Below are 69,026 nucleotides of genomic sequence, written 5' to 3'. Positions count from 1 at the left end.
ATTACACAGTAACAAGAACTAGATTTGTTCATTTGACTCAAGTCTATTTTTCTTTCTCTGGCACTTGGCATTGTGGTAAAGTTTCTGCATTGATACCTTATTTCAATGAAAACAGGCTTGTTAGCTTTGTTAGCACTATCTATTAACAAGCTCCCTTAGCTAGTTTGCAGCTAGTATCGCCCATTGGTTTTAATTGAGAATGCTTTTCATCCAAGTAAACCATTTAGTTCCCTGGAAAAAAAATAACACACTAAAATTCAAAATATAAAGAAAACATCAAACAATTAATTAAAGATTGATAGTAATTGGTTTCTAGACACATCTGTAACTAGGTACAGATGTCAATACCTCAGCGGAGCAGCAGCAGAGACCTTTTCACTGCATCCAGTCAGTCAGTCAGTCTCTTGGTCTGAGTGTCTCTCGAGCCACTGACCTCTGCTACTAGATTTACTGTGGCAAGGTGAAAACAAGCTCCTCCAATTCCCACTGATCACCAGAGGGCAGAGCGTGCTTGTCTCTTTGTGGGTGGGGTCATAACCTATGAATTTTAAGGTTCATACATGAAAGGGCCAGAAAAGAAGATCATTCATCAAAGCATAAACCTCGTCGTTTTTTCAGAGGATTCTACGGCGAACAAAGGGCCCTGTAAATCATTACTAATCAGACATCAGAAAGCAAATTAAATCGGCCGAGGAATCAATGGTCTTGGATCGATCGGTCTAAAGGACAGCTGATTTGGCCCCGGAGAGCTGTGGAATTCCAGAGGCCATAGAGAAGGCCACGGATCTGTTTCCACTTTATAGCCACAGCTGTCAGAGCTCATTCCCATCAAGATGGACCACCGTGTCTGAAGGTAGCTCAGCTGGGCTTAACTAAAACAAAACCTTAGAGGGCAGGGCAATATTGGGTAGGAACCCGACTAATGGAATCTCACTGGATGGACGTAAGGTTAAGGTAAGGTTCCCCCCTCTCTCTCTCTCTCTCTCTCTCTGTCTCTCTCTAGAAGTGGATGGATCTCCTGTCTCCCCTACAGATGTGCGACAGATGGCTCCCAGTTCACTGATGGCTCGTTTCCATGTCTTTAAGGTCACAGACAACTGCTTTACCAACAGGATATGTAAACATATATCACCAATAATGACCCTGTCAGGGTATGGTAAAGCATAATTCAGATAGACTGTTATGACATTTTGGCTACACTGAGAATCAGGTCATAACTAAATTACTGATCCATCCATCCAGCTTTCTGTTTGGGATTTTCAATTTTGAGAACTATTAGATGCATAGCGTATATGAGATCAAAGTTCATGTACAGTAAAATCAATGTTTATAAATATGACTAAAGACATGTTAAAATAACCTTTCATATTGGGTCCCATTTTTTGTGTAATAACACTATAATGACAGCAATAAATGCATTAGTAAGGTGTACATAGTTACATATGTTGAACATGCAATGCCAGAATTAAAAAGTAAAATGTTACAATACAATACAATACAATAAATTAAACATATTTGCTCAAGAATTATACCCCTATATCCAAGACCTAAAATGTAACATAATGCAGTATTAATAGTTAGCTCACCGTAAATATTAACCACAGGACACACACTTTTTGCCCCCGCATGCCTTACAGTACCGCCCGTCTTTGCATGTTTCATGAAAAATGTAGTTGTGAATTCCACAAATGTTTCACCTTGTTAGATGCTTACAATTATAGCGCAGACCCCTGAGGCAAACTTAATCTCAAAGTGAAGGGAAATCTCCTATCATATCAAGTGAAATTACTGTGAGCTTTTCTCAGCCTATTCCGATAAGATACAGATCAGCCAAATAGATTGGCTTTTCCATTATCGGCCGGGAGATCTTGGAAGGCATTGGGTAGATAATTTGCTAATGTTTCCTGTGACCTCCCCAGATTTAAATTATGTCTTTGGCTACATGTCAACTCAATCCTCCTGTTTACCAGGGAGCAAGCACTCAAAGAGCCATTAATATTCACTGCAACATAACTGTCTTTTCACATATTTCTCCACAGCATTTACAGACTCAAAGGAGAGTGGTCTCCATCCTACTTGAAGGGTATGGATCGAGCCGGCTGAGTGCTTTATAGACCTTGTGAGTGTTCAGAAAAGAAAACGACAGAGAGACGGAGAAAAGAGAAATATAGGAAGAGAAGAAGAAGAGGACGGGGGAATAATAATGGAATTTAGAAAGCGGAAATTCCCTGTTTCAAATGTCGTGGAAAAGTAGGCTACTGAAGTCCAATTCACATTTCAATGAACAACAAACGATATTCTCTCATATTCCTGCATTTTTGAAGTGAGGTTCACTTTATCTAGGTCTAATTAACAAAATGTAATGAGCTGCTTTGATCTGGGAATTTACAGAAATGAACGTGGTGAAATCATTTCAATAATAGAGTTATATTGTTCTCCCTCATTAAAATTGACGTTTATTTCCATGTGTTTCTTTTTTCATAAATACACTGCAGTACTCTATGAAAAAGAGAGTTTAGTTGCTTCAGTGTTGCTCATAAACAATTTAACATGCAAAGAAAAGTTTGATCTGTTTTGTCATAACATTGATCAATATACTCTTCCACCTCAATGTCATATTTTATTTAAAATTATCTGAAAAGATTGCAAAGGTTAAATCAAACTACCATTCGCAGTGCAGTTAGTAAAAGCTACTCAGTATAGACATTTTTTATCAGATCAGTAGTCTGGTACTCTGCTATAAAAGCAATATGCCATGCTATTGTTGTGAGTTGCAAATAGTGTTGGAGCAGCTCAACAGCAGTGGGAGTGAATGTCCTACCCCTGGCAGCTTGTGAGCAGAGCATGTTCTCTGCTCCTGTACTGACGCATACACTACCTCTAAACAAATCAACGTTGATTATAACAAGGCCTTCCCCAGTGGAAACTTGTCAAAAACATAAGCAAGTCAGCCTGATCCTTCAAAGAGGACTTGAATTCCCACTGGTCCCAGCAGCAAAAAGAGAAAGCAAGTATTGTATGCTGAGCACATACAGTAGCAGCTTTATTACAAACCTTATCAAAACTGGCCCGACAATGATTGAGTGACAGCCAAAACTCAGGTGACTTGTATTACACAGCAAGGAAAAGGAGCATTAACCAGAGAGAAATGGGGGCAACCGCCATTTCATCCAGCAATCATATTTTTTAAAACCTTTGCTCAAATTTTCATTTAGCCCAGTGCCACCCCCTCCTTCTGGAGTTATTAAATCAGCTGGAAGCAGTGCAGCTCTGTCACACACAGTATTAGAATGCCATCCCCCCCTCCTATTACCAGGTGCAGCCCTGTGATTTAAAGCTTTGATTCTGTTCAAATGACAACAAAGGTGAGCCCAGAGCTGACGCTCCTAATTCATCATTCCCTGCTTGATAAGAGCGGGATTAATGCTTTTAATGCGACGGTCGCAGGCAATCATCCATTTTAACGCCGGCTCCCTGGAGGATGCAGCTAAAAAGGGAAAACACCTGAAACACAAGGCAGGGAGAGGGCACGTCAGAGAGGGGTTGAGGGATCTGCTGAGCTCTTTACTGAGCCTCCTCCATGCGAGCAGAACCCTGCCCTGTGGCCTTGGCCTGTATCCCAGGAGCAGATGGTTGTGAGACCTGGGGTAAAGTTTGACCTAAATGCTGAAATCCAAAATTCAAAATGCAGAATTACCCTCCTCAAAGACCATCGTTCCCATCTCCCCTCCCCTACCAGGACCACCACAGGGTGTAAGGCTTTGAGATAGATTGAGTCCCTCGACCATTTGGGATCTGCGTGCAAAATACCACCGTATTTAGGACATTTCTTTCCTGCCTTATTAGCTCATTATGTATTCACTCCATGCTTAATTGAACACCTACTGACTCCTCAATCCCTGCTCTATACCCCCTAACGCATGGGAGTTGGAATGAAAATGATCCATTATCCACATGTGTCTGGGCAGAGTGAGCTGTGTGCCCAGCTGTTTCTTCCTGTCGCTGTGATCTCTGCTTTATTACGCTCTGAACCGGCTCCAAAACCACACTCATGATGAGAAGGCAACTGTTGATCTTGACAAAAATAGACGGTGTGCAACCTGCCATTGTCTCTCATCCGCGTTCCCACTCTCCTTTTAACCATGTGCCAGTAACTGTACAACCAAATTGAATTATTCCAAGGCTTTGATTGAGCAAAATCTGTCTGAGTCCCCGTCTTTCAGTGGAATCTGTCATTCATATAGATGCCTTTAAGGAACATTTATGTGCAAACAAGTGTGTCTTCATCTTCTAATGATGGTGTTTTATACAGACAGAGGAAACAATGAGCCATTAATGATAAACAGGTCTCTTACTCCTCAGATGCTCTATTTAACCCTTTACTTTAAACCTCAAAAATTGTTTTCTAATGATAAACAAGGGGGGAATGCAGTAGGGAGAAAGACACAAGCTAATGTGAATTAATGATACAATACAAAAAGTATTGTCATGGAACAAATGGGAAACAATGTCCAAAATTAAACATGCTAATTAAGGACAACCCTGTTGTAATGAATATCTGCTTTCTCTCAAAAACGAATGCATAATTTTCCACGCTTTACATTATTAGGCTCTATGTGATGTAGATTCAGTGTCAAAAATAATGGAGGAGAATACTGTAAGGATATCTGTTCTTTTTGCTGCTTGTTTATTTATATTTTGAATTTAAAGATTTATGTATAGCTAGCTACTGATGTGAGTATTTCTTGCTTACATGTTAGAGGTAATTGTCTTCTTCATACGATATTCTGATGGTTATTAAGTGTGAGGGTTAATGAGTCATCTTTGATCCAGATGAAAATGGAATATGTGGTTCTCTGAGATTAGCCAAAACAGCAAACCACTACTGCTGAATAAATTTGAGTCATGTGGATAGCAATTTTTCAAATTTTGGGCAAAATCATCCTCATTTAGAATGAAACAAAGTGTTGTTGATTTCAGTCAATTGAAGGTAATCTAACCATGATTCACTGTAGAAAACCAGTGTGGCTGCCTATGGTTCCTATTCATTTAGCATTAGCTGTACCTAGTTTTTACTGGTGATTGTTAACTAACAGAATCAAACCATGCATTTCAGTTTCACCTCATTCTGAGACCATTCTCTGACTGATTTTTCTATTTTAGTGTATATTTATCTATGCCATGTTCTTTGTAGCTGCAATGACTCTATATAGCCTTGGGAATCATTGAAGCACATCTCTTATTAGTATTAGGAAAAATAACTCAAAGTAAGTTCATGCCATGTGAAGTTAATGTTTGCTTACCTAACTGTTTCATCCAATGTAAGCAATGAATACAACCAGATTCTTCCTTTCAAATACTTTGCTAAAATGTAGACCTTAGTATAATATTGTACAGCAAATGGATGACTCTCTCCTTGACTCAGTGTCCAGACCCTGGGTTAGTGTAGTGAAAGTGTAACATATTACTCCTCTACCAATATGCTTTAAGTTACAGAGGGTCACTTCAGCAGTCAGGTTCCTGATGGTTAATTTTCCTAAGGGGTTCGGTGGGAATTTGGAAGTCCCACAGTTGAAGTGACGCAATGTAACCTGAGGAAAGCAGACAGGAGAGCGCAGGTTTTTGGCCGATACCACAGCTCAGAGTCTGGACGTTATGTACAAGTCAGTCATCCACTGTTTTCCATGCTGTCTCGAACAGTACCTAACCTTAGCTGAAAACCCACTGAGATGGATCAAGACGCAAGAGGCGACATTTAGGGCTTGCCAGATTATCTTAAAGGAAGATAACAAGAGTCTGGCAATGTTGATGGGTCACAGACTTTACACAGTTGTTATGTGTAATTGGCCTGTGAGGAAACAATGAATTTAGATAACTTGGATTTAGTTAAAGTTAATTTGTCCCAGTACTTACTCAGCTTAGTTGAAATTGGAGGGGCCATAGTTGACAGTCTGCACTTTTGCCTCATATATCTTCGATCAAAAATGTTACATTTCATGAAAATATAGCAGAGAACAGGAACTTGTGATCATTTCTTACATTCCCAAGTGATTTACTGTGATTCAATACATTTCTAATTGTTAATTTGAAAAAATACCGAACATACCTAACTTATCAACCTAAATGTGAAAACAGTCGTTTATTAGTGTGTGTTAGGATACAAAGTACTATGTCTAGGAACAACCTACATGGTGACTGTGCTCCTAATCACGGCTTTAGGCTCAAGTAAGGTGCTGCAGGCCCAAGCTCTATGAGCTGTGATGTTTCATTATTATCCCCCTTTAGCTACATCGACAACACAGTAGGCTGCTTTAATTACTCTCCATCAGTGGAGGAGTCAAAGCCACTCCAGAGACACACTCTAATCCCCCCTCCCTTCTTTGTCTCTGCAGGGCACTCATTGTCTCCTAAATATCATTTCCCTGAGCTCTATGCACACTATTGGATTAAAATGTGGAAGTTTTGCTGAGGGGGGTGGGGGGGATCTGAGCGTAGCCTGAGGAGCAGGCTGCCTCCTGTAACAGTATTCTGTGTTCATCTGCTCTGTAGCGCATAGAAGGAAGGCTGACTCCCATCACTATTCCCCAGTTAGCCTTCACTGACACAAGGTGTGGCCCTTTGTGCACAAGCAATTAGTATTATTCAATTCTTCACATTTTAACCTTAATGTGAAGTTTTGATTTCACTCTTGCGCAACATATATATGTCACCCAATAGATAGACAGACAGACAGACAGACAGACAGACAGGCAGACAGACAGACAGACAGACAGACAGACAGACAGGCAGACAGACAGACAGACAGACAGACAGACAGGCAGACAGACAGACAGACAGACAGACAGACAGACAGACAGACAGATAGACAGATAGACAGATAGATAGATAGATAGATAGATAGATAGATACTGCACATACGATAGTTATTTGCAATTTAGTGGCTATTCTAGGCCACTAAACTGAATCCTTCAGACATAGCTGCTAAATATTATTTTCTAATTTAATGAAAACTATGCACCTATGGAAAGAAAAAAAGGATTAAAAAAATAAAAAAATAAAATCAAAGTTGACATTTAGAACCATTTACCACAATGTATCAGTGTGGGATCATATCAAAGCCAACATTTTTTGTGAAAAAAAAAAAGAAGCTAAATTGGTATCTGATTGGAATCAGTTGATTTTCTTCTTAAGAGATGAGTGATTGATGACTGGTGTCTCCGGGGGTAAAGTAGGGCACTAACACTGCTAGAGCCGTCAATGCTTAAACAAGTATGCACTCATGCCACTGTAAGACTGCAAGGCACTTTGAGGGGGAACAAAAAGTGTCTACCAAATGGCATCTGTTATGTTAACATTACATGAATAGTCACCTTCATGTTAAAAGATACTTGCATGTCTAAAGAAGTGATTGCCACATTACTTCACTGGAAGAAATGCAGTTAAAGGGAGTGTTTTTATACAGAAAGACAGGGATTTGAGTGTTCACTCCCCCAGTTCAGAGGGGACAGCTCGTATTGTCTTCTTTTACTGCCCGAGATAAAGCAGTATTAGAATTCCCACTTCCTGCTCCCACATGCATGCCAAGGCTTTTTGTTAGAATGAATGCAGAGCCTATTCATCTCCGACTGCACAACAGAACGCAGTAATAACACAGTCATGAGTTTTGACTGAACTCGGTGTGGCTCGGGGCTGAGCTGTGCAGGCTGGGAGCAGAGCCGGTGTCCGGCCCCCCTCACCTTCTCCCCATTCCTCAGTTGACCACCGAGGCCTACTGACCTCTGCGTGGCCCCACTCCAACTCTGACGCTGCTGTTTAATGCGGGCGGACAGGCTGTTTAATGCCAAACCAAAGTTAACCTCCCGGCCCCAGTTGGCCCCTGCCTTCTGTGGCCAAAGGAAGAGAGGGGTTGATAGTTTGCAGAGCTATTTTTCACAGCTAATGATGTGGAATAATATTGGTATTACTATTTGTGTGAAGCATCAGCAAATTCATTTTCACTCAGCAGTGTTTATTGCCACACACAAACAAAGAAATTACAGCTGCCCCAATTCCCCCTCATATACTCTGCTCTGCTGTGTATTGTGTTTCGCTGTGTTTTGTTGCATAAATATGATTGTATGGCACAGCAGATGTTGTGAGCATCAAACAATACAGAATGGGTTAGGATCTGTCATTACATGGGAACTAGGTCACTATTCAAGCCCACTCGCTTGCATTGACTGTTTCGAGTGACTATTGATTTTCTGACTAAAGCAATGACTTCATTAATATCACCATTAGTCTACCATCTGACACAAATGGGTAGCTTGGCTGCCGGGCCAGACAATAATTCATGTGGATATGAATCAGGGACTGGATGAATTAAACGTACATTTCACAGTAAACGTGCATTACAAACTGTAAGACTCAAACGGTTTGGAGAGCTCCTTCGCTTTCTTTGATGCACAACTGTATTCAAACAAAATCACCCCCCAAAAAAACACAATTTAAAATTATGTCAACATTACCCCTGCCTTAGCACGCACAAACATAAACAGACATTACCAACAAATTCTCCTTTCATCGTCCAATTTAAACTTAATCTGTGAAAGATGAGAGAAAAATCAACAGATCGCTTTTCAGCAGGTTTTCAAAACAAAAACAACAATGAAAGAAAGATTATTTTCCCTTTAATCCGGGGGCACCAGCTTAGCAAAAACAAAAGCACGACCATGGGAACGCATGGAGGAATGAGAAGGCTCGCTCTACCCACCAAACCCAGCTCTCCAGCAAACCACAAAAGAAGAACAATGAGTGTGTAAGAGAGAGAGAGACAGAGAGGAAGGGAAAAGGGATTTGAGATCTATATTAAAACTGCAAATAGCTTTTAAAGATTAGTGACGGGCAGAAGGAGGTGACAGCAATGGGATATGTGAAATGTGGATTGCCCCTCCCTTCTGTGACTATTTTGATAGCAATAGCGTTGACAAGCATCGACTTGATTGTAAGTATGCAATGTGCGCTGAAAAGCCTTGACAAGTTTCTTTGAGGCATGTACAGATCTTTTGGTGACTGAAAGGAACACAAATCAGGATTATGTATTACATAGCCATATTCAAACAGCTGGCATTAGGAGCTCTGAAGTGTCTGGCAAGATACTGTTGTTCAAGGATGCCTCTCTCTCTCTCTGTGTGCACTGTAATTACCCAGATCTGGGCTTTCAGAAAACCATTTCTTACCAAGGCATGCAACCACAGCCTGAATACTCATGTTCTACACTTTTGTTTTCAGTCTAACTTTTGTTTATCTTACCATGAAGTGGAGCAAAAAAAAACCAAAAAAAAACACATTCATTCTATTTCATGCTCCTGTCTTTGCAATTTTGATTTTTTTTTATTTTTTTTTTTATTCAAGATATCAACATTTTCATCATGGCATGTAAAGCTTTCCAAGCTGTGAGTGCATGAGAGTACGTCCTGTACCCTGCACTTATTTAAACCGATCACCATGGTCATCACAGGCTGTGCAGTTGCTCTGTTGTCAGAGATGTGTCTCACTCTGCAGCATTTGTCAGGATTAGACAGGAGTAATCCCTAACCAAACTCCAGAGGATGTAATTTGGAGATATGTGCTGGAACTGAAACTGTGTCGGCTTACTCCCCCAAACCCCATCTTCCACCCCATCTCAGCCATCCGGCTCCTCGTTGCCAGTCCTCAAACATGTCCAATTTTGTGAAATGATGGAAAATGTAAAACACTGCGAAAAAACTGGAGGAAGCGGAACTGTGCCAAGTGCCCTTCAACTCACTCTGTCATCCCGCTCCTGAACATGCCCTCCTTCAGGCAGGTAGGCTGCTCATGATGTCAGGCCCCATCGCTGATATCCGTTCTAATATTCCTCAACACTCTGCTGTCGCATCACCACCCACCATTAAGTCATCGCATGTGTCCGACACAGGGGCCGATCTGTGCGCTCTGGCCCACTCCCAGCCCTGCGCCTTTATCGCACCCCAACCTCACTGTGACAGACAGGACTGATCTCCCCTGCAGCACCCCTCCACCCTGCCAGTAAAAGGACAGCAGTGGAAAAAGCCCCCCAGGGCCCACTGAGGATGGACTCATGAATCAAACATGCGCCTGAAGCTTCCTTCTTATCACCGAGGTCAGCCCAGGCATTAATACGCCGTGGCTCGGGGGAGCTACCTACTGTGACCTCCCCCAGTTTCCCTGAACAGAAGGGCACAGTCCTCAGGAGCCGGTCCGGCGAGAGAGGGCCTCCCTCCAACACAGTCACTTCACATTACATCCACATACTGAGAGAGGGGGCGAGCGAGAGAGAGCAAGATAGAGATGAGAAAGAGCAAAAAAGAGGTACAGAAATGAAGCATGAAAGATCGAATAGACAAAGAAGGAGAGGAAAAGAAAAACAATATTCCTCAGTGCAAGGCGGGGCAGGGAGTAACACATGGGTAAAATCGACTGTGTATACAGACCCTTTCAAACACCACCAATCTTCATTGGCCAGACGGGGTGTGATATATGTGACTGTCTGCCAGCGTAAATTAGGCAGTCCAGCCCGCTGTGTGGTAAAGCATGACGGGGCCGGACAGTGCACTAACTCAGGCGGCCCGGTGCCACGCACACCAGCTTCTCTCTGCTTTGCCGTGCCATAAATCACCGGCTGGGGGAAATGAATCGCTGTCCGTCCGAGCTGGATGCACCAGCTGGCACCGCCATCACCTGACCAGCAGGAGCCCATGCCGACACTGGAGCGGCTGAAATCAAGAAAAATGAGGCATGGAGGCAGACGGAGCCGTACCCCTGTGCTCTCTCATTAGTCTCCTCTGGGCTTCCTCCACACAGAGCTCGTCTGAAGTGAAAGGGCACACAAAATATATTTCACAGTGTCACCCGGGGGGAGAAAAAAAACGGAAGAAATGATCACTCCTGGTCTCCTCACAAATCTATGTAGAACTGAACTGGCAGACAGTATTAGTGTTTCTGAAGCCAAGGCTCTGGAAGACAGCAGGAGGGACGGCGGCTCAGGGAAAAGTAGAGGCTGTGTGTAGTGGGACAGCTTTGTGTTCACTGTTATTTAATGGAGTTATTTTACTGAAAGTAATGACTCAACCCAACTGGGGATTCCACTCTGCATTCAGATGTAGTTAACAGAAAAACATGTTGATGAATAGATTTTCACTTTTCAATATTGCTGAGTTGCTGGTGGAGAGCCCACTTATATGCTGACCGTTGCGATTATGAGAAGCTGTGTGGGCGTCAGAACTGAGGCACTCATCAGGAAAATGGGTTGAAATTACATCAATACAGCCACAGAGACCGTTGGAGATATCTGAAATAATATATACTTTATCCTCTACTATGGATATAAGGCTACTAGTTTACCTCTGATACCCCAAATTGGGAATGCAAAATATTTTCTGCATTAATCTCTACACCATGATAGGAAGATCCATTGCAGTAACAAAAACTCTGCAGTGAGAGCGCAATCAAAGCAGGAAATGGATAAATTTGCACTTATATGAAAGTAGGGCAGAGAAAATGAACGGATGCATGCTAGATTGGCATTAAATTTGAGGCTTGTGGTGCAACAGTAGGTTGCTCTATATGATTGGCAAGGCCAATTTCCTGTGATCCCCCACAGCAGTTTTAGCCTAATTTCATCGGTCCTGCAGCAGTCCTGTGGAGCAGCCAGTCTATCACTGTCTCAGATATGGAGGATTAGCTCCTCTTTCCTGCTCAGATGAATTTGCCTGTCATGGCCTGGTGATGAATGGCAGGAAGGGCTGAGGAAATGTACTGTGGGCTCATCCGAGGTGGCAAGGTGAAGTCTGGCCTGGCAAACTGCCCCAGTCTCCCACTTCACCTTTCTCTCCCCCCACACCGCGGCTCTGACCCCCCATGGACGTCCAGGTGTACGTTCACATACCAGCAGCCAGCTCATCAGTCGGCTGGATGGTCAGCCAGCAATAGACCACAGCATCAGTTGGACATCTGTTTTGACAAGGTGTCTGATTCCATCATCATGTCTCAAGGTCCCTGGACACTGCAGACAGTGTCCATTGCTTCTCCTCCATCCATATCAAAAGGGTATGCTTTAAAGGTCAGACATAGTTCAAGCATCTGCACTGCCTCAAGCTTAAAAGCACTGCATTTGTTCAGGTAGATAACAATTCACTGTATTGAACTTGAGCTCAGTTCATCTCAGTCTTTGTTGAAATTCAGTCTTAATTGATACAAGTTACAAATTGAATACAAGCTACAATTATATCAGGTCCAGTTTTATTATATACTGGTGCCAAGGTATCAGTTATTTCTCACATCAAAACTTTCCCATCTTGCCTCTGTGGACGAGGCTCGATGGCAACAAAAACAACTGCTCTATAATTTCCTGTCGCCTTCTCTGCAGCTGTTACTGTCACCACCTTCCACCCCCACCCCGACCCTCACCCCACCTCCTCCATTTCAGCTGTAATCATGTAGCCATGCAAATGCTGTGCAGTGAGAGGTTCATGTTGCCCTCTCCGGGACATCATTCCCAGCTGTCTGAGCCCTTGAGTTGACCACCCAGGGGAGGGAGAAGAGGAAGTCATTACTGCTATCACAGTCAGCCACAGTCCCTACACTGCCAGACAGCCCCTCCAACTCATAAAGTCCTTGACGACTTCACTAAAACATCCAATTTCAGTCGGACCCCATTTATAATGACGAATAGAAATCAATCACCCCACCACTCCACACTCCTCCTGAATCTGTCGGCTTATTTGGCTGCCCAAAATGGCACAGAAAAAGGGATCTTTTTCCCGTAACGCCGGTATCCTATCCACATCTCCGGGATATTCATAATTCATCATCTTCGATTCCTGACATCTGCCACTGATTGTGCCGATGGGTTGGCTGGAATTAGCCACTCCTGGGAGCGGCGTTAATGTGCTGGTGGGCCAGCACATGCACCCCGGCTGGGGAGGGGTTGGGGGTGGGGTGGAGGATTGGGGCCGGAGCGGCAGGAGCCTTTCACACTCCTAATGTGTAATTAGGAGCCATTTTGGAGCGCTGCCTTCCACCACTGAAATTAGCTGCCTTTTATTAATCAGGCAGACCGGTAGAATGGCACGATGGGTCTCCCTATAATCTACCACAAAATGTTGTTCTTAATTACAGAGGGGGAAAGGCAGCACAGAGAGGGGCTGCAGCTATACATGATCCCCTTGTGTTCAATTTCAGAACTGTAGAACGCAGACAAATTGAACATCTACTGCAGCATGACAGTACACACACTGCTAAAAATAAATAGTCAATATTATGTCAATCATTCGTCAAATCTGTGCAAAACAGCCCACATTTGGCATGCCTTACATAACAGGCATATACATCATACCAAGCGTACAGAGAGCAAAACTCTCACAGATAGCCTACACAGTCCATAAAATGCATTTGCATTTGCTGAATGTCAGCTCCACTTGAATAAGAGATCATACATATTATGTGATTACAAGCACTGGCCCTCCTTTTGAGAGTAAGTGCTGTGACCCTGACCATGCTCATCAGTGCCGATGCCCTCATGACTAAAGATGAGGGCTAAATACTTTAGTGTGTATCCTCTGTGATTGTGAATTTATTCTTCTAGCAACACAACTAATGGAGAAGATCATAAAATACAGTATTTGCAGTCAAGGTAATAAAAAAGTAATCACTGGATTCCTGATATGGATGTAATGCATGCAGGGTTAGAGAAGGAGACTTTAAAATGTATTCTTACTGTCGACTCATTTTCTACATAGTAAAAAGTAATATAATCGTATATATTTTAATGTCATCTGACTGCATTTAGTAGACATTCTTACTTTTCAATTAATTCAATGAATTTTGCAGGGAAAGTAAAAAATAATTAATTAAAAAAAAAAAAAACACTGAATATATGACATTTAAATGGACAATGAATTTGAGTTTACAAATTGCAGCTTTTAACCAACCATTATCAACCATCATTTTAAGATGTTTAATATGATGCTTGTGTCCATACTCTCACAGTCAAAATGCCTTTTGGCTTTCAGTTTTCTTCGGAATCCAACATATAATTTACTTTACTTATTTTAAAGAGCATCTGTAATCTGTTTTTTCTGTTATTTTAGTAACTATAACAATTTTGTTGACATTTGATAATCACATTACCACATATGATTTGCATATAATCTGTTAACCCTAAATCTGAATATATATTAAAGCAATCCTCCACACTGGCAAAAAGCCTGCTTCAGCTGTGCTCCTATTATATTCTGCATCATAACAGCATCCTGTCTTCAATCCTGGAATAAGTGATTTGTTTCATGGGCTGTACCAATGTCCCAAAGAAATCCTTATAGTCACAGATTTTGTTGACAAATCAAAGAGCTGATTTATTTGACAATTCTTTTAAATTGCTTCCCCACAATATTATCCTCCTGTAAATGAATGCAATCATGCAAAATGGCCACTTTTGTGTTTCTAGTGTTTTAACAAAGCCCAATGCATATTTATGAATACTGTTGTAGTGCCAGAGAAGTGCCTCTAATTTTTTTTAGGAAACTATGTGAAATACAGCATGAAAAAATCCTTCAGATGGCTATTTGACTAAAATGTCTTTGACGACTAAGACCCTACCGACTGGACGAGCAGACGGAGAGGGCACACCGCAGTGTGCAGCGGATGATAAAGACCCTTCCTCGTCCCCTAATGGCACTGCAGCAGGAGGATCACAACACTGAGGTCATCACTCGCTGCAAGGCCAAGTCCGCTTTAGCATTCAGCAGGCAGCCTGTATGAGAGGGGAGCCTGCCACTCAAGCCTTATTGATGGAATCCAGAACAAAAAAAAATCTGATGCCGGGTCAATGAGGGAAGGTCCTGGCCTATCTCTGCTCAGCTTGTCACTGTGTCCAGTGGAACAGGAGCTGTCACACAGAGCGCAGGGGCACACAAGGTGCTTCTGAGGAACAGAAAAATGTCAAAACTGTTTACAGATATTCAAAAACCGTATGGGCCTAAATATGGTTGAACTATACAACACCTTCGAAACATATGTGATCAAACACCATGAACTCCGGCTCATTTAAATTTACAGAAGATCCATTTTACATCTGAACATTTTAGATCAAAATTCCCCTTTTTGAGTAAATATTAAATAATTCAGACAAAATAATTTCATTTTTTGAATCATATTATGTAATTTCCATAAATCCATAAATGCTTCCTCATCTAGGCTCAATACTCTGGTTGCAAAAAAATATTGCTGGTCTATCTATGGTAATTGCAGTCTGATTGGTGCTAAAAAGTTCTGAATAAACTTCATAACTGCTCACGTGCTCACTTCAATTTCAGACCTTCAAGACTTCCGCAGGCCTTCAGTCAAATAGAGGATCCAGTTTGAACTCCTTCACGGACCAGGCTCTAAACAGCATCATCTTACCTCTGTGATATCCTCAACCACCCTAACTAACTTGCACTTTAAGACCAGCTGATGCCAACAGTCCCACCTCCATCACCAGGAAACATCCATCGAATTTAGTGACAGGACCTTCTCTGTTCTCACCTTCTGGAATGGCGCAGCAGAAGTAGTAGTAATAGTGGCAGATGGAGCGGCAGTACTAGCACTGCAGTAGTAGGAGTATTATAATTCATATTCAGAGTGACTGCGGGATCATGTGACCGTTGGCAGAGTTTCTAAGTTCTGGCCCAATGGACACAGAGTAAACTCCACGGGAGCGTCCCCAAGGAGCCAGGCATGGTGGGTTTGAGGGGGGTTATTGGACTGTGCTGTCTCTCTGACTGTGAGCCACTGGGGACCAGAGCAGAGGTGCCTGATGGTGCACTGAAGCCTGAGTGTGACACCTGGGCTGTCTGTCACGGCCACAAACACAGACTATGTGACACTTGACAGGACAGGAGTTGAGGCTGCAACACCAGAAGTCAAGACCCAGGTTGACAGTGAGGATGAGGGGCATGCAGTTAAACTCAATAATACCCCCGACACACTGCAATCCAAGCTTGTTTGTCTCCTTCTTTTCCCTTTCTTCTCTTCTCTCTCAAGCGTACACGGCCCTTTAAATAAATCAGGGGCCTGAGGAGCTTGATCCCATCAATTAGAGTCGTCTGATGGGACTGCATGTGTATTAATCAACAGTGTGCGGCGTGTGACAGGCCGAGAAGAGACGGGGACGAAAGGGCCGCGGTCCCAGAGAGCTTTAAAGAGGAGCTCTGACGAACGGCCTCTTAAGATGAATTTCCCAGTCTGCATCACTAAACTAAACTGATATCCAATTATGTTCCCCACATCGACAAGCTAACGGAGCAGCTGTGAGCGGCATAGGCTTGCAGTGTCAGAATTGGCCAGGCGCGAGGCAGAGAAACCCAGGACCTTGAAGGAGATGTCACAAGGAGGCCGGAGTCAACCGCTTGAGTGAGCGATGGTCCACACGCTTGCCTGAAAGCATGACATTGCCGAAGGGGGAAAAACACCATTTTATCATTCAGTGCGATTCGCACCCTCTCTCCCTGTCAAACATGCCATATGTCCCCGTCACAGGTCGTCTTGCTGGCTTATCGAGTGTGACAGGGCTATTCACACACTGCTCCCAATCAGACACCATCTCCTGCAGAAAAAAATCACCACCATAGCACTGTGACAGGCTGTCAGGCAGAGGGCACCAACCTCCACAGGGCCTTGGCTGAGAGTCTGCCCATCTGGGGGAGGGGGCAAAGGCCAGGGGTTACAAAGGGAGTCGCAACGCAGGCGTCCACACATGCGCACACCACATGCACACACACACCCACGTACTGTTTACACTTTTTATTCATCATCTAATGATAGCACTATGTTAAGAATCAACAATGTGCTAAAGTTGAGGTCCATACACTACCAGTCAAAAGTTTGGACACACCACATTTTTCTTTATTTTAACTATTTTCCACATTTTAGAATAATAGTAAAGACATCAAAACTATGAAATAACATGAAATAATAATATGGAAAGGCAAAGGCTTTGGAAAGAAATTCATACATAGGCATCAACTTCACTATTTATATTTGTCTAAGAAACAAATTTCAAGCATCTTGAAATCAAAATGGCTTTAAGATAATGAAAAACATAGTACATTCAATCAGGTGTGTCCAAACGTTTGACTGGCAGTGTAAGTAAGAGTATCTAAGCATCAAACAAAAGCTTTCTCAGTCATAAAGAGGTGCTCCCTGTAACTGTGAAAACCCCTTTGTTTTGTGTGGAGTCTACATGCTGCTCTCTCTGAGCTTTTACACATTCAAAACTCTTCAATATTCAAAAAAATAAAAAATAATAATAATAATAATAATAATAATAATAATAGAAAATGGAGCTGCACAGGCTGTTAGTAAAATTGTCTGTGGTGGTAAACTTTTTAAGTGCTCTCGGTGATTTCACTGGTTAATGCAGATCAACGTGAGTGTCAAACAGGTCATTTGCCTGACAGGAAACAAAAGCAGTATGTAAAGCTCACCTGGGAGTTTACACTGTGACCTAGTCACCAGTCTATTTTCCTAACCACTAGACCATACAAGCCCCTTATGCTTTATGCCAATCTGTGGGTACAAGCCAGGACAACTGGAGGTCATTGAAATCCATGTGTAGGGCCTACAATCTCAGAGCTTTGAAGAGGAAGATTTGCTTCTCTCTGTGCACTTCTGGAGTCGGCAAATGTTTACTTTGATGCCAGAGAATCTCAGTGGTACTTAGCCACTCAGCTCCAAACACAATAACATTGCAGATGCTGAATATATTCACTAAGTGAGCAATCAGTTGCAAAGTGGGCAGAAAATTACACTTATCCCCCCCATGATGATATGCATAGACAAATAAATCAGAGAGCAAAAGAAGGAGCAGAGGGGCAAGGGGGAGAAGTGGTATCACCTGATCTGTCATATCTTAAAAGCGGCGGGATGTGTCACCTCAACTCTTCAGAAAAAGAGAGATAGAACCCTCCTGGCACATTTTTATATGAAGGATTTCTGTGAAATGATTGCTAATCTATGCAAAAAAGCAATCAGTGACTCATTCATAATGCATGAGCAACGAGATACCAATTTTGCAACGCTTTCGGATTATTAGATGTTATCGTGAATGCAGCAGATGAAATATGAACACTCCTACCTGTCCCATTGTAATTACATGAGTGCAGTGGTCTAGAGATACAGTGGGGGAGAGAAAAAGGTGAGGAAAGAAACAGAGAGACAAACAGACAAACAGACAGGCAAGCAGATAGAACATCCATTACTATCTGACTGCAGATAGCTCTTGATGGGAATATTTGTTTCTAACAGTTTCATGTATCCATTTGTGCCATGATTTATCAACCTAAAAGCTGTGGTTTTAAGTACAACTGGCTGACATTTTAATGGTCCATCAATCACATGGTGTCATGTGATAACATTTTGAGATCATCCTCCTCCCCGAGCCTCCAAGAAGCACTGAATCCAATGAATTGGCTGCTATCCCAGGGAAATGATGAGAACCTATTTCTAATTCAAAGCGAGTTCAAAGTATGAATGTTAGATAAGCTGGTTCTCAAATTAATGCAAATCAAATTTCATTTAGGATATTTTTGTTCTGTATAGACCCAAATGTACTGAATATATTTCTATGCCAGTTTTTAAACTGCAGTTTAAAGCCTGGCTAAAAACATTACCATTCATGTTTGGATTACTAGCCCCAGATTATTAAATGCAATGAATTATAACAGTATAATATATTTCTAGTAGCAGAGCCATAACTACATACAGAACATCAAAAAACAATTGAATTAAACTGATAGAACATTTCTGTCTTGGATTATACCAAAAAATACAAAAACACTGGTAAAGCTCAGATCAATATAGTACTGGGTATACAGTATATTCTCAGGATCAGTTCTTTTTACCACAGCACTAGCAGTTACTTCAGCAAGGGGCTGAACTTCAGACTTCCTGGATACAGTCTGGACAGTGTCTTTCCAACACAACCTATCGTTAACTGGCCTTGAGCCTTCCCACCTGAGAGACAGACAGGGAGAATAAAGTACAGCCTCTCTTCTTTCTCCTATTTAAAAAAAAATAGAAGTCTGATTTTTTAAACTTCAATGTCAACGTGTCTCGATTGCACCTGGAAGACTTGCGAAAAGCGCTGACAGATTTAATACTTTTACATTCTGAGCAACTTCGACACAAGGGATTTGCTCTTAAAACGGAGCAGAGCAAGGATGAAGGGTGGTATAAAAATCAATGAGGCTTTTCAAAGGCAACAAGAAAACCAGGGCCTTAGCCTGCAATTAAACAAGAGAGCTCCCGGCACTAAGGGATGACATACTACGTTGCAGGTGCCCTCTACTTCACAGAATCAATTACAGGATCAATACAATGACATGATACAATTCCATGATGGAAAATGGAATGTGGACTGGAGTCTCGCTATCTGTGTAATGTGTTTCGAAGCTTTATGTTTACAATAATACACATCCAGAAGGTCTATACGCTATGGGCCAGTTTCACAAAACATGAATGGAGCCTATAGTCGTAGACTTAACAGCTCCTTCAAATGGAAACCTCAGTTGAAAGACATTTTTCAGTCTAGGGCTAAGCTAAATCCATGTCTATTAAATCAACCCAATATGTGGTGAATGCTGGAACTCCACGACCGACAACCCTGTATTCCAGCTGAATATTTATAGGAAAGCTAGACATTCACATTACACAAATGGTCTACAATGGTGTACGAAGAGCTGGGACTGAGAGAACAACCTCATGCCTCTCCCTAAAAACTAAATGTGGTGAGTTCGGTGACAGAGTCCTCAATACCCCGCTGCCTTAATGGGGTCAACAGACCCCTGCTACGAACACTGCCAGCCACCCCCTACTTACCGAAAGGGCACACACCTCCAGGAGGGTCACACAGCTCATCATGACTGAGAGGGGCTCCAGAGGTTGATGTTGCTCCTGTCAGTGAATCTATATGAAGGCTGGGCCGCCCGCTGAGCCCGTTTTCCCTTCAATTTATGGCATAGATGTCATTATATAATGTATGCAAAGCACAGAGCGAAATATACACACATTAATTTTTCCATAATAACATAATCACAGCATATTGTGATCCAGAGGCCTCTAAATGTAATCACTGGAGGAAGCCATACACTGAAGCCCTGTTAGTAAAACCAGCGGCCATCAGCAACATGATATCTTGTCAGTCAGGTCTAATTCAGTATTCAAAGTTAATGGCTCTTGACAAGCATTTCTCCAGTCTGCTGAGAGACCAGAGGGAGCGTGCCACAGTGATCATGACCACTCAGCAAATTCACATTAAACATTTCATTCCTCCTGCTCGAACAAGATGAATTATATATATATCCTTGATCCTGCCGCATTGATCCATTCAGACAAACCTCCTTAAATGTTATAAGTTAAATGATTTGTACATCCCCCCCCACCACCACCACCACCACCCCCCCACACACACACACTCCTGGGACAACTCTTTAAGGCTTGCATACTGTTTTCATTTCATTTCTCCCATTCTGACAGTCTCCCTCCATCCTTGACCCCCTTTCCTCACTCCCTCTGTTATCTGAAATAATCTCAGGGCCTCCTTAGAATCTATTCATCAGAGCAGAAAGAAGCAGGCGCTGACATTGATAAAAAAAAAAAATACCATCTGTGCCTTGCAGGGGTAAAAGGAGTGAGAGAGAATGAGAGAGAAAAGAAAGAGAGGGGCTTCAAATGAAACAGGCTCTGTTGTCTCCCTCTTGTCCCCCCTCGTCAATGCCATTTCAATTGAAAAGCGCAGTGGTAATTAAATTCCAGCAGGGGTTAGGGGCAACTGTGCGGTGCACTGACAGGGGGCTGCCCTGACATAAAGATGACACAATTCAGGAGGACAGAGGGGGCGCCAGGCGGAAGAGGAGGGAGGGTGACAAATGTCGTTTATTCACATACACTGCCAGATTCGTACTACTCAATCTTCCTGACATTTAAAAAATAGAAAATGAAATGGATATTCAAAACTCATGAATCCCACAATGACCTTTTCCCAAATCAGGGATATTCTAAACATGCCCGCATTCGGTATCTGCAGCATTTGCAGAATATTTTGTAATGCTTAGGAGGATGAGCGCTTAGGTAAAAAAGAATTTGGGAAAGCTTGTGTGTGTGCATATGTGTCAGCACAAATGTGTGACTCACAGAAGGACGCTGGTTGTTGTTGATCCACATTATAGTGACGGTAATCCAGAGGCTCCAGAGAGGCCACACACTCCTCCTGTGCCCCTCTTCCCATCCTTTATTAGCAAAACAAAACACAGCCAGTCGCTCTGCTAGGACAGAAGTGAACAGCGCATGGCTTGTATAATTCTGAAATGAGACCTGCCAAAACTTTAAAAGGGCAAATTTTGAGACACATTTTACCAAACCGAAAGGAGATATTCTTGATTTACTTAGACTGGAACAAATCAAATCTCATTCCGTTTCTGCACAGTTTTACATTTGAAAACTTTTATGGAAAAAACAGAACACAATAAGAGCGCGCGGCAGCATTATACAGGACGCTTTTGCTCAGAAGCAGCCTACATCTGTCTTGATAATGATGATTCATGAGAGAGAAGTTTCACATTGCATGTGAATAGTATTCACATTGAATTTGTGAAGTTATCATTTCCTGGTCTCTGCTTATTCACAAAGACATGTTCTCACTAACTGTGTTTGTGATGCAGAGAAATAAAAGCACAGTCACTTTCATTGGCTCCTTTGTTGGACTGTCAAGACCAATAAAAAATCTTTTTTGAATAATAGTCATTGGGTTTTGTTGACTAACCAAATAACTTGACTGATAAAACAGTTTTTTTCCCTCCATTGCTCTTTGTGAATTCAATCCCACAGAACAACCACTTTAGATCTAGTTTTATCCAACACCTTAATGCATAATGTTATGATGCCAGAAAGGAGCGATTAAGAGCCAATGACTGATGATCATCTAATCCATTAAAACGGGCTGGCCCTACTGCTTTAAAGATTTAAATGAATCTATAAATTAAACTGTGCCAGTACTTAATTTACACATTAATCAGTTGATCAGAACCTCTTTCATTCAATCCTCTGTTTGAAAAAGCATTTGTGCAATTTTGATGCCATCTACTGGACAGAGAGCTCTACACACACAATTGTATCCAACGTTGAACAAGGGATCACTCCAAGAGATGCTCCAACTGAAGATAACATCCGTTTCATTCCAAGATATTTCTGAACTCTGAGTTTACAAAAACAAAATATCTGCAAATTCTCAGAGACACAGATGCCTTGTTGTTAGTCCCAAAACATCACATTAGATGATTTTTAGTCAGGGAAATCTGTAATTAGGGCATTCTAAGAAGCTCTGTCCAAATTGATATGAGTTGATCCATCAGGTATGATTTTAAGCATTGCATTACAGCGTTATTTGCCTGCTAAGCATGGATGAAATGTCATATGATCCACTCCGGCCACTGTAATAGTTCAGGTCAACTCAGGTCTGGAGGCAACAACACCCAAACAGTCCATACGTCCTCTTGTTCAGCCACAGCCACAGGTGGGTCTCAGTAATTGTTTAAAATCTCCAGAATCTCCTCCTTCACAGAGAGAGCAGAGTGCTGCTGGACACCCGGGCCACCAATACTCGTTTCCCAGCAGTCAAAGCCGCAGTCTTTCAAGTCCTGTATTGTGCTCTGGACAACGGAGCAATCCGTTTCTAGAAAATAAACAGGTCAAAAAAAGTTGTGATTACTCATGTCAAACTAATGAGACATCTGCTAAAGGATGTGTATGTATGTGAGGCTGTGTATACAGGGTGGAACCAAATTTCCTCTTGTAGGACAATAAAGTATCTATCTATCTATCTATCTATCTATCTATCTATCTATGTATGTAATGATCGAAATTCAGTGCAAATGTCTCTATAGTGGTGCTTTCAGAGTCAGGTGTCAGATGTGAGAAGTGAACCTGCCGCTAACAGCAGAAGGGCATGTGCCAGCGGTGCCACAACTGGAGCCAAACAAACACCCCGATCTGTTAAGTCAGTAATCCCCCAGATGAACAAAAATAAACATCTGGTAGTTCCCTGCTGTGCGGAGCAAGGGAAATGCTCCGAAACCCAGGAAGGGGCTTAGCACTTCAGCTGGACAGGGAGGACACAGCTGCAGAGCAATGCTAACGCGAACCATAAATCATCCTGAAAATTTACGACTTCAGATGCAAGAGAAGCTTTTAACAGAATGGTAAAATAACGGCCAAGTCACTTCACTCTGCGCTTGCTTCCTTAACTCAAAGAGCTTTACCGTCAAGACTCTCAGACAGCGTTTTAGGAGGCAGACACTGGGGGATCTTTCTGAAAACAGCTGCAATTCACAAAGATAGAAACACTTGCTAACAAAACAAATCAACATTTGGAAATCTATTTAGGGGGTTTTAAACTTATTAAAATTCAGTGTGCTGAGGGCTGCAGGCATAAACAAAGACTGAATTCACAGGTTCTTTGCTTGTTTGTTTTGTCAAAGAGAGGATGATAAAAAGTTTACTCATAACCAATTGCACAGTACCCACACACCAAAGGACTCTCTTGTGCTGGCTTCTCATCATATCCTGCCACTCAAATGGCTTTTTCAGAAAGGAAGAGAGAGGGAAATATAACATTTGTTGTCAGTAGGAGCCTGACAGTTTGGCTCACTTGTCCTCATCAAATTGAATTCAGTATGAGATAAATCCATTTGAGGATGTAATATAGTCTCATCAGCATGTGAGACTAAATTAAATGATGCGTATTATCTTGAGTTGAGATGTGATGTGATGACTACATATCTTGTATAACATAACATAACTACTTTTCTTTGAAAAAAAAAGACATAGACCCTTGACTTTACCGTTTTTCTCCTGATAAAAAAAATCTAAAATGACATGCACAGTAGGATAAATTGCCAGTTTAAGAGTAATAAGTGAATTTCAGTAGAAATGAACAGGCCTACAATACCAGGTCTCAGAAGCGTTATGCCACACCCCCCTCCTCCAGCGCCTGTTAGCTTGCTGTGGAGCCCTCTGGCCAGGGTGACCCGGCACAGCGTGTCCAGGGCAGGGTGTCCCACACCCATCACGTTCAGATGGTGCTGGTTGATGTCAATAAGTTCCTACGGGTGACATGACACAAGCTGTAATCACCACCTGTGCCTCTTAGGGAGGAATCAGTCGAGTGGATAGGAACAAGAGTTTCTGGGTTTAAGACCTCTAACACACTTGTTTATAATGCACAGTGCTTCACACAATCTACTCGTGTTTTGTACCTCTAGAACATTGTAGTGCTCTCCTGTGATTGGCTGACTGGTCATCTCTGCGAGGATTTTCTCACAAGTGCAGGAAACCGCATCAACTGAATCGAGCACAGGGTTCATGATAGAGGGAAACTAGAGATGGGAAAGGAAGAAAACAATAGTGAATCAACAACTTCCCCCCTTGCTCCTGCACAGCACAATGCCTCCATAATGTATTTGCTGCAAGTAAACTGTATGTGCTAAGCAACAAGTGTTCACATGTGTTAAAAGTTGGCAATACCTGCTTTATGACTAATAAACTGTATACAAATATGGAATATAAAATGACAGGTTTGGCTTAGATTTTGCTCTATCCTGATCACAACACTGCCACAACACCAACCAGGCCCATCTATGTCTGAGGCAGAAATCTGCACACCTGCTGCTGTCACCAAGGCAACAGCACACAGGGTGCTGCCTAAGAGTTTAATTTCAATATTTTATGAAGGCACTCAACGCCAGGCCCCAGAGTATCTGCCATGCAAAAGCACTGCCGATTACATTAATTACAGTGTCGGGAAGTAACACACGGGGGAGGAAGTAACCATTTAGTACCTTATTAATTTTGTCCTTCACCCCGGCAACAAGTACCTTGGTGCTACGTGGTACTTTGGTGTTAGTGAGGAGGATTCTTAACAGTGGCACCCTGGAAGTAAAAAACAGACAGATTAGAGTTTATAGTGCAGTAACATTCAGGTGCTCCATTAATGCAATAATCTTATCCTGACAACATTTATATTGTTTTGGTAAAAAAACAATTATACCAAGATTGTTTCTCTTTATTAGTGTGTTCATCATTTTAATTGAAATGGAATAAAAATGTGCCCCTCAAACACTTTACAGTACCTGCTCAATGGTATTATCTTCCCAGACAAGAATCTCAGTATGCCACCTGCATGAAGGGAAATCAACATCATTAAACAGATAATCATCAAATGATTATAAGCAATGATATTACAATGCCCAGATGCTTGCCTTGAAGTGTGCACTGTGTGTCTGTGGAGGCACAGCGGAGTATAATTTAATATAATCTGTACCATATGGTAGATCATTTCCGGCCTTACCCCATGTCCCGACAGCGTTGTCCACCCCTGAAGGATTACCATGGATGATCATCTCTCCTTGGAAAGCCCAACTGTTGATAAGCTCCATATCCTCCTGACACCACCTGTAATCACACAGCGTTGAGCAGTGTAACTTTCAGTGGGCCTACAGACCCTTTCTGCCCCACTACCAACTTAACTACCTCACCAACTCCTGACCAAACACATCTGGGAGGAACATGGCATGTTCAGTAAATGAATATTCCAGGCACAATATATCTGAAAGTTAATTTGTGTCTTTGGTGTGATCTTATCTTACTTATATATTAACTTCCTAACCTGAGAATTATAATGGGGCAATTCAAACACATTAATTCTCCATTACTCTCAAACCAAAGAAATTTGTGCAAGACTGTTTACAATTTATGGGATGCGTGTGAGATAACATGTATATTAAATCATCTTTGTTTTTCAGTGAAGTGCCCTTTTAAGAGCGTATTCATTAGGCCAGCCTTCTTATTCTGTCCATGCACGACGGTGGTCTACTCTACGCAGCCGGCATACACAGCTCATGACAGAGTGGCTCTTAATGTAATGTCATTACCTGGCGGTGTTATCCCACTCCTTGAGAGGAGTGGAAATGGCTCCACTTGCGGAGAGCAGACCGGCAGCGAGGCACACGGAGAAGGCAGCGCTAGAGCCCAGTCCCGCTCCAGTCGGCAGCTCTGACCACACACACATCGTCAGGCTGGGCAAATCGCTTAGGAAAACAAAAACAAAACAAAAAAATATAAAGCTGGAAGTTTTTTTTCCCCATAATATTGCATTATAGTATATACTGCTGTAATAACAGGTTGTTTTTGACAGTAAAAATATATGAGTAATCACACTGCTGACCATAGGAATTTGTAACTGCATCCCAAAAATGAGAATAACCGCAAAGCCTAAAAGCATTACTATTTATAATAGAAAATAAAGGACTTTTTTCCTCATTAACACTGCCTTTTTTGTTACTTTTTAGAAAATTAAATCAAGAATTACTCCATTTTCTACAATCACGATCAAACTTGTAAATCATTTTTACGAGGAGGAGCAAAGTGTGTATATGTGCAACAGAAACTCCGCTCTGCTGTCAATGTCTGTCAGAGAAGCTGCTTTTGGGCAGACAGGAGGATACTCTAAACTAATTGTCCGGCTCTTCTCCCAAGGGAAAAACACATCCAGACTTGTTAAAGGCTGCAGTGTGGCCCAGTGCCAGACTCTCATTAGTGGCCATCCTGTCAGAACCCATCACCTCTCTCAGACACGCCAGCACCGTGTCAGCCCCGATTAAGCCTCCACACAACCTGCAGCTCTAATGTTCCTGAGCATCTTCCCTGTTCCCAGATGCTGGAGTCTCCAAAACTAACATCCTGTCTCTCTGTCTGTCTCTTTTCACCATCTTCATTTCAAGCAGGGCAGATCTTTCAGATTTAGTGAAAAGGGTCCAGGACTGATCCCTCTTCTCACCTACACCCATACTGAGTAAATTTTCCCAGATAAAACAAGTTTTACTTCCAAAAGATCTTTAAAAGAGATTGACCAATCTGTGATTCTTCATTGTCTCAGTTTGTCAAACAGTAAAGATATAAGAACTAGATCACTTGAGCTGTGATTGCATGACAGTTTCAAGGCAGGCACCAGTTTAATAAACCTCCAGGACAACAGAGAGTTACAATACCTACAGTACCTTTGACCTTTCTTGTATTCTGCTAGCACCTTCTACATTAACATTTTAGGCATTTAGTTGATACAGAGCAACTTACAATGAGCGCAACAGAAGAATAAGCTTAAATTCCTAGATTGCCAACATTATAAGCAAACAATAGTAAGTCGTGTAAGGGTCAATGCCACAGCGCCCTGACAGTAGATGCAACAAATATTACTTTGTTCCTTGTAAGGTCAGATGTAATTCATTTGATCATCATCAATCATTTTTATATTTTAAGTAGAACTTCTTTCCCACCATGTTAGGATTTGTTGTCATTTAGATTCTGTTATCCTTCTCAGCTGTGTCTTTGCATGTCAGCTCGACTTTTCCCCTTGGTTTTTTATTTTGTCTGTGCAAATCAATAATTTGTTTCTCTTTGTGTTTTTTAATCACTGTATTTTATCAGTGTGATTGTATAACGTTGCTTCTATGTCCAACTACTGTGAAAAGAATTTAAAACTAACTAGTGTACAATATATACTGATGTCAAGTGTTGAACTGGTGTAGCAAAAATATCCTGTGATATGATTTTGTATTTGTGGCCATCTCTGAGCACATTAGATTAAAAAATAAAATGAAAAAATTATTAATCATATCAAAATTGCGGAGAAAAGGAATATGTATTAGAGCCCCGACATATCAGACAGCTGCTGTATCAACTGGAATACCACTAACTCACCCTGATCCAAACAGAGAGAGGTAGATGTAGAGGAAGGCTAAGGTGGCCATGTTACGAGTGTCCAAGTTTCCATTGGTTACACCAACAAATTCACGCAGTCTCCTGACAAGTTCAGCATCCAGACGTTTTGCCTCCTCCCTCTTACCTTTAGAAAGACATGACAAAACACAGCAATGATCATACAACTGTTTTGTGACATAGTTTGATCTGCCCCACCTGTTTTATCCATGTTTCATTTCATATTTCATATTTGATACATGTATGATTTTTAAAAAAGGAAGCCACAAACGAAAGACAGTGTGATACCATAACGATATACAAACTGAAGGTGCTCTCTCTGTCTTTGCTCGACAGTAAATGGAAGACTGACTTTACCACCCAAATGATGAGGAGCATTTTCAGGCATTGATAACTAATCTGATCCAGAAAAGGTACTTATATCTTCAAAAACTCACAGCTCTCACAGTCACCTTTTCCAGTGATGCTGGACAATGATGTGATATCACAGATTTAGAAGTGGACAAACTCTTATCTCTTATTTCTGGCTATAGGGGACAGCAGTGAACGTTCATTAATACAAATTGCACTGTTTGAGACAATGGAAAAACATTTGAATGCTGTTCTCCTTTAAGTACTATGGGGTTTTGCATCCTTTTAACTTCACTAAAATATATTATAGGTCCTAACAGTCCCCAACCCTGTACCATCACTTACCACAGGAATCAGGAATAAGCTGCTTCAGTTCAGACAGGTCCCAGCAGAGGAATGTGTCAATGTTTGGGAGATTGATGCAAACTTTATCAGTGGAGCTGGCCTTCAAGTATAAATATGTTCTCAGGTTCAGACTGACAGCAAGAGCCACCTGGTATGGAGCAACAAGAAATAGATTAATGACTAATATAGGCTTATTTCACTAACTATGTCTGATACTGACTGATAAACCTTGCCTTAAAATCACAAAAGCTCATACATTTAATAAGAGATAAAGTTAAATGGTGGCACATCCCAGCAGGCTTCAGTTTCACTCACCTTTCCATGCACAACTGCATGCTCTCCGTGCAGGATCGATTTTCCCGGAGCAGACACGATACATTCCTTGACGTGCATTTCTATAATGCATTCAGTTTCAAGAGTAGAGAAAAGTGTCTGAGACTGGATAGTTCAATAGCTGTTTCGAGTTATATTAACTACTAAAAATGCTAGCTAACGTTAATCCTCTCTAAATAGACAGTAGGCAAGCTAACACTGGTACCTCTGTTCGCGAGCTCTTGATGCGCACTGTATTCTCATACAGGGTCGTAGCTATAACGTCTTTTAGCAAAGTACATTTATGATGACAGACTGTGTAGAGTCTAACATTTAATATTGAGCACAGACTCTGTACACTCAGGCGTGAACTTGTCAAAACACAAGACACCGACGAGGAGGGACGAACATGGGTTTGGCTTCCAATATCCAATGAGCGCTAGAGTTACTGGCACATATATTATTCTGTCCAATCATCATCCCGCGCTCTCCCACCACCCGAATAACTATGCTCGTGCCATTGGTCGTGCGATTAAAAAGAGCCTCCCATTGAACTACGGACACTACTGAGGGACAAAAGGCACTAGCTACTATCCCTCTGCCCTGCAGCTGCGAGTGGGCCAAAAACAACATGGCTACGGTCATTTTTAAACCCTCTCATTTGCGTTGTTTTGTAAGGACAGGCAGGTGTCTAAACGTGCAGTGGACAAAGAAAACATTTGGCTCAGAGAGAAGGTAGTTGTGCATCCCTGTCGTCTGTCAACTGTATTAGCAAATAGTTGACAGCCTAACGTTATTCAGGTAGCTAAGGTTAGCTATGTAATGTACCAGACTACTGGGTAACATGCTATACAGGAGGGTAGGCTACAGGAATAAATACATTTTAGTAAAGACATATCTTGAGTTAGAGCCTTAACTGTTAATCCTACTGAAAACATCCTCTGGAATTGTACTTAGCAAGTTATTTTTTGCTTATTCCCTAACAGTTATGCCACTGAAGGAGACAGCAGGGTCCCCAAAATATACACCAAAACTGGAGACAAAGGTTGGTGTGTGTAACTTGGGTATCACTGTAAAATCACGTTCCACTGTATTGACCTTTCAAAAGTTTAGTTGATTTTTGCTCTTGTCTTTAAAAGGTTTCTCGAGCACATTCACAGGAGAAAGGAGGCCAAAGGAAGATCATGTTTTTGAAGCATTAGGAACTACAGATGAATTGTCATCAGCTATAGGGTATCTTTCAGTACTACTCACATGTCACAGTCTGTTTTAACTTTAGTTCTGTAGTCTGCCTGACCAAACTGACCATGTTGAATTGTACATTACAGCTTGGCCAGAGAGTTTTGCCTCGACAAAGGTCATACATTCACATATCAGCTGGACAAGGTTTGACTTACAGCTTGTATTCTTTAGCCTCCTTCAGTGCTGACAATTTCAATCAGGCTTATTTTCCATATTAATTCCACTTTTCATTCCATAGATACAATGTGTTTTACAAGATGTGGGCTCCAATATTGCCACCCCTCGGTCATCTGCAAGAGAAAGTCACATAAGTAATTTATTTTAGTTTAATGCTGTGGAGCATATCAATAGAAATGGATTTGTCTCTTGATTGTGTGGTCTAGTATCTATTGACTAACTTTTTGTTTGTTTTTTTAAGAGAAAACCAAATTTACACCTCAACCAGTTGCAGACCTGGAAAGCTGGATTGATACATTTACAGCAGAACTCCCACCACTGACCAACTTCATATTGCCTGTAAGCCCATTCACACTTGAATGAGACATGGAGTTGCTGTGAGATCCCAGTCTTTCATGATGCAGTAATATTTATGTATTATGTCTTGCAGTCGGGAGGAAAAAGTAGTGCTGCTTTGCACGTAGCTCGGACAATCTGTCGCAGAGCAGAGCGCAGGTCAGTTTAAACATCTTGTAACATCTTGAATGCCTCAAAATCTCAAAATGACCTAATTGTCTTGATTCACTGGCACCACTGGTTGACAGGTCTCTGCTCTTGTTTCAGTGTTGCTCCTATTGTGCGCTCGGGGGAAGCAGATCCAGATGTTGCAAAATTTTTGAACAGGTCAGTACGGCGCATATTTGATAATGAATATGGTAACATGGTTTACATGATTTCAATTTTCCCCATCTGATAAATGTCCTAACATTTTCCCTCAGACTGAGCGACTACCTGTTCACTGTGGCCAGATATGCAGCCATGAAAGAAGGCAATGAAGAGAAAATCTACACAAGACCTCAATAACCAGATTCTTGTGCGAGGATGAAAACAGAAGCCTCATCTGTTAATGGGATAACTATATAAAGACTGCACTTGTAAATATATTAAAGATAATTCTACAGGTCCAAATCATGTTTTCTAATGCAACTTGTTTCCTAGTATAATGTGAGGATGGGGGCCATATTCAGCACAACAAACTTGAATGTCAATAACAATCAGTCAATACATTTGTATATCAAAAACAGTGGTATTAAGTCATTTATTTTTGCTTTACCAACTATATTTAACATACAGTTGATATGTTGATGTACAGTCAGATAGTACTTTCCCAGAGAAGCTGTAAATAATTGAGATCAACCCTTGTTATTCTTGATGGCATAATTGTGATCCCACACTGAAAATACTACAGAATCACTAATCACTAGAATGGATAATGATCTCCCTCGGTTAGATATGGCTGTATGCCAATGGATTTTATTCCCATCTATTTTTATTACACTAACAGTAAATTTTAGTGTCGGGGCTGCTTGTTCAGCTTTCTTCCCACATGGCTCTGTCATCACCCTCCCACACAGTCACAGGATCTGGCACCAGCCCTGGCTCTTCTGGGAGAGAGTACTGGCCCATGTCATTAGAGACAGATTGCGGTCTTCATAGGGTGGGTAACGCAGATAGGTGACACACTCAAACCGCGTGCCTCTTAGCAGGCATGATTTCCTGTGAGAGAAGGTATCAAAGCTGCAGCGCCCATGGTAGGAACCCATTCCACTGGCACCTGTCAAGTTAAAAGGTGTTGGGAGAGTTGATATATATATTCCTGGCAGTATTATTCCACCACTATGTTTGGCACAATCTGTAGTCCTATTTCTCAGTTCTGACACTTGCATGCCACTGACTTACCAACTCCACCAAAAGGCAGAACCACCATCAGACTCTGCAGGATGCTGTCATTGGAGCAAAAGCTTCCACTAGAGGTCTCACTCATTAGCCTTGAGATGACCTGCGTTGTCAAGAAGGTGAATGCATAAATACAATACATATTGGCTGCCCAAGGCCTGTACAATGAATACTGAATATATAACATTCATTTCTGCCTTTTACCTTGCTGTTGCTGGAATAAGCATACACACAGAGAGGTTTCTCTTGCTTATTAATGAAGGCAATTGCCTCATCCACGTTGTTTATGGTCAGAATTGGAAGAACCGGGCCAAAAACTTCATGTTGCATGATGGGGTCCGATTCCACCACCTCGGTCAGAATTGTTGGGGCTTCAGACAGAAAAATAAAATGTGTACAACAGCATCAAATGCATTGCATATTATACTGTTGGGTGCATTTAAAAGAATCCCAAATAGATGACTCTTACCAATATATTTCTCCGCTTCAATCACTTGCCCGCCCACAGCCACCTTGCCAGACCTCCACAGCATGTCTTTAGTATGGTTGAAGATCTCCACATTAACCATGCGCCCAAAACTCTGGGACTCTCGGGGATCAAAACCATAGAACTGCATCAGGCAGCACTTCAGGGCCTGGACCAGCTGGGCTTTGACATCCACATGGCACAGGATGTAGTCGGGAGCCACCAGACTTTGTCCAGCATTGTGGAAACGTGCCCAGGCAATGCGCTGCGCCGTAGTGGTGATGTCACACTGCTGGTCCACATAACATGGGTTCTTGCCACCCAAAATCAGGGTGACAGGTGTGAGCGTGCGAGCTGCTGCCTGAGCCACTCTGCTTCCCTCTTCCCTGCTTCCTGGGGATTGATAGTCACACTTAACACATTAAGAACGATTCAGAAACAAACAAATTTTGAACCTGAGTGCATTTCATCTTTACCTATAAAGAAGACATGATCAAATTTGAGTTCCACTACTTCAGCCAAGTCATTTGTGCCTGCAAGTATCACATGGAAGCATTCCTTGAAGAAAACAAGAATTTTAGATCAGATGATTACAATTTTTCAGTTTGGCATAATGTGTCCTTATATCACACTGTCAACAATCAATGTACATAATAGAGTTGCACCATGATATCCAATTAGCCAACTGATCAGTCATTAGAGTCTTGGGTGACAAAAGGTGGATGCACGCTCTAATATTTGATCACATCTAGTCCCAATAAAGCCTCAATACGGATAACGATTGGAATTCAAATCCAGTGTCACTTTTTGTGGCCGTCTTGGAGCAACCTAAACTTGACAAGTTGCCTAGTATGGCAATGTTCATTCAGAAAACATTTTAACCTGTGCCATTATAAACCAGATTGTACAACATTTTAAATTGTTTTATTCATTTGTAAACGGTGATGGGGTGAAAGCAATTTGCACATATAAAATCAGCTATTCTATTAGTCAAATCTGTTCTTCAGTTGGTTGATCAAATCTAACAGATTATGTCTTAAACCAGGGACACTCCAAAAGGGAAGAGGAGTTGGAGCTCAATCTTGTTAAGTCACCTAGGAGACATTGGATACCACATGAAAAGGGAGATTGGTGACTTCATTTTACTTTCTGTAGTCTGTACTAGACACAGACCAGACCCATTGTCCTTAAGTATCCAGACCCACAGCTTATTGGCTGTGAGCAGACAAGTAGCTCAAAGGCCTGTTGAAGACAAAGCCACTCTATGTTTGCCTTTGTGTATTTGATGGACGCAACATTGCCACATAAAAGGCTGTGTACAAAGGTTTCACGGTCTATCATATGTCGCCCTGCTCATCTGAGTCTTTGTGAAAAAGTGCCGTCTTATAAAGCACACAGACCAAGAGGTGTCCTGCTCCTAAGTAGACTCTTACCAGTGAGTCACAGAAGCTTCTTTGCTGGAGCCTACAACTGTTAAGTCAGTAATGACCGAGGTTGGTTTTGTCCCAACTGCAACACTCAAAAATCATATTTCTCCATTTATCATTTCACTATGTCACTACCCCTGATGAGCGGGATGAAAATCCAATGCCACTGATTCCTTTCAAATTATTTACCAAGCAAATAGAAACCTCTCAAAAAATGATAGATGAAATCCATCTTTGTGAGACTTCGAGACAAATAAGGTCCATCTTGCTATGTGGAGCAATGCTGTCTTGTCACTACTCACATTGTCCAGGTATGAGGGGATGAGACGGTGGAGAAGCTCTGCTGTGTGAGAGGTGTGCTCAGAGGGGCTGACGACTGCACAGTTTCCTACAGAGGGGGGACACAGTGCATCAGTGGTTGTCAAATTATCAGTGAGCCTGGGTGAGGAAAAAGCAATGCTATGTGAAGGAGTGAAAAGTTTTTACTGCACCTGCTGCTATGGCTCCTACCAGCGGCACCAGACAGAGCTGGACAGGACTACACCAGGTCCCCATGATGAACACCACGCCCAGCGGCTCACTTACCACCACACACTCATCTAACGTGGTGGACTGCAGCAATCAGACAAGCTCAGCATTAGATCACAAGCTGATACGGGACACTCATGGGTCAAACTGGGCCAAGTTCATCAGTGTGCAAGCTGACTAATACAAGGGAAACGCCATCAGCCCAGTTTAATCTTAAAAACAGGGAAAGGCAGCTGAAGTTTTAATCTGATTTGGCGGGCCAAGCACAATGCATTGCTTTGTAGCCGGGAGACGGAATGTTCTCTCCAAAAGGTTGAATGACTTAATTCAAATTTTTGTAATCCAAATAATCTAGTAATCCAAATAATGTTTATGAAGATGTTGGCTGTGAAAAAGGTTTACAAGTACATGCATCTCACCAGGTTCCTTTCCACACGCTGTGGCTGCATCCACTTTTTGAGGTTGTTGATGGCGTGAAGAGCCTCGTTCTTCACAAGGATGAGTTCTGACACAACTGTCTCGAACCGTGGCTGGTAAAAAAAAAAAAAAAAAAATTTTAAAAGAGAGAATACGGACACAAATGCTAAAAACCTCTGGAGGATAGTGGTTCCAACAATTTGAACCACTATGTCTTAGTGTCAGTTTTAAATATAATAACTTATTTCATTAACATGAACACTGCAGACAGAAATATTCCAGATAACTGATCAAACAGCTTCACCCCACACCTTATGCAGGTCCCTTCCAAGAGCGTCCACAAAGTCACACTCATGTTCCACCAGCATTCGCACTACGGCCTCCAGCTGAGCCAGTCTGAAGCTTTCCTTAGCGGTGCGTCCAGCTTGGAAGGCGGCTCTAGCCCTCTTCAGCAGATCCACACACTCCAGAGGATACGTCTTCAAGCAAGGCTCCCCCAGCCTGGTCCTGCAACATAACAGTTAAGTCGCCAGTTAACACCACAGGGCATTTACATATCAAGTCTATCCATAACATATCACATCATACCTTCTGCAGGTTAACCGGCCGTTCCTTTGGCAAGCATAACATGCCCTTACTTTTCCACTCATGTTTACCCTATTCAGGACTTCTATAGTGTTGGCCTTTCTGAACAGATTTAGTGTGCAGTTAAGCCTAGTCACAGTACCAGTTGAGGAAAGCCCCAGTAGCAGAGAGGATAGTGAAATTCCTAATAATTCCAACCAATCAGGTGATGCACACCAACAAAGCAAAAATCAAATCAGCTCTAGCGTGGGTTTCTATTCCAACTAAAGGCCAGGAGGTTTTAACACTGCCATGTCAACCCATTGTGTAGATTTGGACCAAGGCCAGCATCAACAGAGGCATCTCATTTTAGTTTTTCATGAATGGATTAAACACACACATGTGACAGGTTACTGTAGGTCAAAGTCGTTATCTCGCTAAGCTTGCTTAAAAAATATCCAATTCAGATTACCCCACTATCAAATTATTATGTCCCATCTGTGCATTTACCTTCGCAGTGCCTTGAACCATCGTGTGGGAGAAGGGCTCGGCGGACTGCTCATAGTTATTGATCCTGTGGTGGCAGGTAGACAGCTGAGCTATAGTGTCCAAATTCCCAAGTGGCATGGAGATCCCACCTGCACCGCTCACCTGTCAAGAAGAGTAACACAGCGCAGGGGCCGAGCACAACAGAAAATGGGATTCAGGCGCGCGCATTTACACCATAATCCGCCACGTTATTCGAGAAAACGATTATCAGAGACTTTCTCATTCCCATATCCTCGTATTAATGTGACAAACCGAGTCGGTCTGCTAATATTTGCTCGTCAATCATTGATCTCAACGATATTTAAAAATAGTGCAGTACTCCAGTACCGTAAGTGTACGGGTCTTGTAGCTTCCACTCACATCAAACTCAGCAGGTGTCTGTAATAAACTGATTAATAAATTGTGAGAATATACGTGTCAGTCTATGCTGTGTAAAGCAAAAAGCAAAAACACACTCATTATGAGTAAATGATTTATATAATAATGGTGTACATGATTTAACAATTATGTCTTACAGAAGAGAGAGTATCTTACACATGGACAAGTTTTACACGGGAATCGCCTTTTCAACAACTTATTTCACATAGTGCAGCCAGGTTCAAAGACACTTTTAAAAAAGAGAAGGAAACAGTACTTTCATGGGAGGGTGGGAACAGTTCCTGGATCCTTTTTTTTAAATTTTTATTTAATAAAGAATGGATATTCAAAGCCAGCATCAGCAGTCCACTGGAGCATTTACAGTCTAGCCTACTGTTGATAGATTTCTTGACATCATTTAAAACTGATGAGTGATCTCATCAGACACACAGACAAAGCTTGTGAGGTATCTTTCATCTCTTGCACACTACACACTCAGGACAACTCCATTTCCAGACTGTTGCCACTCGTTTGAACAATAGATTGAAGGAAAGAGGAGCCAAGATAGAGGTGACATCCTCCAGACTGATTTGTCAGAGACTTGAAAATGGTTTGCAGGTTTCCCCTCATCAGCAGATTGCAGGTAAATTGAATACAACCAGGGGCATATAATGGTTGCATTTTAATTAGGATAAGATTTTTGTTGTTTTTACTCAAGTTAGTGGCCATATTATTGGTTAGAGACATGGCAATAATGACCAACATGGTTGACTAGTCTGGGGTTCCTACTAACAAAGATATCAATAGCCATTCACCACACAGAAAACACTTTTGCATAATAGAGAACTTAGTAAATATGCAATAATTATTTGTTTAAACCCTTTCTAGTGTGTTAAAGGTGCAGTCCCCTTCCTGGCAATTGACTAACAAGTCTCTTCATTAACTCCACTAGTAATTAAACCCTGTTTAATGCAATATTTAGGCCTATAAGGTAACATTCACCCTTTTCTCCCTTTATCAATAGCCACAAAGAGCAGAATTTTGTGTGCAATGTTTCTACTGAAGGGGACATCAAATCAAGGAGTCAGATTTGGGTGATGAACCAGTCCATGACATCATGTTGAGAGGTTTCAACCTCAAATTCTTTTCCACATGGCTTAAAAAGTCCACAGAGATGAGAGAGCATCCTATTAAAACCCTCCTTGGTTGTTGTAGTGGTAGTACAGTGGTTGGGTTTCTGCGCTTTCTTCTTAGCAGGAGCAGAGAACAGTCCAAGTACCTTGCCCCCATATGTATGGCTTGTTTCCGAGAGACGTGGTTATTGGTTGCACTTGAAATACAGTCAGACATGTGATGGCAAGGGGGAACATACACGAGGCACTCAGCATTATTCAAAGGTGTAGTGAGAAATCTTCAGTCTTACCAGGAATTAGTACAAAGACTAACATCATTGATTGACTTTACTGTTCATTTTTTGGGTGGATGTCAAGACGTGACAAGGAAAAGCTGTCTGCTGTACTGGACAGATACTGAAACTGCAAATAACTATTTGCAGTTTCATTATTTTCAAAGACTTGCTGTTCCATTCTCAAAAGTAAAAGATGCTACAGCAGGGACATCTTTGTCTAAAATAAACAACAGCATAATCAAATAATCGTTTTGCATTAAGAAATACATTGCTGCTTCACCATAACTGAGGCAGATCTGAAGTTTTCAGACACATCTCTGTATAGAGAACAGAAAACCAGAGGGCAAAAGTCTCTGTCAGGTGACTGTAGTGTCTTAAGTGGGGAGAAATGGAATGAGGTCACCAGGATTTACCCTCTTAATCCATATGGGACATAATGTAATCAACACAGGACCGCTTCGTCTGAGCCATTTCTCCTTCATGGAAGTTGAACATGAGACAATGATTTGTCCTCCATTTATAAAAGATGCATTATGTTCAGCAAAGCTATTTAAGACTTATCCAATATCAGCTGAAAGTTGCTTGGATAATGGAGTCCAAGCTTAACAATGCATCCCTTGGATTTGCTCAAGTGAGTCAACCACGTGTCTAATGGCTTGCATTGCATCTGTATTGCTTTCCAGTTCACTTCAAATGGAGTGTAAAATCCAAGAATGATTCTGTTAAGCCTGAGAAATAGAGATCTAGCCATTATATTTCAGTATTTCATCAAGTTAAATACAGGACATATTGAATTTTGGGAGAGGCAAAGGAAGATGCTAAAAAATTGAACTGTGCTGCAAAAACAGCATTCCCTTTGTTGTTGTTTTCAGAACAGAATATATGACGGCCGATCAAAAGAAAAAAGAAAATCATAGGCAGCAAATGGCTGGAGGAGCCATTCGAGGCCGAACCTTCCAGAGGAACCGGGCAGAAGTAGAGTGGAGCTCATCTGGTTTAACTAGCAGAGACAAAAGGAAAGTATGTGGGTCCTTTATGATTGCCCTTTTGTTTCGGTGATGCTCCACTGATGTGACAGGCTCCAGTCCAGGTAAGCCTCGCCCCTTGCTTGGGTCAGGCCGCTCGACACAGCGCTCCTGCGCAGACTGTCCTGGTGCAACTGAGTTAGGAGAGCTCAAAGCCTGTGTTCATGCTGATGGCGTAGCGCAGCTTGTCGCGCAGGATGCTCTTCTTGCTGTAGTTGGGCAGCTTGAGCAGGTTGAAGCACGTGGACGAAGTGGGGAGTCGACCACCAGGCTCCTTCTTCCGGATGGTGAAAAAGCCCCTAAGGACACTGCCGAGGGTATCTCCAGTGTCCTAGCCACAGGAAATGTAATGTAAAATCGAATACAGTCCATAAGCACAAACATAACACATGGATGCAGGTACAAACAGAAACATAACAAACTGACTCTACAAAAAGCAAGGATGCTGTAAGCTTTAACAAGTAAGTAGCATCAATATCTTCTCTCTTTCTTTCTTACCTGATCATCTGAGACCTCCACACAACGAATGGAGAAAGGTGGTTTGAGGTAGGCAAAACCTAGAAGAGGCGGCCTTGAGCAGCTGGTAACAAACTGTCAAGACACATCAACAGGAGAATAAAAGAGACAATTGTAAAATAGAAAAAAACATTCTGAAACAACTACTGGACTCTATCATGTAGGTAAACCAGCTTAAAAGCTTGTGACAGTGACAGTTACAAACATAAGAGAGCTTACTTTGAGGAACATAGCCCTCTCTTCAGCATTGAAGTCACTGGACAGGATGTCCCACAGCCAGATGATGACCCGATGGCTGCTGTGAAAACCTCCATAATACACTGTGTGCTTCCTGGGAAAGAGAGAGAAAGGCGATGTTGAACAAGGTGTTTGAATCGAGTAGTGTACTGGAAAAAAAAAGAAAAATGCTGCAATATTTGTTGAACAATTATTGAAGAAACTTTAATTATAATTGGTATAATTGTTGTAATTGTTCACCATGTGTAGGTGAAATTTTCCCTTCTGTTCATAAAACATAAAACCAAAATATGGACTACAGCCTTCCCACATATGTTTGGGCAGGGAGTCAAATGCCATAAGGTAGTATTACAGAGATGATGGAGGAAGGTAGAGATGTCTGAGATGTCACATACTTGAGGTCATCCAGATCAATCTCAGCATTATCCCCCGAGACAAGGCGCTGAACCTCAGGGGTGGAAAACATGTGCAACCATTCCGGGTTGATGATGCTGCGGAAACCCCGGATGAACGCAGCGGTTTGCTCCTTAATCTGTGTGTGCATCCGGAAGTGCGCCATGAGGTGGATGTAGCTGATCCTGTAGGACCGCGTGATTGGTGGAGACACGAGGTCAGAGTTAGAGGGTGAAACCAACAAGATCTCTCAACTAAAATATGTCCGTACGCTAGTTCACAAAGTGGATAAGAATTTACACACTTGTTTTCATTGGTGACTGGCATGGTCTTCCCTCCAGGTATCAACTCATGACAGACTAGCTGCAAGGGAACATTCGGAGAAAGTTAAAACTAAGGAGGAATTTCAGGCATTTAAATAAGTTACATCACATCTTCCACATGGCCCTCCATCCTTACCTGCCCCATGACATCCTCATCATAGGATAACGTCAGTCCTAGATCCCCTACATCCCCATCGTAGCGCTGAAAAACCGAACATGAAATATCCATCAGATGTTAGCTAATGAACTGGAACAACATGAGCCACAGATAAAAGCCAAAAGCAACAGAAATTAGAGAATGGTGAAAGAGTTATTTTTGTTGACCTTGATGGATGTGAGGTTCTTGTAGAACTCGGAGTCCAGCGACGGCAGCTCATCGATGGAGCTGTAGAAGGTGCTGTGGTGGTGACCCAGGACTTGACTGAGGAAGAAGGAGGCAAAAGGGACGTCCACAACAATACCCTGAACACACAAAAGTAAGAGACAGAGAGACACTTTCAGGGCATTGTGCTCAATGTTAGATCAATAGATGAAAGCACTTCCTCAGAGAGCACCAGCGTACCTCATACATGGCTTTCCCAAGCATCTTTCCCACAAACTCAAAGAGCTGCAGATGGTTCTCGTGGATGTAAGATGTAGGTGAAGGATAAAGCCTTTCATTTCCACTCGTAGTCTACGGGAAAAATAAATAACACCATAATGATAAGGACGGCCGCGATCAATGTCGGCAGCAGAAGCACGGCCTAAAAGATGGAATACGATCCGCCTGCGTTACCTTGAAGAGGTTGAGTGCAGGATTGAAGACTTTCTTAATGATCTCCTCTAGAAACTCTTTGAAGACGCCATCCTGATCGATACCAGCCTCGTCCACTCCCAGGTCATTAACAAACTTCACCCGAATGACGCCTTTAATGGAATTCACCGGCAACCGGCGAAGCTGGTCGTATCCATCCTTAGGAGAGGGCATTACAAGTGATATTGTGGGATGACTGCCGTAATAAAATACTTTTGTTATCATGCAAAACATCCATCTGATCAGTCAACTCCATACCTCTAACATCCGTGAGCGGCGAATGGTAATATGGGTGACATGTGGTGAAGCAGAGCTCGTCTCCACCAATCCTAAATTCTCCTTTTCCTTTGTAACGATATTCCTGAACAACAGCACCCTCTAAAAATGGGAAGGAAAATAATTATACCAATGAATATGAAAATGACACCAGGCCTTCAATCAAAAGCTATTGTTTACTTACATTTTTATGTGGAATGACATGAGGGATGTACTGCAGTAACAGCTGGGCCCTTTTCTTGCCTTTCTCCAGCTCTTGGAACAACAGGCTGGGCTTCAAGTCCCTGAATGCAAAAACACATGAGAAGGGGAGCGTTTTTACTTTATCAGAAAAGCAGTCTTTCCCAGTCAAGAAGAATTCAATGTTTTGCAAATGAGGCTATTTACTTGCGCAGCCAGTGGTCATCAGGGGAGAATCTCCGCCTGCAGTCCCGTTCATAGAGCACCATCAGCCAGCCATGAACACTGTGGAACAGCTCCAGTTTCTCTCCCTTGGCATTCTCTGTGACAGACACAAAGACATGCTAACTGACATAAAAACACAGCCAACTTCTGTGAGCAGGTGCAGGGAAGAAAAAATGATGAATAGAATCCTTGAATAGAGATTTTTTTTTTTCCTGAATCAGGATTTCATAATTGTTACATTTGCTGAGGGAGTAATTTATTTTGTCACTTTAATTGTCATCACTTTGACTAAGATTCAATGAAGTCACCCACTCACCTAAGATGCCATCCCATACCATCTTGTACACAAATGTGTTCAGAAATGAGGAAATGGTGATGAGTTCCTCTATCTTGAAAGAGGTCTGCTCTTCATAGACTTCAATGTCATCCAGAATTCTGTAACACATGAATCGTATGTCATGAACAAATGTTAGTTTGCTAGTGTTGCTGCTGTCTGTAGCGTGTGTGTACCTGAAGTGCAGTACTTAAAATTACAGAAATTCAAATTACGTGATGAGGTGCCGTGAGCAGTCACAGAACAGCATGAGCATGGCCAGGAGCTGCTTGGACTCGTCTGTGTCATTGTTCAGACACTCCATGAACAGCTTCAGGCCTCCCTGAGGACCGAGCTCACAGATGAAGGCCCAAAGCTTGGGCAGCAGGTCATCAAGGTGTGTCAGACCTACATAAAAATAAAACAGAGAGAGAAATGATGAATCCATGATGAATTTTCCAGTATGTGTGTTTCTGTGTGCGTCATTGAGAAATGTAACACTGTGGCACTCACCAGTGAGTATCTGAAGTCGTATTTGCGTCAGTGTGGAGAGAGCAGTCTGGTAGAGCACACAGATGCTGCACACCTTCTGAACTTCAGCTGAGTCCACTCGCTTCCCTCCTACTGGCTTCAGGATGTTTCTAACAGACGCCGACTTCTGAAATGCCCGCTTGAAAAGGTCTGTCAAAACACAGCCACAACACACCGGGGACTCAAGATTATATGGTTATGGGAAAAGGAATACAAGAGCTTTCAAATCTGTCAAATTTCAACTATATCCATCTATTTATTAAATTGTATATTGAAACTAAAAACTGAAACGGATCCAAATATAACTCACTCTTAACTGGCAGATTGTTTTGTGATGTGCTGGGTTGCTGGGGTGGGGGGGTCGGCTCCTGACTCTCCAGCTTTTTAGAGAGGACGTCACTGAAGAGCGTCCTAATGACGGAAACACCCCACAGGTACTGCAGCTGTTTTGTGACAAGCGGCATTGACTCGTTCAGACTACGAGGAAAAGGAGAGAGAAGAAGCAGAGGAGAGATTAAGCCAAGTTAGTGTGGCATTTAATCTCTGAATCCATTCAAGTAAACAGCATCTCTTTCACTGACCCGTAGTCTACGGTTTGGGAGAACCAGCCCAGGACTGGGTGCCAGTGGGTGAGGTTGGATTTCTTTTGGGATACATATCTCTGGCAGTAGGACAGCATGTCAGTCAGATCCTTCACAAAATGGTTGGCCTCTTCTTCTAGGATTTTCTCATTAAGGTAGCCCAGGTGAATCAGGTTTCCTACCATACAAGGGGAAAGATGCAGTCACAACTAGAAACCCAACTAAACAGTTCACCACACCCAAAGATATGAACACGATCTACAAGCAAATTAGCAATGATTTTCTCATCCACAAGCCCAAATTCATTATCTAGAGACTTAAATAATACGGTACCCAGTAAGCAGAGCGTGTGGCTCCCCTCCAGACACACACAGATGTCCAGACACTGCTCTTCACGACTGAGAAACAGAATGAACTTCCGCAGCAGGTCATGAGTCTGGATGGAGGCCATGCACTGTCCAAATAGAGCAGATATTCAAAGCTAAATCTAACAGAGGCAAACTTTATACAGTCTAATAGTTCAAATTATTATATTCTACTATGCTAGATGCACACATCTGATGTATGAATGAGTGTTTACCTCTGGGGTAAGCACATTGAGGTGGGATATGACCGCTGGAACTGACATGATGTGAATGAGGAACGATCTCAGCAGGTTATCAGAGAAGTGAGCAGCAATGACTGGCCTGGAAAAAAAATATTAGACTTAGTTAAAGGGACAACAGCAACTAAATTCAGAGCAGAGCATAAGAATCTTCTATAACGTGTCTGCTCCACTAAAGGTATTGGAGCTGGAATATTAACTTATCCATTTTTCAAATAGCGACTACAGAGCCTCCAATCACCAGCTCACCTTAATGACAAAGTGAATATTGCTGTTAGAGTGCCCTTTGACAGAGAGGGCCTGGAGCGAGCCAAGCCATTGGTCAGCAAGATCTACACAAGAAAAACAAAGATGGCATGTCATGTAATGTGTCAGCTGTTATTTTGTGAAATAACAGCTGACACAAGAAGAAAATAGACATCACTACTAGAGTTCATTAAATCCCTGGTCGCAATTGAGAAAGTGTGAGCTGTAATACAGAACCTGTAGTACGGAATAGAATCCCTTCTGATTGAGATGGCCCATGATATTCTCACAAATCCTGGTCAATGCGGGTCTGAGAGCCTCTCCTGAAATAAAGAGGGCAAAATATTTTGTTTTCCTTTCCATAAAGCAAGGCACGCGATAGTGAAAGATATGTATGCAATGACAACCACAACTTGGCTTGAGACGGACCTTTCCCTCTGACTATCCTCCAAGTTGAAGTGTCAGTGAAGGTCACCAGCATGGTGAGGTACAGTGTTACCAATTTATTGTCCTGAAGTATGTCAGGCTGCAATTGACAAACAAAGACAAAAAGCATAACAGTGATATGGATTAAAGTCATGAAATGCATGGCACAATGTATTTTTCTGCTTCAAAGCAAGACTTACCTTTAAGTTTTTCAGCAGCTGGCAGGAGACCCAGAGAACATCTTTGATCTGTTTGAGCCAGGGAATGGTGAGGTCTTTGGAAAGAGCCAGGGACACATACCAGACCTGACAGCCAGAGGAGAGAGCAGTCACTGAGACAAGAATCACATATCTAAAAAAAACTTCTGGGTGTGAACAGCTAACCCTTAAACATACTCACTTTAGGTTCGTTTTCAACATCCATGCTGCCAAGTATAGCACGACAAAGCTTCTCAAACCGCTGTGTGCAAAATTAGAGTCACTGGATTAAAACGACTGAAACAACTATCTGAATTACTATTGTTATGTTTACAGGACAGTCTTCATAAAAAGTAATATTAGTTAAAAGGAGAAAACAACAACACTATTACTGTGGAAGAGAATTAGCTCTAATACTACTTGTTTGTGTTCTAGTCTTTGTTATCAATCATCCATGTAAATATTAATCTAAACAGCATAGTTTATAACTCACCAATTTATCCTCTGGGCAATAAATGAATAATAACTTCCGAGCAATTCTGAAAATTGATAGTGCATTTCTTTTTGATGTCCCAGTTTCAGAGGCTTGAAAATAGTCATCAACCTCTTTCCTGGTGAGACACAGAGAGAAAAGATTGAGCCATTTGAGAATATAAAACTGGTATATTATTAAAGTGAAAATAGTCCTAACTTCAAACAATTCTTTTTTTTCTCAAATTTTTTCACTCATGATGTTCATGGCAAACACACTGAAGTCAAGGCTCTTATTCTTGATGCCGCATTTTAGATAATAGTGACCAATAATGCTAAAATGAAAATATTGGAGAGCACCTTGTTTGCTTCTGGAGTCTGCAGCGACAGAGAAATCTCCTGACAAGGGCTTGGATCTGGATTGCTGCTCTCTCCTTCTCCTTTTGTCCCTTCCTCTCCTCCCTCGCCTGCCTGGCTTTGTCCAGGAACTCAGACTTGGAGCTTTGAGTTGCACTAAACATTGTGCACCCTAAAAAAAAAAACACAAGACAAGAAGAAACCAGCTGACTGCATATAACGAGAGGAAATAATATATTTAGTTGAATTGATAACCCATATGCATCTATAAAAAACACTTTTGACAGTGTAGCCTACTTAAGAACAATTTGTAATTACCTAAGATTATGACTTTGATGCACCAGCCTATTTAACTACAGATCTGAGTGAGCATAGCAGTGAATTTACCTGCGATATTTTCCAATTATTATGTTGCCTGGGCCTTGAGGCTCACTGGACGCTATACCTCCTCAATCATTTGGGTGTCCTTGGGATCCAAGTAACAGGAACGCCAAATCAAAGCTGAAAACTTGTCATCTCTGGAGAAATGGGCGACAGTGAAGATGGAGCTGTGTTAGCTAGCACACAGGGCTAGTTCGTCGCAAGTAAGCTTGATACTGTTTCAGAAAGGATATTATGACATTAATTCAGCAATATTTAGCATCATTATGGGGTGAAGTTGGGTCCTTTGTCAATGACAGCCTCAAAAACATAGGAAACATACCGTTTCGAAATGTAAACAATAACAGGAGATCCGTACATTGACTGCAGCCATTAATCCCCTGTGTCGCATTAAATGATTCCGGGTAGTATTTCTCTCTCTGTACAAATAATGCGATAAAAAGTATTTATCGATAGGATGTCTGGGGTATGCTGAAATCTTTGTGTTTATGCTGTAACAATAAAAAAAATTGCTGTCCAGGCAATTGATAATGTTGTCGTCAAGAGTATTGGGTGGGAACACTTTTAATGAGGGGAATGTTATCACTGTTACTCCCCCAATAGCGGAAATGAGCAGACGGCAAATTGAAAACTAAAGCTACTTTCAGTAATATGCGGCTGGAAACCAGTAACGTTTGGTCAGAAATGTTTAAAGCTGGGTGTAGCGTCCCGGATTAGCTTTATTGGATATGTCTCATATTACTTGTTTTTCCACTCGCCCTGCATTTTTAAACGAAATAATGTTGACTGTACCTTTAAACAGTGCACGGGAATATTTACGTCATTTTTAGAAGTGCGCAGCGTTGGCCAGGAAGGAAGTGGGTGTTAGCTGACTAACGTTAGCAAGCTAAAATTTCGAAGTCTGCTGCGGGTTCTATGGTAAATATCTTTGTATCATATCACCAGCCAAATAGTAAAATAATACTAACCTTATGGAGGGAAAATGGTTGTTCTGGTCGATTTCATAAGATAGTTTGATGTCGTTTGTTTCCTACGCTCACTAGACAAATGTATGCTAACGTAAGTAACTTTAGTTAACGTTAGCTTGCTACGTTAGCAGTGCTAAAATCAAATTATCACTTACTGGAATGAGGGACATACGGTCGAAGGTTTTATATAGAGGAAAGGAAAGCCCCTGTATGAGAATACAAAAGGTCCTTCTGTTTTGAAAAGGATAGCGGCAACATTTGGTTAAGGGTTAACGTTAGTCATTGTCTTTGATTGCTTTGATACTAGGTGTAACGTAATGTGTTTTTCTTGCTCTGTCACAGGAAGAGATGTCAGGAGAGAGCGTTGTGAGCTCGGCAGTGCCGGCAGCTACAACCCGGACCACTTCCTTCAAGGGCTCTAGCCCCAGCTCTAAGTATGTGAAGTTGAACGTGGGTGGGGCGCTGTACTACACCACAATGCAGACACTGACCAAACAGGACACTATGCTCAAGGCCATGTTTAGTGGCAGGATGGAGGTCCTCACAGACAGCGAAGGTAGGTTGCTAGCGGGTCTGTTTAACATGTACACAGCATTGAGAGGATATTTGGCCCATACTGCCACAGAGCTGTCAGTAATTGATGTTTCACTATTGTATATCCATAGGCTGGATCTTGATTGATCGCTGTGGGAAACACTTTGGAACAATCCTGAACTACCTTAGAGACGGGGCAGTGCCGCTCCCAGACAGCCGGCGGGAGACTGAGGAGCTGCTTGCTGAGGCCAAGTATTACCTGGTCCAAGGCCTGGCTGACGAGTGTACAGCTGCTTTGCAGGTACTGTGGGGCTGTCCCTTTTGCTTTAGATGGGTTTTGTATACCCTTCATCATCTTTGTTACTGTGATCCACCAGGTGGCGTCATTACTCTTTTATAACATGGTGCATTTTTGCAAATAGAACTGTTTGTTTTTTGTATTGTTTTGTTTTTTTAACGAAACAATTATCTTTTTGTCCTTTTAGAACAAAGACACTTATGAACCGTTTTGTAAAGTGCCTCTGGTGACATCATCTAAAGAAGAGCAGAGGCTTATTGCAACCTCTAACAAGGTACCTCTCTTTCACATACTGTGCCAGTATATCAGTGTTCAGTAAAACTGAAAAGTGCCAATGCATGCTGTTCACAACACAGACTTACAAAATCCTTTGTTTCCACAGCCTACTGTCAAACTCCTGTATAACAGAAGCAACAACAAATACTCATACACCAGGTAAGGCTTTTTCAAGAGAGATCGTAGCTAGCATGTAACTGTAAAGAAGGAACATGGGATGAAATCATACAAGCCGTCATAATAAGTCGTCATCCGGTGTTTTCCCCTCAGCAATTCCGATGACAACATGCTGAAAAACATTGAGCTGTTTGACAAGCTGTCACTGCGGTTCAATGGTCGTGTACTTTTCATCAAAGATGTGATTGGGGATGAGATCTGCTGTTGGTCATTTTATGGCCAGGGCCGCAAAATTGCTGAAGTGTGCTGCACCTCCATTGTTTATGCCACTGAAAAGAAGCAGACAAAGGTAAATGTGCATTTGTAACATGCCCAGACTCAAAAGTTCTTAAGTGAAGATCTATATAATTTGAATATTGTCTAATCTCTTCTGTACCATTCTGTTTCCCTCCTAGGTGGAGTTCCCTGAGGCGCGAATCTATGAAGAGACCCTCAATATCCTCCTGTACGAGTCCCAGGACGGGAGGGGTCCAGACAATGCCTTGCTTGAGGCCACAGGGGGCGCTGCAGGACGGTCCCATCACCTGGATGAGGACGAGGAGCGGGAGCGTATTGAGCGAGTTCGTAGGATTCATATCAAACGACCGGACGACCGTACACACCACCACCAGTGACCTTCCTCCCTCCACCACTTACCCCCAAACCCGTCAGCCCTGTGTCTCTCACCCTGAACAGTCTTTGCACCGCGCTTGTGCCTTACAACACCCAGCGCCTCTCTCTTTCACTTCCACTCTTATTTTACCAGCTTTCTCCAGGAGTCTTCTGCTGAGAGGAGAGTGTCCTACAATAGTTTGAAGTGGTGAAGTGATTTTGTGTGTGTGTGTCTGCTTGTCACCTTTGTTGCTCTGACAGGCCCTATTGTTGTTTTGTTCTATGTGTGTTAGTCATGTTAATTTCTATCACTGTTATCTACTAGTATGCAGAAGCCCATGGCCATGGATGCTTACATTCAGCACTGCAGGTGACCACATTTTCAACTGTGCATGAATGTGACCTTGTGAATGGCAGGAGTTGGCAAAACTGTTAAGAGTAGTGTATTGTCAGTATCAGTTTGTTGTTTGTGGTCCTTTATTACATTACAGCCAGGAGAACAAGAATTATATTATGTAAGCAGCTGAAAATTAATGTACACAATTTTTGCTTCTCCCTATTGTGTTTCTGAGGGGTCTGTTGTATAGGTCATGAGCGAGTGAACCAGGTGATGTACAAGATGTGGCCACTTGGTGACACTGTTTTATTCTTAGAAGATGTTACCAAGGCGATGTTGAAGCCTAGAAGCTATTGGCAATTAATCCTTTTTAAATTTCTTTTTGATAATTTTGATACCGTTCAGATATCACGGGTGGATGCAGCACTTTGGAGAAGTGCCTCCACCATACCCATGTCTGATGAGATTTAGCATTAATCCGGTGTCCCTTCATTCTACAGAAGTGATCATTTTAAAAGGAGGGAACCTGAGCCGTGACCTGAGGTGTTAAATGTACTGGGGTGATTAAATGATGGATGCTGAGGTTGAAATGAATGACTGTAACCAGAGAGCTCCCTGGTAGGAAGGGAACCCTGTCTTGTACAAGCTTTTAACAGGGAGAGAAATTAGACCTGTCCTTCATCATCGCATTCAACAGAGAATGTACTGTTTGCACACAATAGGTTTAGATTGAGTTGAAATATGTCTCTTAACAATCACAGTACTTGTAGGTCTGTTGTACAGATGTGAACATATGTATGTTTTATATTTATACATACTTTATCACAAATAAATTTCTACAAACTTACTTTTGCTCTTGGTGTTTTAATTTGCATACTCCCATTATCAGTGAACATACAAAATTATGATACATATGGCTTCATTGATCTGAAATCAGTATTACAGAGTTCTTTGAAGCAGTTTATGAATAATGCTGTTGAATGAATTAAAATAGCTTGTAGATTTGAATGCTGTGTTTCACTTGCTGACCTCTCACTGCAATAATTAAATCCAATTTCAGCCTTTGCTTTAACAATAGCACCGGAATCAGCATAAACATACCCTTTCTTAAACAATGAATGAAAAACGATGTTAAACCTCTAACCTCTCACTGGATGTTTATGTTCTTCAGTAGAAAAGTACATTCAGTGATTGACCAATAGGTACAGGTACAAAATGTTCTGAGCTGTGCTGTACAGGCTGCCTTGAATCATCGCTGTAAAACAAAAAGGGCTCTGAAGGTGCTGATGTCTCTGGTCAGGTGTGCGTCCTGTGGGCATGTCCATCCTCCCCTCAAGGGTCTCTCCTTGATGAAATATGCAGAGGCTTCTTGTGTGTCCAAGTCTCAACCCCACACACGTCACCGTGTCCTGGCCCGAGTGGACACCTGCAGCGACAAAGACGGTTTCAATCAGTCTGTTTCCCTTTCCCTGCAGATGAATTCTAGACTAGAGCGTCACATGGCACATCAGTAAGCAGACAGTCCCCAGCACACCAAGCCACCATCATAACAGGATGCCACTCACCACCATGAGGTGTCCATTCTTGGCCTTGTACACCATCGGCTCCTGGCCAGTGCTGAAGTCCACAGCACTCTCTTTCCCTGCCTGGATTTCAATCTTGATGCTGAGAATCAATGCAAAAACGCATGATGTTTTAGGTCTGTGTACTTGGCCGCTTGTTAAATCTAACCTCTTATTCTTACAGACAGACTCACCTGCCCTGAACCACTTTGATGACACCCTGTTTGTTAGCAATTATGCTGAGTTTCGTCAAAAACTCAAACAAGTGGTCACACTGCATTACTAGGTCCCCCTGAAACAACCACAGGATCAAATAAAACTGGAGAAATGAACCTTATATTGTTAAAAACATGGCTTTCACATCTGGCTCTGATATAGTGTGAACAAGAGTCTGGCTTCAAAGCTAAGACTGAACTGACTAAACATTTGTAATTCCTACTGGTTTTGAATTGTACAATTGAATCTGGCAATTTGTGCAATATTTTCTTTAACAAGAAATGTTTCCTATCAATAACATTCAATAGGGTAATGTTCCTGCGCCAACATCTGGGAATTATGCAAAGAGAAAAGTGCAATCTTTTTTTTCTGTTATACAATGCAAGCAAAAGTACCATGTCATCCCAGGCAAACAGAACATTACATTTAAAGACAGGAATAGATATGTAATTTTAAGATAACAAAGAGAGGATCTTGGCACTATTTCTGAAGTTATGAAATATTTCCTGTTAATGTTTCCTGTCACCATTAGGCATTTAATATTTCTTCTCTCAGGCCAACTTTGATTGAAAACTACGAAAACTGACACCCCAAACTTTGTTCTGCAAAAGATTGTTCAAAGTACCAAGCTAACACAGGCTATTGACTAACTTGTAAACATGTCCTGCCATCTCATATAGAGATCCAAACATTAGATGTCTGCTCATTTATACTACTAAAACATTGACTTTTAATAATTTGTAAACAGGGGTAGTTTTGGCCAACTACATCTGAAGGTAAAAGGCCAAAACTAGATTTGAAGCCAGACATTTTCATTTACACTACCAAAAAAATCAAGTAAAAGAGAAGCAATGCTAACAAACCCAAAGATCTACTGCATATTATATATATAGATATATATATATATAGATACCTTCTGTTTAGGGTCTTCACATGTTATGTGGAATACAATGATGCTATCAGTCAAATTACTGATGGAAATACCTGAAATGAATCAAGAACGGACATTTGTTAGCACAACATGAAAACACTCCTGAAGACAACTGAGATAAACAGTCATATGGTGTCTCCCTGACCTTTGAGAGAGGTGTACAGCACTCTCTGTTTGATCTTGGCATCATCTATCACATAGGCAGCTGTCTGGGTGAGGATGAGCTGCCGCGGCCTTGGTTTGAAGCCATTCCTGTCGTACTTGATGACTGGGACGCTGTACTGCAGGAACAGAGAATCCCACACGGTGAGTTGTGTTTGCTGCAGTCCTATTTCCTGTAGATCTATCTAGACACTGCGTTACCTTGATTCTCTCGTTCCGAATCATCTGCAGGACCTTCATGTTTATATCTTGTTCACCTGCAAATGATGAAATGGTGTAAAAATAATTGTTCAAAAGAAAATGGCAGTGTTTGTAAATGTCTGCAGCTATACTCACTGATTCTGGTTTCCACAAAGGGCTGAGCAACACTCTGTGGATAGCTGTCCTTTTTTCCCTTGAACATGGAACTGGTGATAAACTTCATCTGAATCTAAAAGGATGAAAAATAGATTGATCAATGTAAAAAAAAAAAAAAAAAACATATGATGGTCCATGCCTGGATAATGTGTTTGATATGTGTATAATGCTGTCACCTGTGCTTTTTTCTGGGGCGTGATTCCTCTCACATACCTCCTCACCATGTTGCGGGTGTGGAGCTTACGCAGGATCTCTGATGTCTGGGGGAGAACGAACATCCAAGGTTAACAGCATTAAAAGAATACAGCAATTTTCATTTCAACTTTAGTGCAAAGAAGTTGCTAACTCTTTGTACCTCTGTCAACACAGCTGGTGAAGATAGCCAGGTGGTTTTATCCAGAACCGTTTTTGGCAGATTGTTTTTAAGCCTGTTCAGCCAATTCTGTCTCACAAAGGCCAGATATTCAGAGTTGTCTGAGGTTTTTGCTTCCCCTCTGGTCATGTATCCTTTAATAAATCTGAAATAAATAGTAAAATATTGTATTTATGAAAAAGTAACAGTGGCCTATATACAGTACAAGGCCTGTGTAAGTTTGATATTGTCTGTGTTTCATCCCCTTTCTTACTTCTTGATGACTTTGACAGCCCAGGCTCTCTTCTCTCTCTCCTTCCTCGCCTGCGCTCCTCTCCAACAAGTTTCAATCTTAGTGGCTAAGGGGCATCAAATATATTACAGCATGTCATTTTCCTTTACTCCCAAAGCAAAAGAGCATTGTACATCTTAATCTATATCATGAACTTTGGCATTTACCAGCTTCTTTCTGTTTTCTGAATTCTCCCTTTGCCTTGTATCCTTTATATTTGGCCTGGAGCCTCGTTGCTGCAATTTCAGATAATAGATGATAATAAATCATTGTGCCAATAATAAGGACTGAATAACTGAATCAGCTGATTTCCACTCACCCAGTTCATGTTTGCATCTCTCATAAGCATCCTCTGTGGCAAAAAGTGTCCTCGGATGACGGATGAATATTTTGGTTCTATAACAAAATTAACATGGTTATTGGTTTCTAATGGCAAGTAGGTTATTTGCTAAATTCAAAGAGCACTTTAGGAAGAGCCGCCCTCACCGTCCCATTTTGTATTCATCTGGCAGGTAGCCCAGATGTTGAGCCAGTACTTCCACTCCATCAGCAGGTTCTCCTCTCCAGTGGGGCCAGGTGGCTGGACACAGGGGTTTATATCTATAAGACGCAGCAAACCACCCACTCAACATGTTTTAAATGGACTGGAAAGGAACCTCTCCACTCAGATGTTTAATTTAAAAATGAAGCATAAGATCCGGTGAGCAGGGATGAGCCGCACTGTCCTTAATACCTCTTTAAGAAGATGTCATATCTGCGTCGATAAGCAAAACCAGCACGTCTGACTCTGAGGTGCTCCAGCAGGCCCAGGTACTTCACTTGGTGCCTGATCAGCGCTTCGTCAAATTGTCCTGTGTGTGTGTGTGTGTGTGTGTGTGTGAGAGAGAGAGAGAGAGAGAGAGAGAGAAACACAAACAGTCAGATAGACAGACACAAAGAAAGAAAGAAAGATCAATTAGTCAAAATTAGACATTCAGACCTTGTTAGCAAAATGGCTGCATGTACTTCTGTTATTTCCAGTACCTGGCTGCTTGGACTCGTTGGATTTGAGACAGCGGACGTACCAGGCCTCTTTAGCCATGAGGATCTCTGTCAGCTTCAGCAGGCTGCTCTTAAACTGGGTCGCCACCTACAGACACAGACTGAGGGTCATAATCCCTAACAGTTCATCTGTCAAACACATATGGCTTATGAATGAGACAAGACTGCCTCTGCCAGAGAACAATCTTCTGTTTTGCTTCAGTGGCCACTCTAAATAAAATGATGTGACACTTATATATGGTTGTAAACTCTGAGCCATTGCACAGTGCTGCTGCTGATACATCACATCAGCTTTGTTAGTGAGGCAGCTGAGAGATACGGAGGGGTCAAACAGGCTGAGTGCTCACCGTTTCCGGTCTTCGCCTGCTGTCTGGGTCCATGGTGGAGAAGCACTCTCTGACAATGGCATTTTTAGACTGACGCATCAGCTATGAGAAGGAGGGATAACACACACAGAGTAACACACACGTACACACAAACTATAAAGTTGATACTCAAGACTCATTTGCCAAATTTACTGCATTCCCCTCTTGTATTATTTACAGTAAGTCTACAGGATAGTTAATAATTAAGGAAGCAGTTGAGAAGAGTCCCCTCCTCACCCCATTCCTTGTCTCACATAAAGTCAGAAACTTGCAGACTTACATCTTTTATGTTTCTGTACAACAGATCATTGTTTTTGTCCAGGAAACCTAGAATGTTACAACAAAAAAATACATTTAGGACATGTGCACCAATGAAAATAAAAAGGCTCAGATGTTTAAGGGCCAAGTAGCAGGGCTTGAGACTGTGGTTTCTTTTACCCACAACACAGTAGGTGACCTCCCCGGCATAATGCAAGAGACGGAAATCTCCCCTCTCCAGAGTCTTGCGTGTCGTTTTGTCAGCCAGTTTGTGCCTGCAGTCAGCGGGGCAGAGAGAGACAGAGGGATGAAGAGTGAGAGGCATTAAGGGCAGAGCCTGAGCCGCCGTCTCTATCAGCTCACTGTCAGCTCCCTCACAAGACATCAGTCAGCAGAACGCTGATGAATGGATTCAGACTTGAGCGTCAAGGGATGGTTAAGTCTTGAATTGCACAATAGTACTGAGATGGGCATTGTATTTGATTAAAGTAATTAGTAGTAGATAGAAAATGAAGGTATGATGCAAGTCTCCATTGCCAAATTGTCACCTTTTTAACTTCTAAAGCTAATAAACCGTTTTTTAAGGAGAAAGTTTTACACATACCTACTTTTGAATTCTTTTTAAATTGTGTGGTAGGTAAGTCAACTCACGTGACAAAGTGAGGGTGACTTCCCATCTTCTCCTCCAGTCTCTCCAGAAAGGTGAGATCTGTGGCGTCTCCTGGCCTGAGACACTCCTCATCCTGCAGAATAATCATTAGCACCGATCACAGTTTCACGTGATATTTTACCTGAGCAACATCTTTTGTTTTACGAACTGCTGTCCTGGTTTGAAGAGATATTTCAGTTTCCGTAGTACTCACCAGTATTGATATGATGCCTCTGTGTTTCTCCTCAACCAGGTCACAGATGATCTTGTTGTTGAAGAATTGTACCGGCTCCCACTGGGAGAATAAATGGAAGGAGCAATAAATGATAGTTTGTGAATGGATCTCTATTCAGAATCCTCAAATACACTCTATGATGTGAACCGCCATTGATTCACTATCACTCTCTAGTTAATGTATCAGGTCAGTTTACCTCAATACCCTCTGCCTCATACTCCTCTTGCTCAGACTTGAGTGTCAGCTGGATAAAAAGCTGCTGCAGCTTCTCATTGCAGTAGTTTATACAGAACTGCTCAAAACTGAAAGGGAGAATAGGCCAAGATCAATTACAGCCATCAATGAGGCCATCACACAAATTGTAAGGAACAGAAAAAAAAATCTCACACAACTTCACAGTTGTCCGGTGCTTGAAGGTGAACTGAACAAAAGGGAAACTTCAGCTACTCTTGGTGAATCATAAATGAAACTATATACATGTCTAAAACAAACTTCATCAGGGTAAAAAGAGAACAACCACAATAACGGCAGTGCCAAAATGTAAACAAAGGCAAAGAGGACTGCTTACCTGTTTACATAGAAAACCTCAAAGCCATATATGTCCAGAAGCCCTATAACAGTCTTCATTGAAGGGTCCTGGTAGAAAATAATACCAAAAGACAATACAAAGCTTTATACTCTTTATACATTACACTCACTGCCTGGGATTTGTCAGTTACAGTAAAGTCTTGTCCTAACCTTATTCTCCATGGACTCATTGATCCTCTTGACCAGCCAGGTGAAAGTCCGTCCATAAATGGCTTTGGCCAGAGCATCTCTGACATAGATGGCATGATCAGTTGTGAAGGGGCTAAGGACCTTTACAGTGAGACAAAACATTAGCTTTATTTCAAACGCTACATAGCAAGTGATAAAAGATAGTATTGAATATTTTAAATATAACTCTGAATCACAACACTGTTTGTCATTATTGAAATTTAAGGCCATTGTAACTCGATCACACCTCATCTGTTTTGGCTTCAATCTTCCTGTATGTTAGTCCCTCTTGGAGTGTTTGAGCATTGACTCCCAGCAGCTACAGAGGAAAGTGATGTAAAGTTATTATTCTTTATTGACTTGACTTGTGTTTTCTAATGATGTCTGGATATCTGAGGAATTATTAGGTTATATTCTTACAGTTGAAACCCAGTGCAACTCCGCATTGTTGTTCAAGGTGGAATGGCCTTTACTGTCAGGCTCAAACTGGACATTCCCCAGGTGGAGAACGCTTGCAATGATCCCAAACAGGTGCTGCACAGAATGAATATTAGTCAGGCACTGACAAACAAGTGGGCAAGAGTGATCCGTTTAAATCAAAGAGTATCTACCATAGCCTTCAACTTACATCAATGTTACTCTCATCAATCTCAATGACCTTCAGGGCATTTGTGACTGTTTTCCAGTCATTTTTGTCATTGATGGAAGACACAATGGCACACTCTCCCTGTCAGAGAGAATAAACATAGTGACAGATTGTCAAAGTGCAGTACATAAACCTAGCCCATAACAGGGTCACAGAGTTGCACATACTTGCGTTAGATAGTTGTACTGCTGGCAGTCTCTCTCCAGGCCGAGCTGCTGCAGCAGGTCTTCCTCTCCTCCCTCCACCAGCTGGTAGAAGATGTGGAAGTTCCTCTCCCCGTGGTTCTGATGGACGACCCGGGACTTCTCCAGCAGGTAGTTCAGGATGTGACCTCCGACTGCTTCCCCCTATCGGTATCAAGTCAACTTTATTTATTTTTTTATAGCCCTTCATCACAAGCAAGTCTTAAGTGCCATTTATTTTGGAAATGTAATCTTAACAAAAGCATTAATAAAGGTAAGTTGATATTCATCAAAGTAGTCCTTAAGTATTTACTTAACTTTCTTCTTATTTTGATTTCTAAGAAAAACAAAATAAAATAAAATGCATTTTGGAAAGTATATTTCTCAAATTTGTTCTTTTTAACTTGTTTTAAAATGTTTTAAAAAATGGTTGCACTGAAAAGACAAGCCTCTAAATGAAAACACATTTTCAATAATTAAGTAGGAATTTCTAAATATTAATAGATTAACTTGCATCTTACATTTTAAACTAAACATTTTATTGTTAAGCTTAGCTTGTCACTATTCTTATTGGACATACAGTATGTTACACTTAATAGAGCTTTAGCCAAAAGGCAGTAACCACTGTCTGAGCCTTTTCCTATATGTAAAGTTACCCACTGAGCAATTTTACATTGATTAGCCGTTTAAAAGACGGCTAAATGGTTATGGTTGTAGAAGTTGAGGCTAAAATGAGACTACATAGGGTATATGTCTTCTGGTGTATAGCCTATGACAAAAAGAAAGCATTATCTTGTACATACAGACTTCTCTGGTACATATTTGTGATATTTATAGCTGTTTATGCATTGTTTAAATATGTAATATTGTATTTACTGCTTGGTCTAAAAATCGGCTATACATTGCCAAAAAGAGCCTGGGCTGTATGAGAGCTCAAGCATAGATGCAACGTCGAAATGACATCTAGTGCTCAGTGGGTACTGAGTAAAGAAAACCATAAATATAGCCACCCTAAGCAATTGTTCCAAAATGTTTTCTGGATACAAGTAGTGCAGCTAGGGAGGAAAATCCTCCTTTGATGCTCGTTTACATCATGGTTGCAAAGAAGGTCCTATTTGAGAAGTTTGTAAGTAAGAAACCAAGAGAGGTTTGTAAGAGATGAGACGAATCTCAAGAAAATATTGGGGGAATTGCACTTAAAGGCCTTCTTAAGAACTTGCTATTTTTTTTCCTAGGTGACTTCTTAAGATCTATCTTAAGAGCACTTTTGTGAGTCCGGCCCCTGATCCTTACCTCACTGTCAAACTGAATGTCCATATACTTCCCAAACCGACTCGAGTTGTCATTCTTCAGTGTTTTGGCATTGCCGAAAGCCTGTGGAGAAACACAAACATATCATACAGAGTGCTGAATGTTTGTATGACATGCTTTTTTTTAGTCTTTCCTTATAGTGACATAAAAGTAACCGTCTGACCTCTAGGACAGGGTTGGACTTGAGCATTTTGTCCCTGACAGTGTTAAGCAGAGTGGTGCTTGGACAGCTGACAGCGTAGTACTGCAGAATCTTCTTGGAGGCCTCCGTCTTCCCTGCTCCGCTCTCACCGGAGATGAGGATGAAGTGATTGTTGAGCTCTGTGAGCATGGTGTGGTAGGCGTTGTCTGCCAAGGCGTAGCTGCAGGGATGCAATGCAATCACAACATTTCACAGGTGAAACATGCTGGACTGGAGAGCATGAGTTATTATCAAGAGGATTTCCACATTTAAGTCAGGTGTGTATGTGCTCATAAACAGCTTGTGAAACACACAGATACATACTGTACATGCACACACACACACACACATATAGAGAGATACACATATTCATAATTCTCATATATACACTCACATGTGTGGTGGCAGCTCAAAAAAGTTGACACCCATGTAGAGATCCATCTGTTTGCTGCTGTAGATATCCAACTGTTTGTAAGGATTGACAGACACTAACAGAGTGCCAATGTAGGTCTACAAGTACAGACAAAGAGAATGAGTTCAAAAGATATCACTTTCTAAAGATGTACACACACATTCGTTAACAACAGTGTTTAAATCAGTCAGTTCCCAGACTCACATAGATGAGGTCCTCGCTGAAGCGTTTCTTCAGGTTGCTGAGGAAGGCCGTGTCTGTGGTCTCATCCAGAAGCACAAAGTCCTGGATTCCCACCCGGTCCCTGGCAATCAGAGCCCCCTCCATGTCCAGCTGACCCTGGGCAACAAGTTGCATCAAGGATGTTAAAGGAGATAAATGCAAAGCCTAAGAGCAATGGCAATAACCAACTTTCTTGAGTCTGAGTGCTGAATTCCTGCACTTCAATACCATATTCTGCAGATTTCTATATTTCTAAAACAACCGTTTTGTGGATTACACATTCAGTATTTCATAGTAAACAATATAGTTTATTAGAGTTAATTAGAGTTTATTAACTATAACTTTAGTGGAAGCAAACTGTGCCACAAGTTACAAAAATAAATGAATCATGTTTTGCATGCGTAACGACGATATTCAAAATTCTCAGCCATGTATTTTGACAAATGCGGTTGGATAAATGAATGTATGAATAAATGGCTCCGTGGGGGAGGACAGAGCTGAAAAAGCACCAGAAAAAGCACAAACATGGTCCCTGTTAGTTCCATTGAAACGAGGGGTCTAGAGGTCTTATGTGGCTTTGAAGCAAAGCCCTGTGATTGTGCAGACGAACAGACAGAAGCTAATGATCGCTACAGAGCACACAGGGACCTTGGCTGGCGGCCCATAGTTCACTAGAGCTGACACACCAACCAAACACAACACACTGTGCAAATGGAATAGGGGAGCCCAAAACAGCGGCACATTTAAGAAGCATAGTGGGAAAAATTCCACCAATCTGTTTTGCATTCTCAACACCAACACTTAGACCAAAGGTTTTCACAGCTTTTGTTGGTTTTGTATTTTTTTCTCTCTCCTTTGGAAGCAGAAGTCCTTTGATTCTCAACTCTCTCTGTAAAAACATTAAAAAAGATAATCCATTGGATCTAATTGACACAAAGCCCTTCGTCCCCCACCCCTCCCTCGCCCCCCTCCGCCCATGGCCCTCATTTCTTCTGAGAAAGGCCAAGTGTTTTTGTCCTGTAAATACCACGGAGCAGAGACAAAAAAGACGTTTTTAAAATGCAGTCTACAATCCATTACACATATTCCCCCTGCATATCCATTCAGTAATTATTCATTAGAAAACATTTAACGTCACAGTGAATTTCACACTAGGCAGTCGAAACACAATAGAGGAGATTTGGCCTATTTTGGGGTGAGGAGGGGGGGGTGCTGGTTGTACAGAGGAAGGGTGAGGGCAAAGGAGGGGGGAGGAGGGGAGCAGTATTTGTCTGATCTGAGAACCTCTGAAACAGGGCCGTCTTGAGACAACGGGACAGACTAAATAGTGCAGTAACGGTCTGTGCCCCGCTGCTTGCTGTGACACTCATTTAGTGGCCCTGAGGGCGAACAATAGAGGCTTGTTCTAAGCAATCCTGTGCTGTAATTTGGACTTCATTACTTTGCTCACACGGGGCCCCATGGAAGGAGAGAGGAGGCTAGTCGGATGAGAGTTTTTTTTCCACCTGTCAGCCCCCCCACCCCCAATGCTCTCACCCCTCTCCTTAACAATACCCCTCACCCCGTGTCCCCACCAATAACCCTCATCCGACCCCCCTCCCCCCCACTTTAAGCCAATGAGACAGGTGAACAATATCATTGAAGGAACCCCATTTGGGACGTCAGAATCAATCTGGCAATGTGATGGTAGTGGTGCTGGTGTGGGGTATCTGTGACACCCCCTTTCTTCATGGGAACAAACTTCTCTCAAGGCAGCGCAAGCAGACAATATGCTGGGACAGCGTGACTTAGGGATCTGCCATACAGTATTACAAGTAATAACATGGACAGATAAGCTCCCGTCAAGAGAGGGATTAATGACCAGTGATAGTAATGCTAATGTTTTACGTTATGATTTGGTACAGTGCCAAAGCCTGAAGATTTGTTGTGCTCTGTTTGTTGTTTTCCACCCTGGTTTACCTTTGTGTCCTGCAGGTATTTTTTTTTGTAAGAAAGTTGTCTGAAGCATGCAGTGGTGTTGTTAATGACACTGTGTTAGAAAGGCTATGGTAAAACTATGCCATGAACACTGAATAGGAGCTCTCAATCCAGGAAGAAGAGAAAGGTAAGTTGAAGTAATGAGTACATATAACCTGACTGCAGGAAAACTATTCCCCCATACAAGTTGTGGCTTTATCTAATACAAGACCTGTGGACTGGATTCTAGGGTTTTAATTAAACAATCAAGACAGACAAATCTGAGGTACATCGGAAAGAATGATTATATAATGAACCTCCTAAGCCATTGTCAGATCAGGTGAATTGCCTTGCTAGCTCAGAGCACAAGCAATTGAATTTTAATTAAGAGATGGTCCCTCGTCTTGGTCTAGAGTGTCAGTGTGTTGCCTGAGACTGAGTGACCTCATCTCTGTGAGAAACGGAGGCAGGGTTTAGAGGAAGGGGGGAGGGAAGCTGCTGCGACAACACAGCAACAAAGTTTATCCTACTCTTAAGAATTCTAGGACTCTGCCTTACGTTGTCTCCCACGTTGGCAATATCTCCTCTTGACCGCAAACATCTTTTCATGTCGCTGCAACTAACAATCATAAGTACTGTGCTTATGTTCTACTTGACTGGGCCTCCGTGCCACCCACAGAACCTCGACACACACTGAGCACCTCCTGCAGGGTGCTGCGCTCTGACACATTCTACTCTCAAACACTATTTTGACAGCATTGTGATATCTAAACTACAGTGAACCCTTTGAAATGCAACAAAACTGCAAGCATGGTCACCAAGAGAACACATGATAAAGTTGATAGTACAAAATAACAGCTTAAGATCAAACCTGCATGTTGGAAGTTGTATTGGTCAGTTGTCAGATGTCAAATAGGATCCAAACTGGCAAACGTTTTCTTCTCTCCAGATAAGTCAGACAGGTATAGAGTGTCCTCCCATGTCTGCTTGTATGGAGACAATCACTGAACCTGTAAATGGTGGATTGCTGACGGTTAGTTGGCAAAAGTCCCGCTTGTATAAAAAAAATGCATTTACTGTCCTCTCTCCTGGTTTTCCAGTTAGCTCATTCATCCAGTATCCGGTAGTACGAGGGCTGGAGATGCTGCATGGAGGCCTGTGTACCTGTTCTCCTGCACACATGCTGACCCAGGCTCGGGGCACTGCGGGCCGGCTACTTAATCATTCATGCCGTGGGAGGTGGAGGGACAGGGAGATCTTATTCAGTGCTTACCTGGGTATCTACTGCTCTACTGAGTGTAACATAACGATGGAGAAACAAGATCCAATCCACACCAATCCAACCATCCCCCTTTCCCTCTCTTCCTCCCTCTCTTCCTCCCTCTCTCCCGTCTCTCTCTGTCTAAGCTCCATTACACCACTACCAAGAGCCACAAGCCCCCAGTCTCATTCTCCCCTCTGGCACAGCCTAGGTCTGGTTACTGATCTTTGATTAGACGGATACATTACTGGCTAATCACCAACTGCTTTGTAACTCAGCATAACAGTGCCAGCGCAGCACCATTATTTCATAAGGCACTCTGAGCTGCCAGTGCTAGGTGCCTCTTTAAAAGGCTATTGGGTTGATGCCTAAATACTAATATCTCAGAATTTTTGCTTGGTTGGATATGTTGATAACAGTAATTATGAATTCAGGTCAGTACCAGTGCGTCAAAATATAATGTCAGTGGTTAACAATGTATATTATCATCCGACTGACATAACTGAATGCATGTTGTTTAAAAATCTTTGCAAATGAAGGAACAATATGCACACCCACTAGACCTCTTGCAAGGCTGCTGACTTTACAAATGAGTCTTAAAAGGTACAGGACTATGTGGTTCTCCTTTTGCAGCTTAAAAAAATCAATTATTACTGTCAACTAGATGCTTAGCCACTCACAAACTCATAGCTGGGAAATTGTTGGGCCTGGACTGTGTTTTAAGACTGTTTGTATCCACCAACAAAAAGACAAAGATGCATATACCATTATTTCATTGGAATTGGAATTGGAATTGGAATTGGAATTGGAATTGGAATTGGAATTGGAACTGGAACTGGAACTGGAATTGGAACTGAAATTGGACTTTCTCATGAATATTAGTTTAAGAATCAATGAATTATCTTGTATGTTACAAAAGGACTGTGCCTTTGGAATTGGAAGTGGAATTGGAATTTGACTTTCTCATAAATATTAATTTAAGAATCAATTCATTTTCTTGTATGTTACAAAAATGACTGTGCCAGATAACTGCACTTTGTAGGGAAAGACCGGGTGGGAGCAATAACTTGTTTACCTCTGTAACCTGGTAACCAGTAGCAGAAAACACACACACACCCTCTGAGGAAACACAGGTGTCCATTATCCACTGGACTGGTGACCTAAATGTGCAAAAAGATCAGGTTTCACTCAATTTATGGATTGATTCATGTATTGAAAGCTTTCAGTAAATTAGTCATAATGGATGAGAGTTCAAACCATTTGAATTATTCACTCTTCAGTCCAGAAAAGTTGTCAAGGCCACAGCCCACCTCTCCCCCGGCCCAGCGGCCCAGCAATGCTTGTCCAATCTTAACAAGCTTTGTGCTACCCACTGGGCTCTGATTCAGCACGAGACCCGGCAAATCCAATTACACAGGAGTCAGAGAGGTTGATTTTCCCATTATAGATTCCATGCTGAGAATGAGAGCTGATGATAACACTCACATCACACCATTACTGCCCTCTCCCTCTCTCCCTCTCTCTGTCTCATTCTCCCGCTCTCTCCTTATTTTGTCTCAGTTTCTCTGTTTCCCTCCCTTTTATTTCTCTCTCTGTCTCTTCCTATCCAATTCCTCTTTTTCCCAAAGACCTTCTTTCTTCCCCCGTCCCTTTCTTTGGATTTCTTCGTCTTTCATAGTCCATTATTCTAATTTTTCGGAGCAGCGTAACGAAGGCTGGGCCCCCGTCATCATTTCAGTCCCATCTATAGTGGTGGGTCAGTGAGGTTACTTCATACCCCACATTGGGCGCTAATTTTTTACTTTGGCATTATTTCTGTCTTTCTCAACAACCAAGGGAGACATATGACAGTATTAAATTCTCCTTAATCATGATTTCTTATTCCTGTAGGCAGCATTCCCTTTTGCTGAGTATTTACCTCAATTTTCTCAATCACAATTTTCTCCTCAATTCCTCAAGAGCCAGTACCCAGCTACACACCAGGAATAAATGTTACCAAAAGTTACTCTTAGCTTAGAAAACGTTGCACTTTGGGCAACAGCAAAAGCTCTGAAAGGTCAATGCTGAAGCTAAATGCCCAGAAATTCAGACAACTTGACTTCGGGGAGTCTGAGTCGTTTGGGGAAACCCTGCGCCCGCTGTGCCACATGAAAGGTCAGAGAGACTTCTCTTAGAGGTGAGGCTCCTTTGCGCTGAATCAGCGGTGAAAGAGAGCAGGACTTTTGCTCTGTCTTTACCCTTTAGGTCACTGAAAAGGACTGACCTTGCCAAAGGGCAGAGGCTATGGTTTTGACACCGGTCACACAGAGGTCAACACCACTGACCTCTCCAAACCTTAAAGATTGGGTTTCCTGTGATCCTTCAGTACAATAGGATTGTGATAAACAATCAGCCTTCAGATATGAAGTCCAGCAGTCGTGTCAGAGAGAAGGTGGCATGATGGACTCTGCAGGAGGGTATCTGCTTGATCAATACAATAGTCTGTCAGTGGATGGAGCCTCCTGCCTGCAGCTCAGCCTCTGTCACTCTTCACACAGCCTATCTGATGCAAACAGACAGCTGTTTGTGGAAACTCATCGTTTTAAGGGCTGTCAGCAGCATGTTCTGCTCAGTCATGTTAATACAATGGCTTGTCCTCACTGATGCTTTTTTGAACGTCACTGGGCAACACACCATTAAGTTTCATATCATAACCAGAGAAGTGTTGGGTGAATGAGCTGCAATACGAATATGAATATGCAGTCTCCAGACTTTTTTTTATACTATTAGACTATTATAAATCTATGAAGAGTTTTGTTCCAAAATGAGATATCCACCATAACAAAATGACACCCACTCTCTCATATTGTCTGCTGGCATGAAAGTTAAGCACATTATGGGTTAGTATTGAAGTTAGGAGTTTGCTTGGAAACATTTTTTGAGAAGAATTATTTATGTTTTTCAAATATTGCCTGATTAATCTCAAATAGCAAAACGGATATATAGTGTTTTGGAATGAAACCCTTCATATACAATATCGAAAATCAATTCAAACTATTACAATTTTGTGACTATAAGGATGTGAAGTAAACACCTAAATGAGTAAAAGACGTGATGTTATATGAGTAAAAATAACAATGTTCTGACAGTGCTATTACATAAGTATATGCAAGAAACTTAATATAGATTTTGCATCATTGTTGCACCGTGCTGGTACTTCAGTTCTCCCTCTGCCCTCCTTCTGACAAGGTGTAAGAAGCTGGATCACAGAAATCTCTTGTAAGAATCCTCTGCCTGGTTGACCTATGACAGGGCGGCCCAAGGCCCGGCGGGCTGGCCACTCTGCTCCTATCAGGTTAAAGCTTCATCAGGAAAACAAAGGGCTTTGGCAGGACACTGATGCTGCGCCTCGGCTAAGCACGGCTGACAGCAGCTTCCTGTGTGCGGCCAGAGGGTCGCTCTGGGTGACATGTCGTTCTGGGGGACACTGGGTCTCTGCCTGCAGAGGAGATTAGAGGGGTGAGCTGACCTCGTTCTCAGAGGGACTGATGTGTTTTTAGTAAACACTTGGTGCAAGACAAAAACAGAGGCTACAAACACAGGCCAACCCTTAGGCGGTGATCCCATTGTTTCCCCATTACTCCTGAACGGGCATGAGAGGGGAATGCCGTCACTCTCCGTGGGGAGTCCTCCTCTGCTCTGCTGCAGTGGCACTGCTGCTGCTGGACAGTCTCTACTGAATCCATCACACACAGGCAGGACAGACACTCAGAGCCACCCACAGGTTGCTGCTAGAAACTTATAGTCAGGGTTGGGGCCATTCATGGGTTGAATTGAGAATGCATGATAAATTTGGAAGTTGGAATTGGAATTGCAATTGCACCCAGCTCTTAGGAAATTGGAATTGAGTTGGAATGGCATCAACCAGAACTGAATTACACTTCTAAGAGAGGCTGTCTTGACTTGCTAAACATTATAAATCAAACATTATGAAATAAATCAAATACATTCAATCATAGTGTATGTATTACAATTACATGTTATGCATCTGATACCACCTGAAAGGTAGCCTACCTTTAACATTTTACGATATTCAGTATTGATAATATATAACACTAGTAATCTCAGATATGTGGTAAGAAAAAACATGGAATTTCACAGAATTTAATTGAATTAAATTCAACTTCCTGAAATTCCAATTCAATTCCAATTCTGTTTTTTTCAAATTCCATAGTTCCAATTCTTCATTCTTCATTCACTTCATGAATTGACCCCAACCCTGTTGATAGTCCATCACCACCTGGCCAAGTATAAACATTTTGATAATATCATCATCATCATTGCATTGACATTTTACTTTAGGCATGTAGCAACTCAAACAAGAATGAGTGAGCAGGTACAGGACAGTATACAGGTACAGGTACTGCAGGGGGGTCAGTGTCCTGCTCATGGGCACTTCGGCTGATGTGACCCTGTGACCTTCCCATAAGTGAATGGTCACATCAGTAAATTATTAGTAGGCCTTCGACACTTCCACGCCTTGACATACAGTATTCCACACTTTCATCACTGCCTGTGCTGCTCAGTGTGGTGTGTCACTTGTTTCCAGGTCAGAACCCCACGGGCTCTAGGACCTGCAGGATCTGCTCTTTGAGGATGGGCTTGTTTTTGTCCGTTACGTTCATGCATGTAATCATTGATTGTGCCTATTGTGACAGGGCGATTTACCATCTGTAGTGTCCCCCGGGGCTGATACTGCTGTCATCGGCGATCTCCCCACAGACTTTAAGGAATTTCTCTTTAATTTCCGGCCGCACATTTCATTTCCAATAGGTTTCACACTCAAGTCTGCTATTATAAGCCCAGATATCCTCTTGTATTATCACATGTAAGGCGTACACTTAACCACTACGTTTTCACACACCGATCCATCTGATAAGACTTTGTTGTTGATTTTTGTTGTTCTTGATTTAGTAGGCCCTATAGAATTGTTAAACAGTCTATACATGGAAGGGTAATAAAAAAAAAAAAAGTGGTGAAACCTTGATTAGAATTCTCTATTTGGGATAATTTCAAGTGAATTGAAACTATTCCTCGTTTTGGTGGGGACCCCTTGATACCCAAGGACTCCTGGGGTTCCTGAATTCCTGCTGTATGTGGGAAAACTTGACTATCATGTTGGAGGAGGGAATTTCTAGTGTTGGACTCGTTACTCTATGAAGTAAATAAAGTTCGCTTCTCGTTACTCGCAGCCTATTCGTCACACTACTCCTCTCTGGCCTTTAAACATCAGGATAACTCACTTACCTATCCACGTTCTTGTCATTCGCTCGGTAAAGTCAAAGCAGTGTACTGTACTTTCACTGAAGAAAACTTTTCTGCTCTCTCAGTGTGAGTGGACTACTAATTATAATGAAAACCAGTCGGGTGATGGGGGGTGGGTTACTTTTTTTTTTTTTTTTTTTTTAATAATTCAGCTTAATTTTGACATTTAAAAGGGGTGGTGACAAGGCAACGACTCATTTTTTTTATGGGTAATTGTGCTTATTATTACTGAAATGTGTGATTCGTTACACTCCTCGTCACAGGGGAACAAAATCATGTCATTACTGTAGTCTTTTTTAAGCGGGGCTCCTGAGCTGCCGCCTCCTGCAGCCCCCCGGCCCCCGGCCCTCCCTCCGCGCCTCCCCGGCTCTTTTTCCCACTGCTGAGAGGAGCAGGACGCGGCCACGGCGGCGGGAAGCAAATTATCTACAAGCACTTCCCTAAAAGTTCACATTCACACACACAGATGCCACAGGTGGCGACTCACATCATCTGAGATCTGAGAGAGGGACCTTATTTGGAATAACCCACCACAGGCAGGAACATAGTGGCGCAAAATGGATATTTTATGACTCTTCTTTCTTTTTTGTTTTCGTTTTTTCTGTTCGTACTCTGAGTTAGCTATTTTGATATATTTGACAATTTTTTTTTGCCGTTATAGTCAGTAGTCTGAGCAGGCTATAGGCCTAAACTGGTGTATTTTGTGTTTTGTTTTGCCTTGGCAAAGAGACGCACAGAGCGCACCTGTGCGCCGCAGGAGCAGCAGCGCAACCTGGACTTTATAACACTGACAAGGAGCCTCTTATAGAGATCTCACCTCATCCCTCCAACATCCAGATCAGAAGAGGACTAGGCCTAAATGTATGGATGGAGTAGCATGACCTGACTTTGTAACAAGCTGTGAATTTGTCAACTATTGGATACACTGGAGGAGTCCACCACAACCACACTAACACAAACTACCGAGAGTTTGATGACAAAAAAGTTATCACAGCCAGCTGACTCATCATCGCTCCTTGTGTAACTCCTACAGCAGCCTAGTGGTCGGAGGTGTGGATGTTGTCGGGACTGTCGCAGGCACAGTGCGTTAGCAGCAGCTGTCAAACTCCTGGGATCCTGCCCCTCGGGCGCCTGGGAGCTCCGCGGAGGTCTCCACTGCGCATGACAGAGCGCTGGACAGCTCCAGAGAGGGAAATTTAAAAACGGTTTTGGAGAATCAAGTGCAGCACAGTCAAATACAGTACAGGGGCACACGAGCGGCTCACACATTCTTCAGTATCTTCCAAAACAGGTGATTTTTTAATGATTTCTCTCATTCAGCATGGTCATGTTTGTCAGGTTGTTTTATATTATGAGCCCAGTGAAATTTGAATGATTTTAGGTTTATCCATAATTTCTCTGTAGCCTATTGATA

The 69,026-nt window shown here is 42.0% G+C and overlaps 6 protein-coding genes across 8 annotated transcripts; 2 read left to right on the top strand and 4 right to left on the bottom strand.

Moving 5' to 3' along the window:
- Positions 1–22,504: 22,504 nt before the first annotated feature.
- mvk (mevalonate kinase) lies at positions 22,505–29,155 on the bottom strand. 2 transcript variants are annotated; one of them, XM_071899780.2, is made up of 10 exons: positions 28,858–29,155; positions 28,543–28,690; positions 27,829–27,973; positions 26,004–26,159; positions 25,421–25,524; positions 25,203–25,248; positions 24,912–25,002; positions 24,330–24,449; positions 24,023–24,176; positions 22,505–22,747 (listed from the first exon to the last, which is right to left on the bottom strand). In XM_071899780.2, the coding sequence occupies exons 1-10, from the start codon at positions 28,933–28,935 to the stop codon at positions 22,596–22,598; spliced, it is 1,194 nt and encodes a 397-aa protein (XP_071755881.1). In that variant the 5' UTR covers positions 28,936–29,155; the 3' UTR covers positions 22,505–22,595. The 2 variants fall into 2 exon arrangements, with proteins under 2 accessions (XP_071755881.1, XP_071755884.1); XM_071899783.2 differs by lacking the exon at positions 28,543–28,690 and having other exon boundaries at positions 28,858–28,933.
- Positions 29,156–29,462: 307 nt separating this feature from the next.
- mmab (metabolism of cobalamin associated B) lies at positions 29,463–31,303 on the top strand. Its single transcript, XM_071899775.2, has 9 exons — positions 29,463–29,589; positions 29,841–29,899; positions 29,994–30,087; positions 30,183–30,240; positions 30,335–30,407; positions 30,515–30,612; positions 30,704–30,768; positions 30,877–30,936; positions 31,032–31,303. The coding sequence occupies exons 1-9, from the start codon at positions 29,486–29,488 to the stop codon at positions 31,114–31,116; spliced, it is 696 nt and encodes a 231-aa protein (XP_071755876.1). The 5' UTR covers positions 29,463–29,485; the 3' UTR covers positions 31,117–31,303.
- Positions 31,304–31,667: 364 nt separating this feature from the next.
- On the bottom strand, positions 31,668–35,954 carry aldh3b4 (aldehyde dehydrogenase 3 family, member B4). Of its 2 annotated transcripts, none has more exons than XM_071899777.2 (10): positions 35,902–35,954; positions 35,139–35,334; positions 34,830–34,940; positions 34,374–34,494; positions 34,185–34,270; positions 32,932–33,013; positions 32,459–32,848; positions 32,194–32,360; positions 31,993–32,092; positions 31,668–31,867 (listed from the first exon to the last, which is right to left on the bottom strand). In XM_071899777.2, exons 1-10 carry the CDS (start codon positions 35,952–35,954, stop codon positions 31,668–31,670), a joined length of 1,506 nt encoding a protein of 501 aa, XP_071755878.2. The 2 variants fall into 2 exon arrangements, with proteins under 2 accessions (XP_071755878.2, XP_071755877.2); XM_071899776.2 differs by lacking the exon at positions 35,902–35,954 and adding an exon at positions 35,416–35,477.
- A 444-nt stretch (positions 35,955–36,398) lies between these two features.
- On the bottom strand, positions 36,399–46,196 carry ube3b (ubiquitin protein ligase E3B). Its single transcript, XM_071899671.2, has 28 exons — positions 46,103–46,196; positions 45,787–45,917; positions 45,403–45,571; positions 45,065–45,182; positions 44,774–44,833; positions 44,575–44,679; positions 44,378–44,474; positions 44,186–44,271; positions 43,952–44,034; positions 43,679–43,784; positions 43,432–43,552; positions 43,099–43,276; positions 42,828–42,994; positions 42,500–42,667; positions 42,223–42,394; positions 41,990–42,108; positions 41,656–41,770; positions 41,453–41,552; positions 41,251–41,370; positions 40,975–41,151; positions 40,762–40,872; positions 40,524–40,661; positions 40,336–40,401; positions 40,181–40,239; positions 39,879–40,061; positions 39,466–39,577; positions 39,229–39,321; positions 36,399–39,061 (listed from the first exon to the last, which is right to left on the bottom strand). The coding sequence occupies exons 3-28, from the start codon at positions 45,561–45,563 to the stop codon at positions 38,870–38,872; spliced, it is 3,207 nt and encodes a 1,068-aa protein (XP_071755772.1). The 5' UTR covers positions 45,564–45,571; positions 45,787–45,917; positions 46,103–46,196; the 3' UTR covers positions 36,399–38,869.
- Positions 46,197–46,445: 249 nt separating this feature from the next.
- kctd10 (potassium channel tetramerization domain containing 10) lies at positions 46,446–49,800 on the top strand. The gene is made up of 7 exons (XM_071899664.2): positions 46,446–46,698; positions 47,091–47,304; positions 47,414–47,583; positions 47,768–47,854; positions 47,963–48,015; positions 48,127–48,322; positions 48,429–49,800. Exons 1-7 carry the CDS (start codon positions 46,696–46,698, stop codon positions 48,645–48,647), a joined length of 942 nt encoding a protein of 313 aa, XP_071755765.1. The 5' UTR covers positions 46,446–46,695; the 3' UTR covers positions 48,648–49,800.
- Positions 49,801–50,360: 560 nt separating this feature from the next.
- On the bottom strand, positions 50,361–59,226 carry myo1ha (myosin IHa). The gene is made up of 31 exons (XM_071899799.2): positions 59,074–59,226; positions 58,852–58,967; positions 58,440–58,638; positions 58,259–58,339; positions 56,951–57,130; positions 56,766–56,864; positions 56,558–56,671; positions 56,385–56,456; positions 56,120–56,239; positions 55,950–56,017; positions 55,578–55,683; positions 55,361–55,441; positions 55,149–55,240; positions 54,678–54,772; positions 54,520–54,566; positions 54,222–54,302; positions 53,857–53,962; positions 53,567–53,684; positions 53,320–53,433; positions 53,153–53,229; positions 53,001–53,069; positions 52,816–52,900; positions 52,545–52,707; positions 52,366–52,449; positions 52,169–52,262; positions 52,034–52,089; positions 51,816–51,951; positions 51,653–51,723; positions 50,718–50,815; positions 50,527–50,626; positions 50,361–50,387 (listed from the first exon to the last, which is right to left on the bottom strand). The coding sequence occupies exons 1-31, from the start codon at positions 59,224–59,226 to the stop codon at positions 50,361–50,363; spliced, it is 3,102 nt and encodes a 1,033-aa protein (XP_071755900.1).
- Positions 59,227–69,026: the final 9,800 nt, after the last annotated feature.

Source organism: Centroberyx gerrardi, chromosome 8, assembly GCF_048128805.1.
Source record: "Centroberyx gerrardi isolate f3 chromosome 8, fCenGer3.hap1.cur.20231027, whole genome shotgun sequence".
Classification (NCBI taxonomy): domain Eukaryota; kingdom Metazoa; phylum Chordata; class Actinopteri; order Beryciformes; family Berycidae; genus Centroberyx; species Centroberyx gerrardi.
This window is presented reverse-complemented; position numbering and strand designations above follow the sequence as displayed.

What these genes read in the sequence shown, in the direction of transcription:
- mvk (XM_071899780.2), bottom strand. Translation starts at nt 28,935, where the DNA reads ATGCACGTCAAGGAATGTATCGTGTCTGCTCCGGGAAAATCGATCCTG. An exon ending in TGAAGGACAAAATTAATAAG is followed by an intron (nt 24,450 to 24,911) that starts GTACTAAATGGT and finishes TCCCATCTCTAG; the next exon opens with TTTCCCTCTATCATGAACCC. An exon ending in CATAACGCTTCTGAGACCTG is followed by an intron (nt 22,748 to 24,022) that starts GTATTGTAGGCC and finishes TTTATTTTCTAG; the next exon opens with AAACGGATTGCTCCGTTGTC.
- mmab (XM_071899775.2), top strand. Translation starts at nt 29,486, where the DNA reads ATGGCTACGGTCATTTTTAAACCCTCTCATTTGCGTTGTTTTGTAAGG. An exon ending in TCACATATCAGCTGGACAAG is followed by an intron (nt 30,241 to 30,334) that starts GTTTGACTTACA and finishes TTCATTCCATAG; the next exon opens with ATACAATGTGTTTTACAAGA. An exon ending in GTTGCAAAATTTTTGAACAG is followed by an intron (nt 30,937 to 31,031) that starts GTCAGTACGGCG and finishes ATTTTCCCTCAG; the next exon opens with ACTGAGCGACTACCTGTTCA.
- aldh3b4 (XM_071899776.2), bottom strand. Translation starts at nt 35,477, where the DNA reads ATGAGTGGAAAAGTAAGGGCATGTTATGCTTGCCAAAGGAACGGCCGG. An exon ending in AGCGTGTGGAAAGGAACCTG is followed by an intron (nt 34,495 to 34,829) that starts GTGAGATGCATG and finishes TGATTGCTGCAG; the next exon opens with TCCACCACGTTAGATGAGTG. An exon ending in TGAAGCGGAGAAATATATTG is followed by an intron (nt 32,361 to 32,458) that starts GTAAGAGTCATC and finishes TTCTGTCTGAAG; the next exon opens with CCCCAACAATTCTGACCGAG.
- ube3b (XM_071899671.2), bottom strand. Translation starts at nt 45,563, where the DNA reads ATGTTTAGTGCAACTCAAAGCTCCAAGTCTGAGTTCCTGGACAAAGCC. An exon ending in TCAATGTGCTTACCCCAGAG is followed by an intron (nt 43,553 to 43,678) that starts GTAAACACTCAT and finishes CTATTTGGACAG; the next exon opens with TGCATGGCCTCCATCCAGAC. An exon ending in CCACACGCTCTGCTTACTGG is followed by an intron (nt 43,277 to 43,431) that starts GTACCGTATTAT and finishes CTTGTATGGTAG; the next exon opens with GAAACCTGATTCACCTGGGC.
- kctd10 (XM_071899664.2), top strand. An exon ending in TTATTGCAACCTCTAACAAG is followed by an intron (nt 47,855 to 47,962) that starts GTACCTCTCTTT and finishes TTGTTTCCACAG; the next exon opens with CCTACTGTCAAACTCCTGTA. An exon ending in CTGAAAAGAAGCAGACAAAG is followed by an intron (nt 48,323 to 48,428) that starts GTAAATGTGCAT and finishes TTTCCCTCCTAG; the next exon opens with GTGGAGTTCCCTGAGGCGCG.
- myo1ha (XM_071899799.2), bottom strand. Translation starts at nt 59,226, where the DNA reads ATGCAACTTGTTGCCCAGGGTCAGCTGGACATGGAGGGGGCTCTGATT. An exon ending in GGTCACCTACTGTGTTGTGG is followed by an intron (nt 54,567 to 54,677) that starts GTAAAAGAAACC and finishes GTAACATTCTAG; the next exon opens with GTTTCCTGGACAAAAACAAT. An exon ending in GCTGTACACCTCTCTCAAAG is followed by an intron (nt 51,724 to 51,815) that starts GTCAGGGAGACA and finishes GATTCATTTCAG; the next exon opens with GTATTTCCATCAGTAATTTG.